Below are 72,089 nucleotides of genomic sequence, written 5' to 3'. Positions count from 1 at the left end.
TTGGACCGAACCGGTGCGGTCTGATTCAACCGGTTTCTAATTTTTGTTTACACCCCTGCATGGTGTCATATTATTTGGAGAAAAAAAAAATCCAAAATTTCAAAAACAGAATTCCAACTGTCTAAAATTTTGTAGAAGAAAACTCCAAACTTTTCAGAGGGTTACTTGAGTACTCTGCTTTTACTCGGCACCACCAATCTGTGATTCATCTTCTTCACCTACACAAAAATACAAACACACACAGTGAGAGAGAGAGAGAGAGAGAGAGAGAGAGAGAGAGAGAGAGAGTTCCATTTGAGCTCTCTTTTCTCTCACTTTGACGATTTGTATCCTCAGGTCTGTCCTATCTATTTTTCTACAAAGTGCATATAGATTGGTTCGTGTAGGAACTTTTTTTTTGTGGGACTCGGAGACCAAAGATTTTTCCCTGATTTATTTATTCTCCACAATCGATTTTAGTACTCCTCCTCTCTTTGTTTGTTTTCTTCTAATTCTATTATCGGATCTCGATCTTGCTTTGTTTGAAATATGTATCTGTTCTTCCTTTTGAATGTCACATTTCTAAGTCTCATTTCATCTCTTTGTCATTCGTTCTCTCTCTCTCTCTCTGTATATATATATGCTTAGAATCTTTGCTAATCTGTCATTGGCTTTCACAAAAGTTAATTGTTTTAAATGGTACATCTTTTACTTTTGCACATCAATGCAATGCAGTGCATTTCTAATTCTCCTCTCCTCTCTCTCTCTCTCTCTCTCTGCGTGTATGCTTACAATCTTTGCTTGTCATTGGCTTTCACAGAAGTTATTTAGTGTAACAAATAGTTCTTGATTCACATCATCTCCAAAAAGACTAAATTATATATATATGTTCATTTTTATTCCTATTGGCATGATTTGAGTGAAAATATATCAAGTTCCATGTTGACATCTTGTACATGCAGGTTTTTCTCTTATTAATTAAATGTTCATAGCATTTATCGAAGGGAAAGAAAATTTGAGTAAAAATTTGTGGCACTTTCAGATTGACACAACCCTTGAATGAAATTCCATGTTTCTAGGTACAACCCTTGAATGAAAGGAAAGTTGTTTTGATTTAGAGACCTTGAACGAAACAATATTTATCTTAGTATAGGAATCTTCTTTTGCTGTCACTAAAGAGACGGTATGAATGAGAATGAATGTAATTGTTATTGATTGATTCTGAATGGTACAAGGTTTTATACAAGTAAATTACTAAAAATGGAAAAAGAAACTAATGGGAAAACTAATCCTAGAGATTGACTAAATATACACATACTAGAATGGTGAATATTACAGAGTAATTACAATGTAAACAAGGGATTGTTTTCATATATTTGTAGCCAAGAATCAATAAGAGAATTGTGGCTTCACATGAGGAGCAATGGACGGTGTTGACTTATCATGCCCTCGCAAGATGGACTAGTCGTTTAGGACACCAATCTTGGTCCGATGAGTAAGAAAGTGAAGATGAGGGAGGTAGCGGCTTAGTAAGAGCATCAACAAGTTGGTCAGAAGTATGAACATGAGAACACATAGGCGACCTGTAGTAACTTGATGTCGAACAAAATGGAAGTTGATAGTGATATCCTTTATACGAGAATGAAAGACTAGGTTGGCACAAACATATGTAGCATTCACATTGTCACAAACATACGTAGTATTCACGTTGTCACAATAGATGACTGTAAAGGGGGAGATAGGCACACACAACTCTTGAAGAAGATTCATTACCTAATTGATTCAGCTGTAGTAGAAGTAATGGCCCAGTACCCTACCTCGGTGGAAGAGCGAGCGACGATATTTACTTTCTAGAACTCCCAGAGATGGAATTTGCGTCAAGGAAAACAACATAGGCAGAGATTGAAGTCCAATCATTAGAATCACCTGCCCAATCGGCATCTGTAAATGCATGAAGGGTCTGAGGAGAGAATCATTATGCCATAATCAAGAGTCCCAACGAGATAACGAAGCAATCGTTTAACTGCAGACCAATGAGGTATGGAAGGTTAGTGCATGAATTAAGACAATTTGTTGATGGCAAAGGAAACATTAGGACAAGTCAAAGAGAGATATTGTAGGGACCCAAGAGTTTGGTGATACAAGGAAGCATCAGCTAGTGGAGAACCATCAAACAATTTGAGAACTTCAGTAGTAGCAAGAGGTGTAGAAACAGGCTTGGCATTAGCCATGGTAACCCGATGCAAGAGGTCTCTTATATGTTTCCTCTGAGATAAAAACAAACCGTTAGATGTAAAGTGAGCTTCAACCCCAAGAAAATATGAGAGATTACCAAGATCCTTTAGAGAGAATCGTCGGGTAAGATAAGGCAGTCACATGAGTAGCGGGTAAGATAAAGAACCGAAGTGGGAGAGTGGAGCATAAACAAGGAGGTATCCGAATAAGTTTTGGTGAAGCCTTCAGAGATAAGAAAGTTACGAAGTTCATGGTACCAAGCACAAGGAGCTTGCCGAAGCCCATATATAGCCTTTTGTAATCGATAGGCATGATTGGGAAGGTCGGGGTGGGCGAAACCAGGGGCCTGGTCCATGGATACTTCATCAGATAAAGAGCCTTGGAAGAACGCATATTCACAACAAGTTGGCGAAGAGGCCAACTGTTAGTCACAACAAGAGCAAGTAATAATCGAACATTTGCAGGCTTGACAACAAGGCTGTAGGTTTCAGAGAAGTCAACCCCAGGTCATTGATGAAAACCTTTAGCTACTAAGTGAGCTTTATAACGAGCTATTGACTCATTAGGATTCCTCGTATTCCTATAGACCCACTTACACCTAATAACGTTTTGCATGGGGGTTCGTGGAACGAGAGACCAAGTTTGATTGGAAAGTAAGGCATTCTATTCATCAATCATGACTTGACGCCATGCGTGATGTTGCTGGGCCTGTTTGAAGGTTGAGGGTTCAATGTTAGGAGAGATGGTGGTGGTGTGAAGATCAAGTAGGCGTTTTGGCTTTGTAATGTTATTATATAGCCTGGTGTTATAAGGGTGAGGTTCAGCTATGATGGAAGAAGACAAAAAGGAGATAGGAGATGAGATACTTACCTGTGAAGGATTGGATGCATCTCGAGATGAAGGCTTGGAAGAGGAGCGCGAGGGTGAGGAATCTTGGTTCAGAGAGTCAGGCTTGCGAGAAGAAGACTCACCACACGAATTAGAATGATGGCTATGAATAGGAGAAGACACATTCTCAACTTGAAGATTAGAAGAGATAGCAGGCAGATTGGAGATTTTTGGAGTACCTGAAATTAAGGGTGAAGAATTAAGAGTGATATCAAAGGAAGATATAGGAGTTGAAAATTTGGAAGGTTCATGAGTTGGTTTGGATAACCAAGTGTTCAAGGAAGGCAAGATGACGGGTGACTCAGTATAGGAAGTTTTGTTATGGAAAGGAGTATTTTTCACAAAGGCCACATGTCTAGAGGTGAAGAGTTGATTTGTAGAAAGATTAAGGCAGAGATAGGCATGATGCAGAATTGAATAGCCAACAAAGACACAGGGACGAGATTATGGTTAGAGTTTGTGAGAGGAGTAGGGTCTTAACCATGGGTAACAAAGACAACTAAATATTTTTAAGAATAAAAAATTGGGTGATTGCTTAAAGAGATGAAAGAAAGGAGATTTGTTACTTGTGACTGGAGACGACATTCAGTTGATGAGGTAAATTGCAACTTGAAATGCTAAGGACCAATATTTGAGCGGAATAGAAGCATGATGAAGTAAGAGTAGTTTTAGCAACATGACGATATTTATGCTCAGTTGTACCAACATGTTCAGGAGTATGAGGAGGAGATTTGAGATGTTAAATTCCAGCCCGAGAAAGAAAATGATCGAGATTAGTGGCTTTGCCACTTCCATCTGTATAAACAGTTTGAATCGTTGTAGAAAAATAATGTTCAACAAGAGATTTAAACCGTTCAAACACTTTAGCAACATCAGATTTATTTTTCATTGGATAAAGCCATGTGTATTTTGTAAAGTAATCCACAAAAATAACATAATAATGAAGTTTATCAAAAGAAATGAGAGAAGTAGGTCCCCAAACATCCATAAAAAGAGTTCTTAGAGGTCTAGAACAAGTTAAAATAGAAATGCCAAATGGAAGTTTGTGGTTTTTATTACATAAACATGCATTGCAAGAATTAAAAGAACTAGACTTAGACATAGGTAGTTTATGAGAAGCAATAATTTGGTGGAGGATCTTGGAGGAAGGGTGACCAAGACGACTGTGCTAAAAACTAATGGTTGGAGAGGGAAGACTTGACCGGGTTGTCATGAGGGCCGAATATTGTGGTGAAGAAGATGGCCCAATGAAGTCGGCCACTCATATATTTTTTCTCTACTCCGGCCTTGCACCAAGGATGCCCTCGTAGTTAGATCCTTCACAAGAAAGAAATCAGGGAAAAATTCAATAGAGGTGTTGTTGTGAGAACAAAATTGAGAAACGGAAAGAAGATTCTTCTTGATGTTAGGCGCACACAAAACATTATTAAGTTTGAAAGTAGAATCACAAGATTTAAGAGTAGTAAATCCTATATGAGTAATAGGGACGTTACTACCATCTCCAACCATGATATCTTCATTACCACCATACTTAGAGTGAATAGAGAGATTCTGCAAGTCCGAGGTGATGTGATATGAGGCCCCAGAGTCAACTATCCAACCCGACTGATTACTCAAAGTTTCATGAGTTGTGAAGTTGGCTTGCGGCCAGGTGGAAGGTGAGGGACGTGATTAGCATACTTTGGCAACATGATCGGGCTTATCACATAAATGACAAACAACTCGAGGTTGATTCTCATTGAAGGTGGGCATCCAATTCTGATTTGGCTGGTTGGATGAGAATCCTTGAGTGTATTTGTTGTTGGAATAATATTGGTTTCCATAAGAATTCTGTCGGAATTGATTACCGTTGTTCCCATGGTAGCCATTGTTGTTTCCTCCGTAGTTTGACTGTTTTTTAGAGATATTGGAGTTGTCGTTTTTGCCCTTTCTGTTGTGTTGCTTATGTGAATATTGAGCAGTGATGGAAGAGTCTTCTTTTGTCGAGTCTGAGTGCTTAAAACTAGTTTCATAGTCTAGAAAATTTTCGACCAATTCTTCAAAGGAGATGGGTGACTCTCTTGCACGTAAGGCAACTTTAAGCTCTTTGTAGTCATTGGTGAGACCATTGAGTGTATGAACCACGATTTCTCCATCACTCAAATCATGCCCAATCATAGCAAGGTCATCAATAATAGTTATAACGGGTTGCATAAACTCATAAATGCTTTTTCCTTCTTGATTGGCCTTGGTGAGAAAGTCTATGAGACCAACCATCAGAGTATTGGATTTGTTGGCATAGGTAGTTTTGAGTTTGTGTCAGGCCTCCTCAGTGTTTTTACTCTGAGACACAATTGGTCCAATTGGCCTTAGGCTTCTGCAGAAAAACGTAAGGACCTCAATGCCCCCTCGAGTTTGCCTTGAGGCGACAAGCTGGCCTGCCCAGTCCTCCCTTGCGTTTGCCTGAGGAAGACCCGCGGCCTTGCCTGATCCATGCTCGAGTTTGCTTAAGAATGATCATGGCCTAATAGCCCTAGTCCCCTTGAGTTTACCTTGGGGCGACCCACAACTTCGCCCGATCATCTTTCAAGATTTCCCCACTTGAGTTTACCTCAAGAAGACATTAGCCTCGTCTGATCCTTGAGTTTGCCTCAGGATGACCCGTAGCCTAGTGGAATCCTCATTTGACTTTACCTCAGGATGATTGCAGCCTCAGGAGCCCTAGAGCCCCCTCGAGTTTGCCACGGGAAGGGACCTCACCCGATCCACCCTTGAATCTGTCTAAGGAGGATCACAACCTCAACAACTATAGTCTTGCTCGAGTTTTCCTCGAGATAACCCATGACCTCACCTGATCCGCCATCGATCCTCCGTAGAGTCTATCTCAAGTCAACTTGCAGCCCTACCTAGTGCTCTCTCGAGTTTTTTTTGAGACGACAAATGGCCTTGTGCAATCCTCCCTTGTGTCTGCCTTAAGATGATTGGGCCCTCAACAGCCCAAGTCCGCCGAGTTTGCCATTGGATGATCCATGGCCTACCACCCTCAAGTATGATTCAAGGAGACTTGCGGCCTTGACCAATCCTCTTCCCTAGAGTTTGCCTTAAGATGACCCACTGCCTTGCTCAATATTCCATAAGATTGTCTTAGGATGATTATGGCCTCAATAACTCGAGTTTCCCCTTGAGTTTGCCCTGGAAAAAGTTACGGCCTCGTCCAGTTCTCCCTCAAGTCTGCATTGGGAAGATTGCTACCTGTAACCCAAGATCTCCCCCCAAGTTTACCTCAGAGCGACTTGCGGCCCTACCTATCCTCCCTTGAGTTTTCCTCGAGATGACCCATGGCTTCGCTTGATGCTCCCTCGAGTCTGCTTCTGGATGATCTCGACCTTAGCAGCCTTAGCCCTATGAATTTTGCCTTGGCAATCCTGCCTAATCAACCCTAGAGCTTGCCTCGGTATAACTAGAGGCCTCACCAATCATCCTTCTAGTTTGGCTCAAGAGGATCGTGGACTCAATGATCCTAGTCTCCCCTCGAGTTTTCCTCGGGTGTCCTATCCTCCTTCAAGTCTGCCTTGGGTGGTTGATTGCGACCTTCGCAACCTAAGACCTTCCTCAAGTTTACCACAGGTCAAATAGCATCCCTCCTTAGTCTTTTCTTGAGTTTGCCTTGGCAGGAGTCACAATCTTGCCCGATCCTCCCTTGAGTTTGCCTCGAGACAACCTGCGACCTTGCTCAATATTCCCTCTAGTCTGCCTCGGGTTGATCGCAGCCTCTACAGTCTAATCCCCACTCAAGTTTGTGTCGGGACAACTTGCGCTTGTGTATAATCATCCCTTAAGTCTGCCTTGGGCCGATCGCGGCCTCAGGAATGCAATATCCCCCTCAAGTTTACCTTGAAGCAACTTGTAGTCTACCGTGTCCTCCCTTGAGTTTTCCTCGGAATGACCCGCAACCTTGCTTGATCATCCCTCATGTTTCCCTTCGTATGATCGTAGCCTTAGAGCCTAAGTCTTAGGTTTGTCTCATGGCGACTTGGTCCACCCTTAGGGGGGGGGGGGACTAGCTCTAGGGATTATCCGGCAAGGTTGCTTATCCCAAGGTAAACTTGAGGGAGAACCAAGCAGAGCTGAAAGTTGACCCGAGGCAAACTTGAAAGAGGATTGAGGGAAGATCATATGAGGTCGTAGGTCATCTCAAGGCAACCATGAGGAATAATAGGGATGCTGAGGCTATGATTCTCCTTAAAAAGACTCGAGGGTGGATCTGGTGAGGTCGCCATCTTGAGGCAAACTCGAGTGTCACTATGGCTGTTGAGGCTGAGGTCATTCTACGATTAAGTCAAGGAAGGATTGCACAAGATCGATGGTCATCCTAAGGCAAACTTGAGGGAGGATCACACTGAGGCGATGACTTGGGTAGGACGGCTAATAAGGGTGCGGGTTGTCCTAAGGCAACTTGCAGCCTCGCCCGACCCTTCCTTAAGTCTGCATTGGGACAGTTGCTCTGAAACTCAAGATCCCTTAAGTTTACCTCAAAAGGACTTGTAGTCCATTCAGTCTAGTCCTTACTCGAGTTTGCTTGGGAATGATCTGTGGCCATGCTCAATCCTCCCTCGAGTTTGCCTCTGGATAATTGCAGCCTAGTAACCCTAGTCTCACCTAAAGGCAAACTTGAAAAAGGATCAGGTGAGGCTGTGGATCACCCCAATGTAAAACTCATGGGGGAATTGCTGCTAGGCTGTGATCATTCTTAGGCAAATTCGAGCATAAATCAAGGGAGGTCGTGAGTCATCAGGATCAAAGAATACTCAAGGGAGGACAAAGTAGGCCTGCATGTCGCCAAAACATGTTTATTAGGATTCTGGACATGTACAAAACATTATACTTTTAACATCATGCATGTAATGTTCATTTAACACGTACATATGATGTGACGACCAGTTAAATAGATATTTGTTTAAATGATTGACGTAGTAGACATATTAATATTTATCGTTTCAATGATGTTATTGTTTCCTTTTTGTAACTAGGGATTTCCTACTTGGTTTATTTTCTAAGTATGTCATCCTATTCTCATTTATTTTAAATTTTTTTTAGGAAATCTACACTTAGTTTACATCGCTCAATTCTCGATTTGTTTTTCATTTATGTTGCAAACTAAGAAATTGTTAATCTCACCTTAAGCTGAGTGAGAATGATCAAAATTGTTTATGTTCAGTACGTTTTTCTGTTCGTGCATATTTTTAACTATCCATACGTATTTTATTGTACGCACATATTTTACTATAGAATAATGCTAGGGACAAGCCTCAAATAGACAAACCTCATCAAGCCTTTTGTAAAATAATGGGTCCCACTAATAAATAATAATTTTTTTTACATTTTTTTAAGGTGGGGTCCACTTTACAAAGGCTTGTATGGGGCTTGTCTATTTGAGGCTTGTAGAAATTATTTCTCTTTACTATATCTACATATTGTTTTTATTCTTATTTCTTTATTATTATTGATAATTATTTAGAAGAGAATATGAAAATTAGTGTATTGCTCGAGCAAGAGGTTCAATTCTAAATAGAAACTGGTGCCTGTACCACGTATTTTACTATATGTACGTTTTTTAGCTTTACGTTATTTTTTTTTTGGACATTTGTTTTCTTTAATTTTTCCGTACGTTGTTTGTGCTGTACGTTTTTTCCTATACGTTTTTTTATGTACTTTTTGCGTACGTTTTTTTTTGTACGTTTTTTATGTGCGTTTTTTTGCTGTGCGTTTTTTATGTACGTTTTTTTGTACTTTTTTTTGTACGTTTTTTATTTACGTTTTTTTTGTACGTTTATTATGTACATTTTTATTTACGTTTTTTTTTTGCTGTACGTTTTTATGTACTTTTTGCTGTACTTTTTTTATGTGCGTTTTTTTGTACGTTTTTTATGTACGTTTTTTTCGCTGTACGTTTTTATGTACGTTTTTTATTTATTTTTTTCGCTGTACGTTTTTTCTGTACGTTTTTTATGTACTTTTTGCGTACGTTTTTTTCTGTACGTTTTTTATGTGCGTTTTTTTTGCTGTACGTTTATTTGTACGTTTTTTATTTACGTTTTTTGTACGTTTATTATGTACATTTTTTATTTACGTTTTTTTTGCTGTACGTTTTTTTTCTGTACGTTTTTATGTACTTTTTTGCTGTACGTTTTTTACGTGCGTTTTTTTGTACGTTTTTTCTTTACGTTTTTTATGGACGTTTGTTTTGCTGTACGTTTTTATGTACGTTTTTTATTTACTTTTTTTGCTGTACGTTTTTTCTGTACGTTCTTTTCTGTACGTTTTTACGTACGTTTTTTCCGCTGTATGTTTTTTATATACGTTTTTATCTGTAAGTTTTTTATGTACGTTTCTTTATGTACGTTTTTTATTTACGTTTTTTTTGCTGTACGTTTTTTTTTCTGTACGTTTTTTCTGTACGTTTTTGTTGCTGTACGTTTTTATGTACGTTGTTTTGCTGTACGTTTTTTATGTACGTTTTTTATGTATTTTTTTGCTGTACGTTTTTCTGTACGTTTTTTCTGTACCTTTTTTGCTTTACGTTTTGTTTGCTGTACGTTCTTTTTAGGTACGTTTTTTCTGTATTTTTTATGTACGTTTTTTGTTATTATTATTTTTTTTTGCTGTACCTCTTTTCTGTACCTTTTTTGCTTTACGTTTTGTTTGCTGTACGTTTTTTTACTGTACGTTTCTTTTTAGGTACGTTTTTTCTGTATTTTTTATGTACGTTTTTGTTCTTGAACGGTTTTTTAATTTACGTTTTGTTTTTGCTTCACGTTTTTCCGTACTTTACTTACGTTTTTTACTGTACTTTTTTACTGTAATTTTTTTTTCTTTTCTTTGTCTTTTTTTTTATTATAGTAAAAACGTTTATTCATTTATTTAAAATCAGAACTCATCTTCTCAATCATTAATAATAAAAGAATTAATCATTATAAGCAATATCTTTCATTACAAGAGAAAATCTAAGTCGGTCCATCTATCCAACATTGCTCTCCTTTTGCCCTTTTGGACAAACTATAACACAATGTTTCCTTCTCTGTAGATGAATCGAGCATCCCAATCTGAGCTTTGAGAGAAAACATATCTTATGTTATCTATCAGCTTTTGTCTTCACTATCTCATAAGGCCTTGATCATCGTTTGAGCATCACTCTAAAAAATTGCATATTTTACATCAAGCTCTCTTGCAAAGCTCCACTACACTCTATAAAGCAAAACATTCAGCAAGAACAAGTTGGCCTATGAATTTCTAAACGGCACACAAGGAAATCAGGATCTCTCCCTTGTAATTTCTTGCAATGATACACATTCCCATTATTTGATTTGCCACATCTAGTGTTGCATCAAAATCGATTTTAGTAAAGCCTTCAGTTGGTGGAAACCACTTAGTTTATCCTCTGCTCAAGCCTTTCCCATTCTGTGTTGCCCTCCTTTCACCTTTGTGTTTCTTGAAATTCTTCAAGATTAGATAAGATACCTTGTATTAATTTAGACTGTCAAACTTGTTATCAAATATTGCTTTATATCTTATAGTCCAAATTCCTTTGAAAATTACTGCTAGTTCTTCTGATTTTTCCTGATGGAAGCTCTTCTACGTCCTTTCCCAAATATGAATCAGGGATGGCTCAATACAAATTGAGGCCTAAGGGAAAATTAAAGTGAATTATTCGTAATTATAATACAAGAAAATATAAATTATTATATGGAATATTTTTAAAATTTTCAATAAAATGAGATTTTATTTAAAATGTTTAAATATTTTTTTTGAATTTATATTTAATACAATAACTTAAAATGAGGTCTCAATACAAATTTTGTGTCTCAATTTAGCAAGATCTTAAAAAATTTATTTGAAAAATAAATAATTCATTGTATTAAATATTAAATTTAGTATTATGGGGCCTTGCACACATTTAAAAATATAAAAAATATTTAAAATTTTATTTAAAAAAATAGTTTTTAATTTTTTCACAAAAATAAAAAAACACCTTACTTTTATTTTTGAGGCCTTGCATAGAGTGAGGCCTTAGGCAATGCCTTACCATTGAGCTGACCCTCAGATAAATAAACTCCAATTTACTCCTACACCACTTATGAATTAGACTTTGATTATTTGCCCACACATCACTTGCTCCAGGACAAGACCATAGGATAAGCATAATTGTTTCCCCTTCCTTGCAACATTTTGGATAGTCAACATCTTCCAAAATCTTCTTCTAATACGACTTTTGCCTTGTAGGAAGAATAGAGTTTAAAAACTTCCAAAAAAACTGTTTTACTGTGCCAAGTATGATCAACTTCCAGATCTTCTACCAAATATATTTATTTGTCTATCTATTGGAAGATTCTCCATATCTTTCTTTTTCCACTCCTCCCTAAATGATATGCACTTCTAAAAGTAAATTTTCCATCATTCATGTAACCCCAAATTGCCTTATCCTCTACCCCTCTTCTGCTCAATGGAATACTACATATCTGAGTTACATCTTCTCTTTAAAAAATCTCATATATAAGCTTTTCATTCAAGCAGTTAAGTTCCTCAATCACCAAGTCCCTTACTTTCGAGTTTCCATCCAATATCTTTATAGGTGACTTAACTTTGAAATAAGTTGACTGTGGAAGCCACTTGTGGCCCCAAATGGATATGTTATTTTCATTACCAACTCTGCAAACCATTCATTCTTTTAATAATTTCTGAGCGGACAACACACTTCTCCAAATAAAATATGGAAAAGGCCCAAGTTTTACCTTTAAAAAAATGAGAATTCCTATAGTATTTTTCCTGGAAAATTTTAGCTACCAAGGAATTTGGTTCCTGCAGCAATCTCCAATCTTGTTTAGTTAACATAATCCTATTGAAATACTCAACATCTCGAAGCCCCGTTCCTCCCATAATATTTGTTTCACCTATTTCTTTTTTCAACTCTTCTAGTGTATCCTTTTCCTTTCTTTGTTGTTGTTCCACCAAAATTTTGATAATAAAGAATTAATCTCCTTGCACTATCTCTTTGGTAGAAGAAATACATTCATTGTGTAGGTAGGAATAGACTGGAGAACTGCCTTAATCAGAATCTCCTTCCCAGCAGTGGATAAAAAAGTGTTATTCTAGTTGTTAATCTTCTTCCATATATTCTCCTTGACCCCCCCTAAATGTATTGTATTTAGACCTTTCACCTATGGTTGGCAGACCTAGATATTTACCATAATCACCACATACAATAGCTCCACCATCTTGAATAATCTATCTTTGAATAAGTTTACTTCTATTAGAGTTAAATAGAATACAGGTCACTCAACATTATCTAATAAGGGCTACTGAGGTCGCAATCATCCCTAGGAGGACTCGAAGGAGTATTGGCTGAGGCTGGGGGTTGTCCATAGGCAAAAGTCGTGGGTACAAGGCAGGGTCGTAAATCTCCCCAATGAAACTTGAAGGGAGAGCAGTTCCCCAAAGTACAGGGCAGGGTCGTATGTCTCCTCAATCTGTATCCTCCAATACCTGAAGTCTGTGTCGTAAAACTTCTCAATTTTAAACACGTTCACGTCTTCTCCAGGCATCTTTCTCACTTAAACCTGAACCCGACTTTGATACTAGTTGTTGGGGAAGCTAGTTGTTTGGAACGATAAGAAAAAGTAAAGAGAAAAGTAAAATCAAACACACACAAACACAAAATTTACATGGTTCAACAATATACCTACGTCCACAGAGCTGCAAGATATTTTATTCAGAGGAAAGTTGAAATACAATATGGGCAATTCAATGTTTCAGGATGACCTGCAACCTTACACTATCCTTACTTGAGATGATCACGGCCTAACGAGCCCTAGTCACCCTCATGTCTGTTCCTACCTAGTGTTCGCCCTAGACGACCTGTGACCTTGCGTGATCATCCATCATCTGCCTTGGGATCGCGACCTAAGGAACCCTTATTCCCCCTCAAGTATGCCTCGAGGCGACTTGCGCCCTCCTAGACCCTAGATCCTCCTTAGAATTTGCCTTAGGAAGACCCGCAACTCCAAGATGATCATCGCAATGTCAGCACCATAGTTCCCCCTTGAGTTTGCGTTGGGGCAACTTATGGCCTTTCCTGATCCTTCTGCAAGTCTGCTTTGGGGTGTTCCCTACTTTTGCATCCCAAGATCCCCCTATGGTAAACCTTAAAGATACTTAGGCCCCTACCTACCTCCCTCGAGTTTGCCTAAAGATGACCTGCGACCTTGCACGATCCTCCCTTTAACATGCTTGAGGACGATCATGGCCTTAGCAGCCCTAGTATGCCCTCAAGTATGACTCAAGGTGGTTTGCTGCCTGGCCTAGTCTTCCCTGAAGTGTTCCTCGTTATCACAACAACCTAAGATCGCCCTTAAGTTTACCTCGAGGTAACTTATAGTTTTGCTCAGTACTCTCTCGAGTTTTCCTTTGAGTCGACTTGAGTTTACTTCGGGACCCTCGCCTAATCATACCTCATGTCTTCTATGGGATGATCGTGGCCTCAACAGGCTTTGTCCCTCAACAAGTTCTCCTCGGGGTGACTTGCGACATTAACCAATCAAACTCGAGTTTGACTCAGGATGATAGAAGCTTCAGCAACCCTATTCCCCTCTCGAGTTTGCCTATAGGCAATTTGCAACCCTGCCCGATCCTCCATAGAGTTTGACTCTAGATGACCCATGACCTCGGTAGCCCTAGTCCCTCATGAAGTTGCCTCGGGGTGACTTAAGGCCTTGCCTAATCCTACCTTGAGTTTGCATTTTGGCAACCAACAGCCTCGCCCAATCCTCCATCGAGTTTATCATGCAACTACAAAATCAAAATCCTACATGTCATTTCATCGAAACTGATGTGGCTTGGTGACGTGGCACGATGACGTGGTGACCTGACCTGACAGATGACGTAGTATATGTCATATATACTGGACAAAACCTACAATGTTATTTATTTTGAATTTTAAATTTTAGCATTTATGTGTCTTAAATGATGTGTTAGGTATAGAAAGTAGTTGAACATTTAATGTTTATAGTTGTTGGATGTTGTAGAAGTGGTTGAAATTTGTCTGCAACAAATAATAGGATATTGGAAGCTGTTTTTCATTTATTAGGTTATTGGAAGTTGGCTGAAACGCTAATAGGGTGTTGGAAGTTGTTTTTCTTTTATTATCTGCTATAATTAGCCAGACCATGTACTCCTACATAAGGACCACGAACTGGACAAAATGGGGAGATAATTTTGAGCTTAAACCCTCTTGCAAGTTTTGCATTAGAAGTTGAGTTCATCTTCTTCTTCTATCAAGTGCTTGGCTTGGTTGTGTGAGTGACATCCACAATTAGATAATGTTGAGTGACATTCATTATCCCCTGGTTGAGTGACATCCCAGGATTATATTTTTACTTTCTATTGTTCTTTTGTTTTGTTTCCAAACTCAATATCTTTTTTCTCATTTTATTTTACTTTTGATCCTCATGAAATCTTGCAAGTCACATACATCACTTCAATGAACCCATATTCATTGGTCATTGTTGCCTATGGCCTGCATCAAATTAGTATCAAAGCTTTTGGTTAGAAGTGGATCAAAAGCAAAATTATCTTATGTATTTCACTTTTGATGCTTATAAAAGTGCAGACGAAGTTATGGTTGATTGATCAAAACTTTCAATCTACAACGAATATTTAGAAGAGGAGGAGGAACCAATCTGCAACGACTATTTACCAATCTTTGATGAAGATGTAGGTAGAGACCTAGAAAAAAAATATATATTTTGAAACTTATGTAGAAGAATTAGTTTCTCGAAGAGTCAAAACTAGCCTCTTGTCTTTTCAAAAGTATGAGCAGAGTTGTAAAGGGGAAGATGTTCCATTCTTTGTGGTTGCAACAAAGAGTTAGTCTAATAGACAAATCATTTTGGGAGGACGTAAGTTTTAACTTGAGGTCAAGTTGATTTTTGAAGAGAACGAGAATGATGCAATTGCACAATCAAAATCCTACATGTTATTTCTTCGAAAATGATGTGGCCTGATGATGTGGAGACCTGACCTGGTAGCCAAGGTTGCGTCAGGTCGCCAAGGTTGCATATGGCATATGTCCTGGACAGAAGCTATAATGTTATTTATTTTGAATTTTAAATTTAAGAATTTATGTAGAATGGTGTGTTAGGTATATGAAATAGTTGATCATTTAATATTTATAGTTGTTGGAGGCTGTAGAAGTTGTTGTAAGTTGTTTGCAACAACTAATAGCATCTTGGGGGCGCTTTTTCATTTATTTGTTGGAAGTTAGCTTAAACATTATGAGATGCTTGGGGATGAGATGGGATGAGAAATCTGTAAATAATAATGAAATGATTTGTGAATAGTAATAAAATAGTTAAGTTATAATGTTTTTGGGGTTTTGAAAAATGTGAGAGAAAAAGTTGAATAAAAATATTATAAAATTAAAATATTGTTAAAATATAATTTTTTAATATTATATTTGTTTTGAGATTTAAAAAAACTGAATTATTTTTTGTATTTTGTTTGAAAGTTTGGAAAAGTTATAATAATTAGTTTGAAAAAGTTGTAATGATTAGTTTGAAAGTGTTTGTATTTTAGTAATATTTGGGAATGAAATGAGATGAGATGGGATGAGATAAAAAATATTAGCAAACATCCCTAATATGATGTTGGGAGCTGTTTTTCCTTTATTGTAGGCTATAATGAGCCAAAATCATGTACTCTTATATAAAGACCATGAAATGGATGAAATGCAGAGATCATTTTGAGTTTAAACCCTCCGGTAGTTTTGCATTTGAAGTTGAGTTCATCTCATTCTTCCATCAAATGTTTGGCTTAGTTGTCTGAGTGACATCCACAATCAGATAGTGTTGAGTGACATCCACTATCCCTTGGTTTAGTGACATCTCAAGATTATTTATTTTTACTTTCCATTGTTCTTTTGCTATTTTTTCCAGACTCAATAGCTTTTTTTTGTTCATTTTATTTTGCCTTTGATCCTCATGAAATCTTAAAAGTCACTTACATCGCTTCAGTGAACCCATATTCGTTAGTTATTTATGCTCGTGGCCTATATTAAAAGCAAAATTATCTTATGTATTTCACTTTTGATGCTCATGAAAGTGCATATGAAGTTATGGTTGATTGGTCAAAACTTCCAATCTATGACGAGTATCTAGAAGAGTAGGAAGAACCAATCTGCAATGACTATTTACCAATCTTTAATGAAGAGGTAGAAAGAGACCAAAAACAAAAATATTTTTAAACTTAGCGTGGAGGGCTTGGTTTCTCGAAGAGTCAAAATTAGCCTATTGTCTTTCCAAAAGTACGAGTAGAGTTGTAAAGGGGAAGATGTCTCATTCTTTGTGGTTGCAATAAAGAGTTAGTCTGATCGACAAATTATTTTAGGAAGATGTAAGTTTCAACTTGAAGTCAAGTTGGTTTTTGAAGAAAAAGAGAATGATACAATTGCACAATCAAAATCCTACATGTCATTTCATCGAAACTGACGTGACAACCTAACTTGGCAGTCGAGGTGGTATATGGCATATTGGTTGGACAAAACCTACAATGTTATTTATTTTGAATTCTGAATTTAAACATTTATGTGTCTTGAATGGTTTGTTAGGTAAAGGAAGTAGTTGAAATGTTTATATTTGTTGAAGATGTAGAAGTGGTTGAAAGTTGTCTGTAGTAATTAATAAGGTATTGGGAGCTTTTTGTCATTTATTAGCTTATTAGAAATTGGGTGAAACACTAATAGGATGTTCGGAAATGTCTTTCATTTATTGTAGGCTATAATTAGCTGAAATCATATACTCCTATATAAGGACCATGAAATGAACGAAATGAGGAGATCATTTTGAGTTAAAACCCTCTTGCAAGTTTTGCATTTGAAGTTGAGTTCATCTCCTTCTTCCATCAAGTGTTTGGCTTGGTTGTGTGAGTGACATCCATAATTAAATAGTGTTAGTGACATATGAGGATTATCCATTTTTTCTTTCTATTGTTATTTTTTTTTTCATACTCAGTAGTTTTTTCCTCATTTTATTTTGCCTTTAATCCTCATGAGATCTTGCAAGTCATGTGCATCGATTCAGTGAACCCATATTTGTTTGTTGTCGCTACCTGTGGCCTGCATTAGTTTACCTTTGGACGATTGCGGGCTCGATAGCCCCCTCGTGTTAGCCTCAGAATAACCAACGAACTCACTTGATACTCTCCATCCTAATGCACTCAATAGCATGCCTCAGGTGACTTGTGGCCCTGTCGGGCCTCCCTCGAGTTTGCTTCGGGGCGATCTACAGCCTCACCCAATCATTTCTTGTTTTTGCCTCAGGGTAATTGTAGACTCAACAAGCGTAGTCCACCCAATAGTATGCCTGAGTCAACTTGTGGCCATGCTTGGGCCTCCCTCGTGTTTGCCTCGAGGCAACCTGTGACCTTCCTAGATCCTCCATCAAGTTTGCCTTAGGACAATCACAGACTCAGTAGCCCTAGTCCCCCTTCGAGTATGGATTGGAATGACTTGCCACCCTACATGCTCCCTCCCGAGTTTAACTTACGACGACCGTGTCCACACCTTATCCTCCCTCTAGTTTGCCTTAGGGCGTCTTGATGCCTTCCCGATCTTCCCTCAAGTTTGTCTCGAGATGACCTGCGGCCTCACACGATCCTCCCTCAAGTTATCCTTAAGACGATTGCATATCCAACATCTCGAATCCCTTCAAGTTTTGCAAACTCGCCGAATACTCACTTGTGTTTGCCTCAAGATGATTGTGCAGTCAATAGCCTTAGTCCACATTTGAGTTTGCATTGGGTGAGTTGTGACTCTGTTTGGTCCTTCCCCATCTTTGTCTCAGGACGATTCGTGACCTTGCCTAAGACTAACATGGACTCAACAACCTGAGTCCCATTCAAGTTTGCCTCGGGACGACCTGCGGCCTTGCCCGATACTCTCGAGTTTGCCTTAAGAAGATCACATACTAACTAGCTCTTGTCCTCCCTCTCAAGTATGCCTTGGGATGATTTGCGGCCTTGTCCAGTCAGCCCTCGAGTTTGCTTCAAGATGACGCCTGATCCTCCCTTAAGTTTGCCTCAAGAGGATAGTGGCCTTAGTCCCCCACCCCCGAGTTTGCTTTAAGACAACATGTAACCTCGTTGATTCTCCTTCAAGTTTGCCTTAGGAGGATCATGGCCTTAGCAACTCTAGTCCTTGTTTGAGTTTGCCTCAAGACAATTGCATCCTCAACAGCCTTAGTCCCCCCCTCGAGTTAGCCTCGGCATGACTTGTGGCCTCGCCCAATCCTCCCTCAAGTCTACTTTAGCTCGATCGCTATTTTCGCAACTCATGATCCCTCAAGTTAACCACGGGGCAACTTGTGACTCTCATGTTAACTTTTTGCAATGCTCGGTCCTTCCTCAAGTTTACCTTGGGACGACCTGCAGCTTCATCCGATTCTTCGTCGAGTATGCCTCAAGATGATCACAGCCTTAGTAACCATAGTTTACTTGTGTTTGACTTGAGACAACCTAGAACCTTACATGATTCTCCTTCGAGTTTGACTTAAGATGATCGCGACCTTGACAACTCTATTCCTCCCTTGAGCGTAACTTGTGCCTTGGGACGAGCTGTGGTCACGCCTTATACTTCCTCGATTCTTCCTGGGGATGACCTACGACCTCGTTGGATTCTCCCTCGAGTCTTCCTTAGGATGATCTTGGCCTAAGCAACCCTAGTCCCCTCTCTAGTATGCCTTAGGGTGATTTCCAGCCTTGCCCGGTCCTCCCTTGAGACTTTCCTCACTTTTATGCAAGAATTGAAAAGTGTGTGATTTTTACTAAATTATATGACCAATAAAATTGACGTGTGAAGTTAGGTTTCCCATGTCAACTGCATATTTTTCAAATCACCTAATATATTACTTAGATCTGAAAGTGCAAGATCTTGCTTAACCTTCTCCACCTGGATTTGGTAACCCTTCATATTATCAAATTCCAAAGCAAAAAAGCAAAAGTTGCATCATTTACATATATACATAATCGTTAATAAAAAACATGAACCTCGACTTTTAGCAAGGCGTTTGTTGGCATAAGAAAATGTGTTCGAGAAGTTGAACATCCTTTTAGTGCAGGAGCTAGGCCCAACTTTTCCCTTTGCTCTGACTGGTTTACCCTTATTTTGAATGTAATTATTACTTGATATATAGTATCTAAACTCTAAAGATAGCAATCAAGTGGGTTTGGGCGATTTGTATAAAAGTGCACAACAAAATACCTCAAGCACAACTTTTTGAGTTGCTCCACAAGTTTATCCAGTTTGACCAAATAATCTAGCAAACCTCAAGTGTCTCTTGGTGGCCCAGCCTAGTCCTCACTCGAGTTAGTCTAAGAATGACCTGAGATCCTCTGTCGAGTCTGCATTGGGATGATCGCAACTTCAATAGCCCTAGTCTCCCCTTGAGTTTGCCTCAAGTTGACTTCTAGCCCTACCTGGGTCCTACCTCAAGTTTGCCTCAGGATGATAGTGACCTCTCCAAATCCTACCTCGAGTTTTCCTCATGACAATCATGACCTCAGTAACCTTAGTCCTCCTTCGCGATTAACCACAAGGATTGATGAAGATTTTTTTTTTGGGAGGGGGGGGGGGTATTTGCCCCCAGTGTCCAAGCCGACCGCAAATGCCACATCCTTACGACCCACAGAGATTTTATTAAGGTAGGTGAGGGTACATCCTTCATTGTTCCAAGCTGGTCACAAATGCCTTGTCAAGGCAACCTACAGCCCTACTGATCATTCCTCGGGACGACCTAGTACCTTGCCCGATTCTCTCTCTTTAATAATTAATCTATATAAATCTTTTTGAATATTCAAGTATGTAAATAAGGTTCAAAATAAAGAATAACATTGTGGTCTAAATATATGCCAGATAGGTGGAGGGTTGAGAGGGGTTGGTAAAGAATCCTACGGTCAGGATGGTGAGACGTTAAATAACTTAATTTTTTTACAATTGACTCTCTGTGATTTTATGATTGGAGCGACCTCTAATTTAGGTCGGAAGCCAAGTCCATAGAAGTGTATGTTGAAGGTTTTAGCCCTTTTAATAGAACAAAAGGTTGTGTTTCCTTGGAATAAGTAATCCCATTTACAAAGTAGTACTAGAGACCCTTTACAAGATTGGTGAAAATTAAAGATTTTTTGAGCTATCGAAATTGCAATAACATGGTCCTGTGCTTTACATCAAAAAGTTGAGATACTTCTGAATACTTCTGATTGGCATACTGGAAATTTAGGCGCCTACCTAACTTAGGGAAAGCCATACTCCCATCATCTTGATGCAAATTTTGAATACAACATGCTAACTTGGATTGAATTATTATATACTCTTGAACAAACGTATTTCCATTCTATCATATGATGCTATGTCAATTAAGTTAGTATTTATATGAATAATTTTAATTACATGACATGTTACAATAGAATGAGAATGCCATACCACTCATACTCTAAGAGTATATAAGTAATGATACTCTTATGATTCTGATATTGATCTCAGTTGTCATCTTTACCATGTTTTTTTATCCCTAATTTACTTTCCCTTTTCGCTTGATGTGGATTTCCATTATAATGTGCAATATGGAATATTGCAAGATATATACACACATAAAGATTATAAAAATAAAATAAAACAACATAAGCATAGATCACAACACATAAAGACAATAATGAATATAAACGTATCGTTGCGTATAAGTTTCTAATCAAACATATATATATATATATATAAGAGATAGAATTTTATCTATCTGAGTTATGCTAAGAGTGTTTGTGTCCCACATATAATTACGTACACGAGTTTTAGTCTGCATTTATTCTTTTGACCACATGATTGTATAGAGTTATATATATGTTGGAAGAATAATTTCATTTGAAGGCATGCATTTACATCACATATATACTATCTACGTTGCGTAATTTGATTTGAAATATAAATTTTAAAATTTGAATCTTATAAATTAAATTATATCTTGTAGATGTTTACACCAAGTTGTATGGTGTAAACGCCTTCCGATAGCACTACTCCACATGTATTTCTCAATTATACAAATGTAAATGATATATAAAGAGTGCGCGCCGTGAACGGTGAAAAAAATCTGCCTTTAATGTTTTTGTCATTATTTGAGCCTTATCTTGGTATTATGAACTCGAGCCTTATACATGCATGCTAGTTTGGTCAAGTTGCTTTTATTTTAATATCTAATTTTATTTTAATGTCAACTTGTATCTATCATTTTTTGTACATAATATATATATATATATATACATATATATATATATATATACATATATATATATATATATATATATATGTATGTGAGAAGGGAAGGGTTACATGAGTGACTGAGATTCTCGGGGTGTTGTTTTCAGTTCAGTTTAATAGGTTGAGAGACAATTCGATGATCATCAGCTGTCTTTTAATTAAACAGGTTGTTATCCTGACTCACCAACCTTATCCCTTCCTATTAAATCATCCATCGTCCTCTCATTCTCATGCAAAAAGAAGGTATGCCCCACAAAACACAATATATATTAGAATCATGATTAGCTGTCTAATTGTAAGCATAATATATATATATATATATATATATATATATATATTTATGTAAATCATACTTATTTTACCATCCTCAATGTTTTAATGTGATATAATGACTTTATAAACCAACTATTTAAATAAAAAACTATTTAAAATATGGTAAAACTTAAAGATAAAGAACAATATTATTCATATATCTTGTTGGCTTTTAGAGTTAAAATGATTAAAATATTTTAATCTTATAGTTTATATTGTCTTGTTTATATACTAAATGTTGTGTATCACAAGATTGAAGCCTTGGTCTACTGTTAGAGTCGCGAGTTTTTGTCTATTTGTTATATCTTCGAAGTAAACTGTCAAAAAATTTAGTGCATATTCAAATATTTTTTGTCTATTTGTTATATCTTTGAAGCAAACTGTAAAAAATTTAGTGCATATTCAAATTTAGAAGTAGAATTTATTCTAAGCAAAGCCTCTATCATAATTTATCTTAATACTAATTTTTTTTTTCTAAATTATTCTTATTATTTTTTTCTTCTTTATAAAGCGAATACATATATATTTTTTTAGTATATATATATATATATATATGTAAGACTTAAAAAATCATGAGTACTATCAATAAAGATGGGTGTGGGGACAAGAAAAAGAGAGAGAGAGAGGGAGAGCCGGACGTGGGATGGGTTTTGACATTTTGTGTCGACTAGTCCAGGGAGGCTGAAATCGATCAGTAGTGGGATACATTAAACGTTGACGTGGAAAAATTGTTGCCACTTTTTCTTACAACCCTATCTTCACAACCTAGGAAAATAAGAGAGAGCTAGAACAAAGGGTCTTTCAGCCACATGACCTGAGTAGTGGTGTCACGGGTGTTGAATATCCTCCATCGATTTCAATGGAATAACATGACCAAGGGGATAAAAGTATTGAAAAATCATATTTGTATTGGTAGACTATGTAAATGTTGCATAATTATTTTTTAAAAAATAAATAAATACGAGATTTATATAAAAAAAATAAATTTTTAATAATAAATTTTATTTTTTAAAAAAGATTATGTAACACTTTTATATTTTACGGTTGTATATAATATTATTTAAATTTTTTTTGCTGCCAAAATTAATTGTCGTGAAGTATGCTTTAAAAAGCTTAAAAAATAATTTTTTAGGAATCTTTTTCAAGTTTTGGGAGTTGAAGTCCTTAGTTAGTGCACGGATCCGCAACTAAAGTAAATTCACAATCGATAAGTTCTTTTTTTTTTTTTTTTAATCACAATAGATAAGTTCTAGATTATGTAAAAGTGCTCTTTCTGGAAAAAAAATTGAGATATATTATTAAAAAATTATTTTTTTATATAAATCTGATCATAAAGTAATGTTAGATATAATAGTCATAAGGTGTGTAAGTTTCGCATACTTTTTTTAAAAAAATAAAGTACACCATTAAAAATTGATTTTTTTCAATTTCAGATTTATTCACTTTTTTCAGAAAGAATACGTGACTTACACAACTTAGGACTATAAATATAATTGCACACTCACTTTTTTTTTTTCAAAAAGAGTGCACGATAGTTGCGTATTTTATGACTATTATATATACTATTTCTCAAAAAATATTTGATAATTTTGCTCCTCGTATTAATTAGTTTCTTGATTTTGTCCTTGATGATTTCTAATCTCTACAGATTCGTCCGCCTGGCCTTTACAATAGTAAAGGAAAAAAAAAAATTGAAGTCTTCGACTTTAATCTCAGAGGCTTTACAGTAGAAGGAAAAGACTCCATTAAAGAATGAAGCACAACATGTCCAAAAAGATAAGAAAAGAGTGGGTCTACACCCACCGCTGCGGGAGCTCCCGCTAGGCCAAATTTAAAGATTTTTTTTTTTTTTTTAAATTTTATCACATCATTTTTTTAATATTTTTTTTAAAAAAATTCATAATATTATTAAATAATATTTTCTTAATCCCTAAGTTTAAAAAAAAAAGGGAGCGGGATTCCTAACTTTTTTCATAAGAAAATACGTGTTTTTAGAAGAAATAAAAATTGCAATAAACATGTCTTTGATATCAATACGCATCATGTGTATTAAAATGAGAATTACGATGCCGTATGGAAGAGTTCATAGATCAGATGCAAAAATACGGACAAGCGTTATACAGGTTATATTTTTCTAAGAGGCCGTAGATCAGATGCGAATCCACTGGATCTAGAGCTGTCCGGATTGAAGGAGACATTTGAATATATCTAACAAAAAGCAACCTTACCCAAAACGACTTTCATACAAGGAAAATTAAAAAGTGGGTTACCTTATTTTATCCGATCAAGAAAAATAGATAAAGAAATTAAATGAATGTCATGATATTTATAATTGTCTAAGTGAATTTATCGAATTATATTACATAGTCAATAAATATTATAAGATTCTTTCATGTGAAAAAATAATAGTTACAGTCGTAAGTACGTAAGTGCCGTATAATTATTTCAAAGAAATTGAATAAATATGGGACTCATATAAAAAAATTATTTTTTTAATAGTGAACCGTACTATTTTTCAAAACAACTATACAACACTTATACACTCTACGATTGTATATAGCATTATTCTTTCACGTGTCTATCTATCTCATTTTATGTCCTAAAGTTCAGTTAAAACTCTAGGGATCACAACTCCTCTTTCTACCTCTAAACCCTAAAAAGTCCTTGAAAATGACGCGATTGTAAATTGTAATGGGTTGGGAATTCATTAGAAAAGATGAGGGATTGTGTAATCCTACCCACAAAAGTCTTTCTTTTCTTACAAGGTAGAGACGTAAGACTCTGGAAGATAATCCACTGGCAGTTGGTGACATCTGTCCGTTCCTTTCCATTCCATTATTGGGTTCATCAAGTTATAATCTTTAAATAAAGATTTACATGTGATTTGGAAGTGCCAGATCTATTACCGTTTGGTACCCAAATTTAAGAATCGGCAAAGGAAAAAGGAAATTATAAACAAAAGAGATTCTTGGTCTTGCAAGAAATGGTTAATGAAGTATTGGGTTTTGTCTGTTTTTGATCATTGGTTTCCCGTTTTGGCCCAAAGGGATCAAATTAAAATAATATAATGCCACGATTTTACGACTATTTTATATATATATATATATATATATATATATATATATATATATATTTCATTGATTGTGTGCTTTAGATCTGAGCTAAGGAGGGCCTGTTGGCCCTGACACAAAGTCATCCTTAATAAAAACCACATCAGAGGAAAATCTGCAGCTCATAACAGATATCTAACACCCCCTCCTCCATAACACTCAGGGGTGTTGGAATCTGGTTAGGAGAATCAAACTAGGTACCATAAAAGATTCTCATCCCATTTATTTTTCTTCGATGAATACTAAAATGTAACTGAATTATTGGGTTTTCCTTATTTTACTCAAAAGAATCAAAGTGCTCCCAAGGTTGTGGTCTAGTAGTACTGCTGGAAATATGGATGATTTTCCCAACGTTTTGTGTGGGTGGAGCTGGGAGGAGAACAAGTTGTTTGAGCTGGCTTTGGCAGTGGTTGATGAACAGGACCGAAATCGGTGGGAAGTGGTTGCAGCCATGGTTGGGGGCAACAAAAGTGCAGAGGATGTCCAGAAACATTATGTGACCCTTTTGGAGGATTTGCAGATTATAGAATCTGGAAAGCTGGACCATAAACTGGGGGAAACTCAGCCCTGTGTGGAAGTTGATTCTCAATCCATATGTTGGAGTGATGAAGATAACACGTATGCTATTCTCTCTTGTTGCAGCTCAATAACTTCAATCTCCCTCTCTCTTTTTATTTATCTTAGATTTGCTTTGCATGTTCACGTTTTTTGTTTTTGTCTTTCGTATATTCATGAATCAATTTTTTGTCTTTATCACTGTTCCAATCTCATAAAAAAAAAAAAAAAAAAAAAAAAACAGATACCAGGTTTGCTGTAGTCTTCAAGGGAAATATTCCTTTCTTGTTCTTTCCTTTGGTCTGTAATCTATCATTTTCTCAGAATATTCTCAATTGAATTAAATTAAACTTCTGGAAATGTATTCTTCATCCAAAGAAGGGGAGGACGATCTTGTAATAAAACCCGCATCTGGAGTTTCATATCCCTTATCTTTGATTCTCGAAGTTGTGTATTAAGAATGTCTAAAGGCATCCTCTTCTTAATGTTCTAAACATTCTCTGTTCGACTAGGCAAAGTAAAATTATTTTGGGTCAGCTTCAAGCCTGCAGTCGATCCTGCTTTTCTACCTTGAATCTGTCTTTTCAGATTCCTGACTGCCTTTACTTGCATAATACTTGGCGTTCCTCCTATTCTCCCAGCTTCTCCGTTCACTTGGATGGGGGAAGCTGTACGCTTAAGATTACCATTCTAATGGCTTAAACAGATAGAGGACATAAGATCCAGACAGTCTGCTTGATCTGAATGTCTTATTTAAATTGAAGAATTGAGTGGTTTGCTGTTTTGGAATAGTTGGATTGCAGACATAAAGTTCTAACTCAAAAGCTCAACGACTTCTCTACTTCATTTGTTGATCTTTTGTCAAGGTGAAAATTATGCCTGTACTAAACGGTTCATTTGTTTCGTGGAGTAAGTTGTTGGACGATTCAGATATTCTAAAGTTCTTAACTAAACTCTAAGCCTAAGTGAGAGATAGAAACATTAAAATGGGCCCATAGCATTTAATGTCATTTAATATTATCCGAGCAATTCACTAGACAACTATAAATACTATAGAGTATAGAGTTCATTTCATTTGTTTATCTCCCTCTTACACTAAACTCTAGAGTTCTCGAGAAACTCTGAGACGCTCTTTCCTGTCCATCTGGTGTAAAATTTGAAAAACTGAAGAGAATACAGAGAGCTCATAATCTTCAGTCAGACGCCTTATGCCTGCAGTCAGTAGCTGCAAGAGATCAGTAGTTTGCTATAATAATGATGGGTGTACCGTATGGATCCAATCGTTTCATCCATACATATTTGATGAAACTATCTTAATTCATTTGAGTCGATTGGTTCTGTGTTTTACAAGTAATTATTAGGTAGTCTTCGAGTACGAACATGTACATGGAGACTCATATCCTATCATAGGATGTCATATCATTAAAAAATAATTGCATATATAAGCAGTTTCAATAACATTTTGTGGTTCTTTGATTTCAGCCTGCTCGTTAGATTAGACATAAACTGATGTTTGCAACCAACGGTGGGCTATTTACCGAAGCAGAGCGGTTTCTCTACGAGTCTACAGAAACATGTTCAGTGAGAACACAGAGCTTGCCTAAACACAGCTGCTGGTTATGGTCAGTGCATCATTAGGAAGTTTCCCTTTTCTGTAACGCTGATGAAAGTCTGTGCAATTGCTAGCAAGTAGGCCATAAAAGACAGCTTCCAAACTGTAAATAGCAGGAAATGAATTTAAATCATTGTTCATCAACTTGGTCTCAAAACATATATTTCCAGTCTTTGCTTCGTCCTGCTTCATTAAGAAATGCAATCATTTGGACACTAATTTAGATGTTGAGATAAATTGAATTAAGTTGTGAATACTAGTATTTTGTAGGTCTTATTGACATGTGTTTAACATTTTTAAGTTGAGATGAATTTAACATTTTACGTTGAAATGTATGAAATGAGTTGAGATAGTTTAACTTTTTTATGAAAAGTTAAAAAAGTAATGAGTCTCATCAATAACCAAACCCAGCCTAAAATTTTTGCTACACACCTAAAATAGGAGAGAATGACGGATAAAGTAGACTTCACAACAGTTTAAGTAGAAATGGTCCATTTGGATTCTTAGAATATAACAATATATTTGTTATTAATAATGAAATAGTTTGAGTTAAGATGTTTTATTGAGTTTTGAGAAATAAGAGAGAAAAAGTTAAACAAAAATATTATAAAGTTAAAAAATTATTTGAATATTATTTTTATTTTGAAAATTTGGAAAAGTAATATTAAGATTTTGAAAAAGTTGTAATGATTAGATCAAAAATTTGAAAATTTGAAGCTAAAAGTGTTTTACTTTTGAGTGATGTTTAGAAAATAGATATATGAGAATATCTTAAAACACTTGACAACAGTTGTGTTGCAAAACAGATCCTATATAGTGTGGAGTTTTCTATGTCTCGACTCTCTCTTACTATATGTCTTAGAGTAATACTATACACCACTCTTCTCCTATTTTGATAATATTTAATAGTATGTAACACATTTATCACTATTAGATGATAAAGAAGTATGCAATAAATGATCATTTAATAGTGATAAATATGTCATATCTTATTTAGTTGAATGAAAGTGAGATGATAATATGGTGTATAAAATTTTCTTATGTCATTAACGTTGGAGTCAAGTTTGTTGAGCCAATGTCAGGGCTGGCGTGAGAGGACCGAAAACTAGTACATTCGCATACCCGGAATGGTTTTACAGTCCATAGTGTGATAAAAGAGTAGAATTCAAAACCCATGATTCTCATTTCATGACTATCGCTTTTGATCTTTATGTGAGAAAACTAATTGGCGTCGATACATTGCGGTGACTGAAGTAACATTCTACCTGCTTAGAATCGGACAAGAAATGATACGACAAGAACCCCTAAGCTTTCCTTCCAATCGAATTTGAGCTATAATCTAAACATTTTGTTGGCACGATTCTCATTTAGCAATGTCTGCTGCGTGCAGCAGTGGTGTAAACAAGTCTACAGAGCTAAATTAATAAATTACACGAGAGTAATGATACATGTAAAATCCTTTTTACAACCCATTTTACAACTCTTTATTTTTTTTCATTTTATGTTGGGAACTTCTCTAACACCCTGCAGAATAAATTTCGATCTTGTGTACTGTACTCTAAAAAATTTTCCTATACAAAATTGGTTAAATCGCTAATTTTTTACTAAGATGTGTGGCCTCAAATGATTGTTTGCATTTATAAAATGTTGAAACTTGGATTTTGAAGTGAGTGATACTCCAAGACCAAGTCAGGCTTCACCACTTGGGCCAATCTCTTAAGGTTCTCTTTTTATTACTATATTTTAAAATAAAGGTATTTATGTAAAGTAATATTATTTTTATAAGTTATTTTCTAAAAAGACCTATAATTTAAAATATGAATAAATATAGATAGAAACTACTGTTGGGAGTAATTATTTTGTACACATGATGTGGTATTATCTAGATTATACATCTCCTAAGTCTAAAATAAAAAAGTAAAGAACTAAAAGTAGCCATGCAATGAGTGCAAAGTGTACACTACTACAGTGACTTCTCTCTAGCATTACTCTTAAAACATATATAAAAGATTGTAAAAAAAGTTGTATGTCTGTGGAAATATAAGAGGAAGCCTCCCACTTCTTGTCTGTGGTTATATTTGTAACATCTATGGAAATATACAACTTTGGGACTATGTAATTTTGGCCATATAAAGCCATATTAACACATAATTTAGAAAGGTTAAAAGTATACATATTTAAGCATGAAGTATTGTTATTATATACCTAATTAGAGCTTTCCTCGTTCAAAATAATTCTTTCCATTCCATAAATTTAGTTTATCTTGCAATTTAACCTTACCAATCTTGAAACCCACAAAAGAGATTTTGAAAACTAAAAGGTTTTAAATAAGTTTTGTAATAATGCTACGTACAGTTGTAGAATGTACAATCGCTCTATAATTTTTTTTTGAAAAAAGAGTGAAATCTACTATTAAAAAAATTAATTTTATACTATATATAGTCATGGAATACATAAACATCGTGCAAACTTTTTAAAAAATTGATTTAGATGGTACACCTTTCAGACTGCTTACGTGGCAAGATTTCATTTGCATCTTTACTCACAAATCAAGTCATGCCAAATCAACTATGTAGAAAGTGTCCTCTATACAGGTTTACAAACATATTTTTTTTCCATAGATAATAGGATAAAAAAAAAAAAAAAAGGAAATAAGATATTCCCCATTTTATTTGAAATGGATAACATTCGTTAAGTTCCGTCTCACAAATAGGACTTTAGAACATAATAATAATAGTTAGGAAAATGGTAGAGTAACAACTAACTTACAACTAAATTATAATTAAGCATTGCAAAACTAGTTTTTCTTCTACTATATTCCGAGTATTTTGAAAGTGAATGAAATTTATGTTTTAAATAAAAGTTGTATTTGAGTTAGGAAACAACATCCCAGATAGTTCTGGTCAGTCCAAAAAAAGTAGGGAGTATTTATTCGCTTATGCGTATGTTTGGAAACTCCAAGACCGTGTAATGGACTTTTTTTTTTTTTTTTTTTTTTAATTTTTCTCCGCTCTCAGTATTTATTTATTTTTACATATGTTTGGAAATCGTTGTTGGAAGAGAAATGCTTTGGTACAAACACATTCCATAAATATAAATTCACAAAAATTTTAGAAATCAATAACAAAATCTATCTTTTCTTCTCTCAATTCAAATATCTTAATACAAAAATAATCACAATCATTAATATGAAAAGGATTAATATTTTTATTTGAAAAAGAAAAAGAAAACTAGCGTTAATAGTCAGTGTTTGACGTGACAGATTCTTATAATAATAATAATAATATGTTTAATGAGTCACTAAATAAATTTATAAATATTAATAAGTAATGTTACGTATAGTTACGTAGAGTACGTAATTATTGTGTAGTCATTTTGAATAAGAATATGATCTATTATTAAAAAATTAATTAATTTTTTCATATAAATTTAGTATTTATTTATTTTTTTTAAAATAATTACGTGATGCTTACACACTCACAATTATAAATATCATTTCGAAAATATGTACCAATAACAGTCAAGAACAAACCATTAATTTCGGTTGGCGGTATAAATTTGGAGCTTTTATATGTGAAATATGAACACTGAATAGCAAAACTTAGTTTGGGTATTGGTATTTTTTAAATATTTTACTATTATTTATTATATACTATTTATTATTATTTACAAAATATTTAAAAACACCTCGCTATCCGAACGCAATCTAAGTTCATGTCCTTGAGCAGCATGAAATCAGAGTATCCTTAAAAGTGCAAGAAGTTCAGCCTTCGTAGGTCTCGGACACCGTTCATTCAAGGTATCCTTTTTTTTTTTTTTTTCTGATAAAGTTTAAGGTATCCTTTTGATCCTTCGGGAATGACCATTCTCAATGCCGGTTTGTACATTGCTTTGAAGACGGGCTTTCGTTCATTTACTGGTAATCGTGACAAAACAATGATGTTGGACGATAAACTGGTGATGATTTTGCTTGGAAACATTCAGTTTTTTTCCTTTTTTTTTTTTTTTCTTTTCTTTTTTTTTTAACGAGAACCAAAGGGTTGTGGAGGCCTGTTACCTTTTCTCTGATCCTGCCAAAACAGAACTGAGTTTCATTCCTTTTTTTTTTTTTTGGGTTCTTCAAGCACACCATATATACTGCAAAGACACCCTTTTCTGGTTTTCAGCATTTTGCTTTTATACGACTATAATGAACCTACTTTCTCTTCTCTCTCTCTCTCTCTCTCTCTCTTTCTCGTCGATAATTGTTGTTTCTTTGCACTATTTGAGTAAGTTGGTAGGAATCAGTTTGATTGTTTCAAAGTCAGATCAATATTTGCAAAGATACTGAATTTGCATCTTCTGCATGTAATTGAGTCGGCTACATTCTCTGTTGTTCTCCTGAAAGGTAAAAATATTTTTGAACTTTCCTTTGTTGCTCATGGGGTTGCAAAAACAAGGGTCATGATGTACATTTTAGTTCCAGTTGATTTTCTTTCTGTTAGTGTCTGCTTCTAACTGACCATCCTGAAAATGATCATCTTTGTGGCGGCTTCCATATATTGAGTCATTGACAACCAAAATCTACGATACATAGACAAGGGTCTTAAATGTTCCAAGTTTTTTGTTTTTGGATTTTTTTACATAAACAATTGTCAAGTTTTTAATGGCTACTCGAGTGGAATTTAAGATTAATTATTATTTTGCTGTTTTATCAGCCTTGTATAGTATTTATTTGACTACCAGCAATTCAAAGTTTCCAGCTTGGTTATAAGATATTGTTTTAGCATTTATCGTTGTGGTGCAGGATGTATTTATAATTTAGTTCTATTTATCCTGAACAGAGTAGCTGAAAATTGGATTAGCTTCTCAGATTTGGTAACATGGCAATTGAGGATGGCTTCAGTGGCCAAACGAGTACAGATGAAGCCACCACATCAAAAAGCAATATAGAAGCAGAGAAGACCTCCTCTATGAATGGTGATCAGGGAGAAATAAAAAAGGGAAAAGGAAATGAGAAAGCAAACACTGTTCCGTTTCAGAAACTGTTCTCATTTGCAGATTCAACTGATAATTTGCTTATGATCCTTGGCACAATTGGTGCAGTTGGCAATGGAGCATGTATGCCCCTTATGACTGTGCTCTTTGGGGAATCGGTCGATTCTTTTGGAGGTAACCAGAATAACCACGAAGTGGTTGATGTTGTTTCCAAGGTAAACAAAAAATATTTTGCATCTTTTCAATGGAAGACTTGATTTATACTTTTGGTTTTATAATTTAAATACTTCTCAGAACTAAGTATTTAATATGTTCCAGCATATCAGTAACCTCGTTCTTTGTTTTCTGACATCTTAAACTCCCGATATGAAATGTTATAAATTGATTTTCTTAAAAAATAATAGGTATCTCTAAAATTTGTCTACTTGGCTATTGGCTCAGCTGTTGCAGCGTTCCTTCGTAAGTAGATGTCACAATCTCCGATCACTTCAAAATTTTCTTGGTTAGATATTCTTTTGTTCATCAGTATCAGTAATGAAGTTGAGACATTGTCTGCTTTTTATAGAGGTGGCTTGCTGGATGGTCACAGGGGAGAGACAGGCAGCTAGAATAAGGGGTCTGTATCTTAAGACTATTTTAAGACAAGATGTTGCATTTTTTGATAAGGAAACAAACACCGGAGAGGTGATTGGGAGAATGTCTGGTGACACTGTCCTCATACAAGATGCAATGGGTGAGAAGGTACTACAGTGCTGCTACAATTACATCAAAAGCCATGATCCTGAATTCCATACATATTTGTTCGCATGATCTGGGCATAAGAGTTTTGTTTGTGCAGGTTGGGAAATTTCTGCAATTGATTTCTACTTTCATAGGAGGTTTTGTAGTAGCATTTGTCAAAGGGTGGCTTCTAACACTTGTCATGTTATCTTCTATTCCTCTTCTTGTGGTATCTGGTGCAGCTTTCACCATCATCCTAACCAAGATGTCATCCCTTGGACAAAGTGCTTATGCAAAAGCAGCGACTGTAGTTGAACAGACGATTGGTTTGATTAGACCTGTATGTCATGTTGCCATAATTGAATATGTGCCTGGGATCTTTTGGGGAAAATATCCAATTGTAGTTTGTAGTTCTTCTGTTTACATTTATATGACATTTGATATTTAAACTTTCCCCTACCTAGGTTGCATCGTTCACGGGTGAGAAGCAAACTCTAATTAATTACAACAAACTTCTTGTAAAAGCTTACAATTCAGGCGTTCATGAAGGTTTGGCTTCTGGATTTGGTCTTGGCACGGTTATGCTTGTGGTATACTGCAGTTATGCTTTGTCAATATGGTTTGGTGCAAAGTTGATAGTCGAAAAAGGATATAGTGGGGGTGTAGTGTTGAATGTGGTTGTTGCTGTGTTGACCAGGTCCATGTGAGTTGCATTTCTTGCCTTTGTTTTTCTTCCATAGTATGTTCATATGCTATTATGTTTCATTGTTCCTTATAAAAGGAAAGTTCCTTTTCCTTTTGTCTCTAAACAAGCAAGCAAAATGTGTCATTCTGGTCTCCCTATAGCAGTAAATGTACCTGACATTTCACTGGCAGAACAACAAACCCCTCAACTACCCCCAGAACAATCTCCAAAGGTGTCATTCTGCCGCCTTGTGTACCTCAACAAGCCTGAGATCCCTGTGCTTATAGCTGGAGCTGTAGCTGCAATCATCAATGGCATGATACTTCCAATTTTTGGTTTAATAATTTCCAGTGTTATCAAGACTTTTTATGAACCACCAAATGAACTAAAAAAGGATTCAAAATTTTGGGCAAAAATGTTTCTGGTCCTTGGTCTGGTTTCTTTTCCAGTGACTCCTGCACGGTCCTATTTCTTTGCCGTGGCTGGTTGTAAATTAATCCAACGCATTAGAGTAATGTGCTTTGAGAAGGTGGTTTATATGGAGGTTGGTTGGTTTGACGACCCTGAGCACTCAAGTGGGGCAATTGGAGCAAGCCTCTCTGCAGATGCAGCATCAATCCGTGCCTTAGTTGGGGATGCACTTGGCCAGATCTTGGAGAATGCTGCTTCAGCAGTTGCTGGGTTGGTCATTGCTTTTGTTGCAAGCTGGCAGTTGGCTTTTATCGTCCTTGTATTGATTCCTCTGATTGGAGTAAATGGATTTCTTCAAATAAAGTTCATGAAAGGATTCAGTGCAGATGCAAAGGTATGCCATAAGACTAATGCCTTATACATTTATTATTGCAGCATGACTGAGCATTTCAAGCACAAAATTGAAAGTTGAAATTTGGTCCAAGATTCAGGTGAAAGCATTCGCAAACACTCACACACACATGTGGGTGTGATTTAACATATCCAGGCAGATATATTGGAAAATGCTTCTTTATTTTCACATGAAGCTGGTGCTATTGTCATATTCCGCGTTGCAAGTAAATTTCTTTAAATTTTCCATAGAAAGTAAATTTGGATGGTTGCAGATGAAGTATGAGGAAGCAAGCCAGGTTGCAAATGATGCTGTGGGAAGCATGAGAACAATTGCTTCTTTCTGTGCTGAAGGGAAGGTGATGCAATTGTACCAAAAGAAATGTGAAGGCCCTATGAAGACAGAGATAAGGCAAGGCTTGATCAGTGGAATAGGATTTCGGATGTCATTCTTCTTACTGTTTTCTGTCTATGCAACGAGTTTATATGCTGGAGCTCGACTAGTTGAGGGTGGCAAAGCAACATTCTCTGACGTATTCCGGGTAAATATTCTTCTCATACATATCAAATCCAAAAGATAATTTACACTCACCAATGTTTCTTTTAATAATTTTCAGATGTGTCGTCTGCAGGTTTTATTTGCCTTAAACATGGCAGCCCTTGGAATTTCTCAATCAAGCTCCTTCGGTCCTGATTCTAGCAAAGCCAAGACTGCTGCTGCTTCCAAATTTGGGATAATAGACCGAAAGTCAAAGATAGATGCAAGTGAGGAGGCTGGCATGAAATTAGATGATGTAAAGGGTGAAATAGAACTTCATCATTTAAGCTTTAGGTATCCATCTAGGCCATCTAGGTCAAATTAACACGATTGTGTGTTAAGTTTCTCAGGTAGCAATATCATTTTAAACATGCTGATCAAGTTCAAATCATATTCTTGTGAATATCTTTTCAGACAGTTGCCCTGGTCGGAGAAAGTGGTAGTGGGAAATCTACAGTGATCTCGCTTTTGCAAAGATTTTATGATCCTGATTCAGGTCATATTACTCTGGATGGAATTGAAATTCAAAAGCTCCAACTGAAGTGGTTGAGGCAGCAGATGGGGCTTGTGAGCCACGAACCAATTTTGTTCAATGACACAATCCGTGCTAACATTTCTTATGGAAAGGAAGGAAATGCAACTGAGGCAGAAATTATAGCTGCATCAGGGTTGGCTAATGCCAACAAATTCATTAGTAGCTTACAACAGGTTAGCTCAATGCAAATATGTTTTTCGGAGTCCATCTCATCATTCATTCTTAGAATAACCTCTAGGTCCCTTTACTAAGCCAGCTCTTGTGGAAAAAAAAAAAATTAGTTTGCTAATATGCTTCAATCCTTTTGCCTTACTGCTAAATGCAAAATGCAGGGTTATGATATACCTTGGTCGGAGAGCGAGGAGTTCAGTTGTCCGGAGGGCAGAAGCAACGTGTTGCTATTGCACGTGCCATAGTTAAAAATCCAAAGATTTTACTGTTAGATGAGGCTACTAGTGCACTGGATGCTGAGTCTGAGAAAGTGGTTCAAGCTGCACTTGATCAAGTCATGGTTAACCGGACCACTGTTGTTGTTGCCCATCGATTGTCCACAATAAAGAATGCCGATCTAATTGCAGTTGTTAAAAATGGAGTAATTGTGGAGAAAGGAAAGCATGAAACCTTGATTGGTGGGAGTTCACACAAGTGCTTCAACTGCATGATCTTCTTTTGGAGATTTTTCTTTTATAAATGATTGTTGACATACTATATTTATGTTTCTAAATAACGTGCCATGTATTTTGGATAGTTAATGGCCACAGAAATTCGTGTAGCCAACCCAGAAATTCATGGCCACATAAGTAAACCTCATTTATTTGTGTTATTTTGCTTTGCTCAAAAAATACCTATCAATGCTTTTGAAAGTTAACTTGTGAAAAAGAAGCTTCTTGACAAGCACCATAGTTAGCCAAAGCATCAATACAAAAAGAGTAATTTTACAGATAAGCCACTATAGGCACCCCACACCTCGTACAAAACAACCCATCATCTCACTCTCTCCTCAACTCTCCTCAATCTCATCAAACCCTATCTCATTAAGCTCTCTCTCATCTCATCAAACTTCTAACTCTTTCTTAAAATTATTTTTAATTTTTTTTTTCTCCTCATTAGACCCCCCTCTCTCTCATCTCATCGGACCCCCTCTCGCTCATCAAGCTCTCTCTCCTCAAACTCTCTCTCGTCTCATTGGACCTTTCACTCCTCTCTTCAAATTCTTTTCAAAATTTTCTTTTCTCCTCATTAGACCCCCCTCTCTCTCTCTCTCATCATTTCACCCTCTATCTCTCAACATTTTCACCCATCATTTCACTCTCTCTCATCTCATCGGACTCCTCTCTCTCATCTCATCGGACTCCTCTCTCTCATTTTTGTCAAGTTCTCTCTCATTTTGTTAATATAGGAAGAAGAGATAGAGAGGAAAAAAAAAAAGGTCCACGTAAGGTGTGGGGTGTAGGAAGGGAATAATAGCTAATGAGAAGAATATTTCATACAAAAATATTGAAAAAATCTATTCATCATCTCAATTTCCATCATCCTCTCATCATTCCATGATGTGGTATTAGATGATAGGTTTACAAGTGAAATATAATAAATAATTTCCAATCACCTAATACCACATCATAGGGTGATAGAAGGATGATGGAAGTTGGAATGATGAGTAGTATTACTCAAAAATATTAGCCTCTCATTTCTAGATGAGAGATGGTTGGTCCAAATTGAAAAGAGATGTTTCAAAGTTTCGTCTTCACACTAATTGCCTTCATTTGCTTCATTTTGTACGAGTTTTGCTAATGACAAACTCATCAAAAAGATAAAAAGAATAATGATATTAACAAATAAAAAATCAAAATAACTTTTTAAAAATTTGATAAAAATAAAAAAATAAAAACTCACAAAATTCTTCTTCCATTTACATTTTCAATGGACCCCGTAACTTTTTAAAACCTCAAAGAAAAATATCTCCTAAACACTCTCCTCACGTTCTTTTAACGGAAATCGGTCTCTCTTATTACAACTAATATTTTTTTTATGATAAATATTAGGTTCCGTTCAAATATATCTTTAAATAGTAGTAAAATAATTTTTAAATATTAATAAAATAGTAGTGAGTGAATAGTTTATAAATAATAATAAAATAGTCTGAGAATATCTGAGAAACAAACACAAGAGTTTGGATAATTATTCGGATGATCTTGGAAATCAATCCCATGACATTCATACTAGTAAAAGAAAAAGAAAAAGAAAAAGAGTTCTGCTTCTTACAAAAATATTTTTATACTAATTACAATGAGAGATTTGTTTTTATATTAGTAGTACGTTGATGCGTCAATAAACAGACATCTAAATGCTATTTTTCTTTACGTAACATATAAAAACCAACACAATTTTTAAAATATTGATAAAACAAACCCTCACAAAAATTTTCTTTCATTTATATTTTCAATAGACTCCAATACGGTACTACTTCTTAAAGAGAAAAACTTTAGCTACAAAGTGATTCTATAAAAATGCTAAACTCTAAATTGATATAATTTAATATGGTATATTAGATTGTAAAATAGATTTAATATAATTTAACCGTAAAAGAAATCGCCGCAAATAGTCCTTAATTGCGACATTTTCCATTTTGCCGTTGAATTCAAGTGCGAAGTTGGGAAATGCTGAGAGAGAATTCACTGTTTAATGTTTTACAGCGACTTTTATACTTATTGTGACAGTTTTTTGTCATCGCAACAAATATTTTTACTGTAGCGGCATTTTCTTGTAGTACTTCTTTGAAAATCTCGATGAGAATATTTCTTCAAAAATTTTCTCAACCAAAAAATATTTTTAATGGATCATGCGGCTTTTATAAATATACATCATACTTTTATCTTACTTTCATTTTACTGTATAAGATATAATACATTTATTATCATTTGATTATAAAAAATCATATAATAAAAAATATCTAATAGTGTCATATCTTATATAATAGAATAAAAATAAAATAATAGTATAAAGTATAGAATTTCCTTCTATAAAGCTCCATAAAATTTGTTTTTAGAAACTCTCAGAAAAATCTTTATGAACAAACGTCGAGAGCGCTAATTTATAGTCTTGACGCAATGGACAACTAGAGACGTAGCGCTTCAAAGTTTTCTTCCATTTGCTAGCTGATTCTTTGATTTCTTCCCTGAATATAGAGAAGTTCCTTATTTATTTTCAAGAAATTATTCATTATCTCAATGACGTGATATTAGATAATTGAAAACTATTTAATATATTTTATTTATAATCTTATCATTTAATATTACGTTATAAAATAATTAAAAGATGATGAATAAATTTTTTCTTTCAAAAATATAAGAGTCCAAGAAAACATAGAAAAGATGCATGAATTATAGTTTCAAGAACTAAAAATTAAGGGCTAGTTTGGTTATATAAAATTAAATTATCTCATCTTATCTCATCTTATATAATTATTATAATTTTTTTAAATTTTTAAATAAAATATAATAAATAATTTAATTTTTTCAAATTTCAAAATAAAAATTATATTATAATAATATTTTATCTAACTTTAAAAAAAAAAAAACCAATATATTTCATCTCAACTGCGTAGAGGACTAACTTGGTTGACGGAAAAAATCTGGTGCATTTTTGTCTGTCAACACTGAACAGCTCTGACTTTTGTGTCCCTTCGATTTCATCCGTCTCTGAATAGTCATGCATGCATGCTCAAGAATAGTCATTGAGCAGCTCGAAATCAGAGCATCCTTAAAAGTTCAAGACTTCAGCACCTCGTAGGTCTTGGACACCGTTCATTTAAGGTATCCTTTTGATCCTTAGGATTGTCGACCATTCTCAATGCCCGTTTGTCCTTTGTTTTGAAGACGGGCTTTTGTACTTTTGTTCATTTAATGGTTAATCGAGTCAAAACAATGATGTTGGATGATAAACTGATGGTGATTCTGTTCTCTCTCTCTTAACACAAGATTTGTTTCTTTGTACTGTATGAGTAGGTTGGTAGAATCAGTTTGGTTCTTTCAAAGTCTGAACAAGATTTGTTGTTGCAATCCTTGGCGAGTATTTTTAAGATTTCCAGCTTGGTTATAAGATTTTGTTTCAGCCGGCCATCAACTTTGTCCTGCAGGAACTATTTAAGTTGTGTTTATCCAGAATAAAGTAGCTGAAAACTGGATTAGCTTCTCAGATTCAGTAATATGGCAGTGGACAGTGGCTTCACTGGCCAAACAGATACAGATGAAGCCACCACATCAAAAAGCAATCCAGAAGCGGAGAAAACCCCCGCCACGAATGGTGATCAGGAACAGGAAGACATGAAAAAGGACAAAGGAGATGAGAAATCTCACACTGTTCCTTTTCAGAAACTGTTCTCATTTGCGGATTCCACTGATATTTTGTTAATGATCCTTGGCACAATTGGTGCAGTCGGCAATGGTGTATGTATGCCGCTTATGACTGTACTATTTGGTGAATTGGCCAATTCTTTTGGAGATGACCAGAATAACCACGAAGTGGTTGATGCTGTTTCCAAGGTAAAAATGTTTTGCAACTTTTCAATGGGAAGACTTGATTTATATTTTCGGTTTTATGTTTTAAATACCTCTCAGATGTAAGAACTTAATATATTCCAGCATATCAGCAACCTCGTTCTTTGTTTTCTGACATCTTAAACTACTGATATGAAATGTTATAAATTGACTTCCTTCAAAAATCATAGGTGTCTTTAAAATTTGTCTACTTGGCTATTGGCTCAGCTGTTGCAGCGTTCCTTCGTAAGTAGATGTCACCCTCCAATCACTCCAAAATTTTATAGGTTAGACATTCTTCTGTTCATCAGTATCAGCTATTAAGTTTAGGCATTTGTGTTTGCAGTTTATAGAGGTGGCTTGCTGGATGGCCACAGGGGAGAGACAGACAGCTAGAATAAGGGGTTTGTATCTTAAGACTCTATTAAGACAAGATGTTGCATTTTTTGATAAGGAAACGAACACCGGAGAGGTTATTGGGAGAATGTCTGGTGACACTGTCCTCATACAAGATGCAATGGGCGAGAAGGTACTACAATTACATCAAAATCCATGATCCTGATTTCCAAACATATTCATGCACATGATCTGGGGCATAACAGTTTTGTTTGTGCAGGTTGGGAAATTTTTACAACTTATTTCTACATTCATAGGAGGCTTTGTAATAGCATTTATCAAAGGGTGGCTTCTAACCCTTGTCATGTTATCTTCTATTCCTCTTCTTGTGGTATCCGGTGCATTTGTCACTATCATTCTAGCCAAGATGGCATCTGTTGGACAAAGTGCTTACGCAAAAGCAGCAACTGTAGTTGAACAGACAATTGGTTCAATCAGAACTGCAAGTCATGTTGTCATAATTTAATACGTGCCCGGGATCTTTTGGAGAAGATATATCATGGTAGTGTGTAGTTCTTCTGTTTACATTTATCTGAAGTGGGATATCTAACTGTCCTATCCAGGTTGCATCGTTCACAGGTGAGATGCAAGCTATAATTAATTACAACAAATTTCTTGTAGAAGCTTACAAATCGGGTGTTTATGAAAGTCTGGCTTCGGGATTTGGCCTTGGCATGGTTATGTTAGTGGTATTCTGTAGTTATGCTTTTGCGATATGGCTTGGTGCAAAGATGATATTGGAAAAGGGATACAGTGGGGGTGAAGTGCTGAATGTGATATTTGCTGTGTTGACTGGGTCCATGTGAGTTGCATTTCTTGCGTTTGTTTTCTTCCATAGTATGTTCATGTGCTATACTATTGTTTATTATTCTCATTGTTCCTTACAAAAGGAATTTTCCTCCTGCTTTTGTGTCAAAACAAGCAAGCAAAACATATAAAAATTCATTTTTTGGTATTTGTTTGTAAATCTTAGTTTCATAACTATTAATCTGTTCTTGCATTTTGTTTCCATGTTGACTCTTTAGGTCTCTAGGTGAGGCATCTCCCTGCATGAGTGCATTTGCCGCTGGTCAAGCTGCAGCATTTAAGATGTTTGAAACTATAGAGAGGAAGCCAGAGATAGAAGCTTCTGACACTAAGGGAAGGATATTAGATGACATTCATGGAGATATAGAATTAAGGGATGTTTATTTCAGTTATCCAAGCAGACCAAATGAGCAAATATTCAATGGATTCTGTCTTTGTATCACAAGCGGCACAACTGCAGCTTTGGTTGGGCAAAGTGGAAGTGGGAAGTCAACCGTGATTAGTCTGATAGAGAGATTTTATGATCCTCTGGCTGGTGAAGTTCTTATTGATGGCATTAACCTCAAAGAGTATCAGCTTAAATGGATTTGGGGGAAAATTGGTCTTGTTAGCCAGGAACCTGTATTATTTGCATCCAGCATTATGGATAATATTGCATATGCAAAGGATGGTGCAACTCTAGAAGAGATTAGAGCAGCAACTGAACTTGCAAACGCTGCCAAGTTCATCGATAAATTGCCACAGGTTCTAATTCTCTATCGACTTGATTATACTTAAAGTCCATGTGTTCACAGTAATGGTCAGAAAACTTGTCAATATATATGTTGGTGTTTTTGAATCTCACTTTCAGGGACTAGATACCATGGCTGGTGAGCATGGAACACAATTGTCTGGAGGGCAGAAACAGAGGATTGCCATTGCAAGAGCAATTCTAAAAGACCCACGAATCTTACTTCTTGATGAAGCTACGAGTGCACTTGATGCAGAATCTGAACGGATTGTGCAAGAGGCATTAGACAGGATAATGGTCAACCGGACAACTGTCATTGTTGCCCATCTTTTGAGCACTGTAAGGAATGCCGATTTGATTGCTGTTACTCATAGAAGAAAGATGGTTGAAAAAGGTATATCTAACAAATACAATGCATGTTGTTAGAGGTTTGGTACCTTTTATGTTGTATTTTTCAAATCATTTCATATTCTCCAAATACGTCAATTTTTTAATCTCAAATTAAGAAGATACTATATCTCTGGAATTGTTGGTTCATGTCCTGGATACGATTACAAATGATAGTTGTGTTAGCTTACATTTCTGAATGGTGTATCTCAATTGCTCAGGCTCACATTCAGAACTAATCAAGGATCCTGATGGAGCATACTCTCAGCTCATACACTTGCAAGAAGAAAACAAAGACTTGGAACGAACTGTAGATGATCAAACAAACTGGAAATTAAGGTTGAACCTTCTAGACAGTCAAGCAAAGAATGTCTGTCCTGCGATCCTCTAGTCGGGGATCATCTGGATTAGGAAGTGGTAGCCGCCACTCGATCTCTGCATCATTTGGGTTCCCTACAGAAGTAAATCTACCTGAAATTTCACTGGCAGAACAACAAACCTCTCCACTGCCCACAGAGCAATTTCCAAAAGTCTCACTTCGCCGCCTTGCCTACCACAACAAGCCTGAGATTCCAGTGCTTATAGTTGGAGCTGTAGCAGCAATCATCAATGGCATGATACTTCCAATTTTTGGTTTACTAATTTCCAGCGTTGTCAAAACATTTTATGAACCCCCAAATGAACTGAAAAAGGATTCAAAATTTTGGGCAATAATGTTTATAGTCCTCGGTCTGGCTTCATTTCTTGTGATTCCGGCACGATCGTATTTCTTTGCTATTGCTGGGTGTAAATTAATCCAACGCATTAGAGTACTTTGCTTTGAGAAGGTGATTCATATGGAGGTTGGTTGGTTCGATGAGTCTGAGCACTCAAGTGGTGCAATTGGTGCAAGGCTCTCAGCAGATGCAGCATCAATCCGTGCCTTAGTTGGGGATGCACTTGGACAGATTGTGGAAAATGCTGCTTCAGCAATTGCTGGGCTCGTCATTGCTTTTGTTGCAAGCTGGCAGCTGGCTTTTATCATCCTTGTATTGATTCCTGTTATGAGGTGGCTTGAATTCAGATTGAACAGTGCATGTGTCGTAGGTTCGCTCGAGCGGAGGTTCACTCAGCTCGAGCGAATTCAGACAGAGAGCTTCGCTCGACATTCGCTCGACACTCAGCTCGAGCGAATTCAGACAGAGAGCTTCGCTCAAGTATCGCTCGACATTCAGCTCGAGCAATATCCAAGTCAGAGAGCTTCGCTCGACCCTCGCTCGACACCCAGCTCAAGCGAGTTTAGGCAGAGAGCTTCACTCGACTCTCGCACAACTGTTGGCTTGAGCGAAGTGCAGAATATCTACGTTCGCTCGACACTCGCTCGACGTTCGCTCGAGCCAATGTTCACAAAAGTGAATTCTCACTTTTCCTATAAATATCAAATGGCGCCCACTTCTTGCCCCACTTCTTCAGAATTCATTTGGCTTGTTTTTAAGTGTTTTCTTGAGAGAGAAGTCTAGAGTGAGTTTGAGAGATAACTTCCTTGTGAAGTTTTGTTGTATTCATTTGTACTCTATCTCTATTGATAGTGAAATCTTCGATACCGACCCCACCAGTGGACGTAGGCTCATTTTGAGTCGAACCACTTAATTCTTGGTGTTCTTTCTGTGTGATTGTCATCAATTTCTTTCGTTTAGTTCTGCTACTATATTTCGAGTTAGTCTTAGCTACACTTATTCTCAACAATTCCTCTGATCGGAGTTAATGGATTTCTTCAAGTGAAGTTCATAAATGGATTCAACGCAGATTCAAAGGTAGGTTAGCTATAAGACTAATGCCTCTGACATTTATTAATACATTGAGAATTGAAGAAAAAAATTGAAAAGTTAAACCATTATCCTAGATTCAGGGGAAATCATTTGCAAACACATATACTGGAAATTGCTTTGCTTTACTTGAAGTTGATGTTGTTGTGGAATTCCACATTAGAGTGAATTTATCACTTTATTTCAAAACTTTTCAATAAGAAGTAAATTTGGATGGTTGCAGAAGAAATATGAGGAAGCAAGCCAGGTTGCTAATGATGCTGTGGGAAGTATAAGAACAGTTGCATCTTTCTGTTCTGAAGAGAAGGTGATGCAATTGTACAAAAAGAAAAGTGAAGGCCCTATGAGGACAGGGATAAGGCGAGGCTTGATCAGTCGAATAGGATTTGGGATGTCTTTCTTCTTACTGTTTTCTGTCTATGCAACAAGTTTCTACGCAGGAGCTCAACTCATTGAGGATGGCAATGCAACATTCTCTGACGTTTTCTGGGTAAATATATTCTCATACATATTAAATCCAAAAAATATTTGGCACCAACAAAGAAAAGGCCAATTTATCTTTTAATAATTTCGAGATGTGTTGTTTACAGGTTTTCTTTGCCTTAACCATGGTAGCCCTTGGAATTTCTCAATTTACCTCCTTTGGTCCTGATTCTAGCAAAGCCAAGACTGCTGCTACTTCCATATTTGGGATCATAGACCGGAAGTCGAAGATAGACCCGACTGAGGAGTCCGGCATGAAATTGGATGATGTAAAGGGTGAAATAGAACTTCATCATTTAAGCTTTAGGTATCCACTATCCATCTAGGCCAGATATTCAGGTCTTCCAAGACCTTAGCTTGGCTATACATTCTGGCAAGGTAAAGTTCAGTGTTAACTTTCTCAGGTAGTATTAACATTTTATACATGATACCGATCAAGTTCAAATATATATTCACATTGTTCTGAATATCTTTTCAGACTGTTGCCCTGGTTGGAGAAAGTGGGAGTGGGAAATCTACAGTGATCTCGCTTTTGCAAAGATTTTATGATCCTGATTAAGGTCATATTACTCTGGATGGAATTGAAATTCAAAAGCTCCAACTGAAGTGGTTGAGGCAGCAGATGGGGCTTATGAGCCAAGAACCAATTTTGTTCAATGACACCATTCGTGCCAACATTTCATATGGAAAGGAAGGAAATGCAACTGAGGTAGAAATTATAACTGCATCAGAGTTAGCCAATGCTGACGAGTTCATAAGTAGATTACAACAGGTTAGATCAATGCAAATCTGTTTTTCAGAGTCCATCTCATCATCATTCTTACAACAACCCCTTCACTAGACAGCTCTAACATGCTTCATTAATCCTTTTGCCTTTTTACTAAATGCAAAATGCAGTTATGATACCATGGTCGGAGAGCGAGGAGTTCAGTTGTCCGGAGGACAGAAGCAACATGTTGCCATTGCACGTGCTATAGTTAAAAGTCCAAAGATTTTACTGTTAGATGAGGCTACTAGTGCACTGGATGCTGAGTCTGAGAAAGTGGTTCAAGATGCACTTGATCAAGTCATGGTTAACCGGACGACTGTTGTTGTCGCCCATCGATTGTCCACAATAAAGAGTGCCGATCTAATTGCAGTTGTTAAAAGTGGAATAATTGTGGAGAAAGGAAAGTATGAAACCTTGATTAATGTCAAGGGTGGATATTATGCCTCCTTGGTGGCAGTTCACCCAAGTGCTTCAAATGCATGAGCTTCTTTTGGTAATTTTTCTTTGATATCTATGTATGTAAATAATGTATCATGTATTTTGGATTAAACTTGTGAGAAATCTAGTACTGTTCATCCGGATCAGGTTTTTTTCCAAACCGGTTTGGAATCCAAAAAATTGAATTCCGGTTCCTGGTTCCGGCTAGAACCCGGATTGTAAAACTCGGGTACATCCGGTCTGGATACCGGGTTTTAAATCCGGAACCCAGGTTTACAACCTGGTACCTGGTTCTTTCTTCTTCTTCTTCTTCTTTTTTTTTTTTTTTTTTTTTTTTTTTCATACAAAACATGTCTTTTAGGATAATCTGCTTCCACGTGCTCAATATTTGCAATAAGATAACATATTACAATTGACAAAAGATAAAAAAATGACAAAAACATCATTAATACAAAATAAGCACAGGTTTGAATTAGAAACTCATCTCATCTTATCATTATAACTTTTTTAAATTCTCACACAAAATATTATAAACAATTCAACTTTTTTAAATCTCAAAATAATAATAATATTTTAATAATATTTTATTCAACTCATTCAAAATTATCTCAACTCATCATCTCTGATTCCAAACGTAAATGTTCTCAAAATGTCCCGTACGTTCATCTCCACACAGAATCTGTAAATTCTCTCAGAGATCATCTAGTCCAACAAAAAGCAAGAGAAAAGAAAAAGAGATATTACGTGTAAGTACTCTGAGCTCGATTACTTGGCAGCCATAAACATGCTTTATTTATTTATGTTTTTTGAAGGGACTATAGCCAAGGATTTTTCCAAATTTATATGATAAGGAAGAGAGGGGAGTAGCTAGGAAATAAATTTCAAAACTTTAATTAGGATCAGGCCAGACAACTTATATACATGATGTGAGTACTACTGACTTTGTGAAGAAACCCATGCACCCATCCGTCATTATGAATATCACTGGCATGCCTGCCTGCTGGCCTGCAGATCAGTTCCTCATGATCATGCTTCATAACTACTGCAGTAGTAGTATTCATTCACACATGTACACGGTTCTCATGTGGAGAACTAGTACGTGTCCATGCATGCATGCCCTATATATTAATTGCCCATCCTTCATTACTATATAATGTAGGCCGCCGGTACCTCAATTTAATTCCCAGCTAGCTAGCTAGCTAGCTAGCTTTGGTATTCAAGTCTCTGTCGCTGGCTGATCTTCCGTTCATGGAAGTTCCGGCTTTCTATTCTCTATAAAACAAGTTATGGAGCCATATTGATGAAATTATGGGATATTACACCTTCAGATCAAATAATTATAAAGTTTGACTTCTTTATCGTGTCTTGAATTAAACGCACCCCACATGTATGGGAGATACCTGCGAATCCCATACCGGCAAATAAGAGATCGGCGATCACATTATCATCTCATGTGATTGAGAAGTTTTTCTTGAGACAAGAAGATCACCAGCCACGTTGATCTCTTTTTGCTTCTCTTAATTCGTTTAATCGATAATGGACTTGAAACTTACAATATTTAAAGAGTATAATGATTTTTACCGACTGCCTGCACATCCATTAATGTTTGTAACAGCCACTAGCTACCATATCCATGATACAAGAAAAAAAAGAAAAAAAAAAAGATCTCACATATTGATTTGGCACACTACTAGTATGCCATGTCTCCCCCTCCCTTTTTTTCCTCTCTTTCTCCCCCCTCTCCGTGCCCATCATGGTGATTGGGGACCACCTCAAGGTGGGCAAAACCAAGCACAGCACCGTCGGTGGGGACATGGGAGCTCATGACAGTGCTGTGAGCTTGTCGTGCACATTTTGTGCATTGTCTTGTGGCTAGGGTGGTCGCGGCTTGCGTGGCCGACGATCGTCACTTGCTCATTGGCTGGGGTGGTCGGGAACCACCTTAGGAGGGGCAGACATTGCCGGCGAGGAAAAGAGGAGGCAGAGGCACATGAAGAGGGGGAGAAAATTAGAAGAAGAAGAAGAGACATAACACACTGGTAGTGCATCACATTAGTGTGTGGAATCCCTTTGTGGGATTCCTTTGTATCTCTAGCAATCATCTTTTAAGTATTGATATGGATTTGAGTGTCTCAAGTAGAAGAGAAAGACACATAAAATAAGTTATAAATCACATACGTACACACACATACATATATATATATATATTATTGTGTAGGTACATCTATCATTTGATGTACAACTCATATTGGATTCCATAGTCTCCAAAAACAAAAAGGAGATGATTAGTACCATAATTTATATCGAATACTGTTATTTTAAAGTCTCTACATAACATATTGTTTATGTGGCATAATTTAATTTTAAAGATAAATTTTAAATTTTGAATATTATAAGTCAAATCTTATCATTTAAGTGATGTGAATGATGTGTTATACATACCAATTGACTTGAGAATAGAATAACTCGTATCTAATATAAGAGAGTGATACATATATAATTCTTTTAATTTATAAATAACTCGTCTCTGTACCATCATATTTTAAATCTGAAATACTTTTGTAAAATAATTTATAAAAATAATAATATTTTATAATTACTCTATATAAAAAATTATAAAAGTAATTATAAGTGTATCATTGGACATGAATAGTCAAATGATCAACATGATCAGAGGAGGCCGTAAATCTAGATCAGCAGGGACGCACGACGCGTGCACTTCCGAGAAGACAAAAGATCAGATATCGACATACACGCACGCACATAGGGGCCGGAGATCATTAATTATATATATTCATCATTTGATCATAGTAAATATTGTATTTGGCAGGTTTTCGCAGTTTGATCATCCTTATCGGAACACTACCGCCACGTATATACAGCGGTTGGGAGTTGGCATTTATTATCCGCTTCTCACGATCACTGGTCTCTGTCATCATTGCCCTGCCGGCTAGCAGCATGTTTATAGTTGGGAATTCATATCCGCGTGCGTACGTAACACTACGTGATCAATAATATTGATTGTCCACTGAATATTATATTTAGAACTACTATTACTCGTGTGGATATGAGGGCATCCCTTAACTCGATCTCGATCCTAAGTACACGATAGTTTGGGTTCAAACTATAGCATGAATCCCTTAAAAAGTGTATATAATGCATGCGCTGGCAGTATGTAGTAGTTCAAACAACACGTACTATTGCATCCACGACGTGCATGAAATTCTGCACCTGGGAACCTGATCATATCGAGCCATCTGGTGGTTTTATGTTTCCTTTCGAGCCTTAGGTGAATTATAAGTCTTTATCAACATACAGCTCATTTCGTACGTCTTTCTTGATTGTTAATACTATGCAATATTGCCAGGAGTTTCATGAGGATCAAACACCATAGCCAGACCAACCTGGTTACACTTTTTTTTTTTTTTTTTTTAAATAAGCATGGCATTTTTCCAGTTGAAATTTCATCAACTTGATGATACTAAGCTGAAAGCAATCTGCTGTGGAGTGGAGACTAACTCCCATGGCACTCACAAACACGAATGGTTCTTTGAGCGAGGAATTTCCCAAACGAATTTTGTATAGCTTTGAGTAAATAGCAACTGTTATATTTTGCATCAGCTTCTCCTTTGCAGTCTTTTGCAGTCTTGGTGCGGTATTGATCATGGTTCACTGGCATTGAAACAACAGATTACTTCTGCACTACATTCCCTGACTACACCCACCTAAAAGGTCCTCCATTTTCAGCATATGACCCTTCAGTTTTCTTACACCCTTAGAGGAATGACTCGGAGATGTTTTCGTTGGAATATTTTCTATTGTGCAGGCTTCCATTGAAAAAATCTTCATCACTTGGGCTCTGAAGTTTCATTATTTTTCCTTTTTCTTTTCATTAATGTTTCATGACCACCAAATGACATACCGCATATCTCTCTATTTCTGTCTCTGTCTCTCACCCCTTGTTCTATTTTTCTCGTGACTTTAGTGCTAGACTTTCGCGTCTTGAGCGATCTATTCGACTTAAAATTGAAATTTGCGGGTATGTTTTTGCTTATAACTCACTCTGACAAACGAAAATCATGTATACAACTAGTTATTTTCTTTCGCTGCCTCTCTGTTTGTCATTATAATCCATGATTCTGTTAGTCCCCATTTTTGAAGTAGTTAATTTTGTTGTGAAGGTGCTATTTTAGTGGACGGTGTAAATGGAGATGGAAAATGGCTTGAACATCGGAACTACAACCACGCATGAGGGCGCCGGACTAAAAAACAACGTAGAAAAAGCTGAGAATAATAGCCCGAACGTGATCGGTGATCGAGAAGACTTCGAGAAGAGTACTGGAGGACATCAGGATTCCAAAACTGTTCCATTTCTTAAGCTTTTCTCTTTTGCAGATTCCACTGATCTTTTCTTGATGATTGCTGGTACAATGGGTGCCATTGGAAATGGCTCAGGTCTGCCCCTTATAACAGTATTCTTCGGGGAAATGATTAATAGTTTGGGAAGTACTACAGACATCGTTCCTTTAGTTTCCAAGGTAAAAACTATGCTCCTCGAGTTCAATTCCAATCTGTCACTGGAAAAGTGTAGCTGAACGTTCACTTTGTTTTTCACTACTTTTTCTGATGAAAGTCTAATATATTCCATAATCTCTAATAGTAGTAGCAGCAGCAGCAGTAGTAGTAATATAACTTGTCTAGCGCTTCGTTTCTAATACGCTAATTTGTTGATCAGATGAAGATGACATTGATTAGTTTCCTGGTATAATGTTTTAGGTCTGTCTAAAAATAGTCTACCTGGGTGTTGGTGTTGGTGCCGCAGGATTCATCCGTAAGTAGATTCCATAACAAAATATTACAAGAAATTTACTGAACACTAAAAAAATCAATCAATCAGGTGGTACTGAAAAATGAGAAAGTTGTCTTGTTCTTGTCAGAGGTGGCTTGCTGGATGATCACTGGGGAGAGACAAGCTGCGAGAATACGGGGTTTGTACTTGAAGGCTATTTTGAGACAAGATGTGGCTTTTTTCGATAAAGAAACGAACACTGGAGAGATCGTTGGGAGGATGTCTGGTGACACTGTTCTCATACAAGATGCGATGGGTGAGAAGGTACTATAGTGTTGTCTTTGTACATCAAAATTCACAACTGTACAAAAAAAACACCATGAGTTTTTTGCATGAGCAGGTTGGGAAATTTCTGCAGCTGATATCAACATTCATTGGAGGTTTTGTTGTGGCATTTTCCAAAGGCTGGCTTCTTACCCTTGTCATGTTGGCTTCATTTCCTCTTCTTGTGGCAACTGGTGGTCTTATGTCAATTGTCATAGCTAAGACAGCTTCCCGTGGACAAGCTGCTTATTCAAATGCAGCAAATGTGGTTGAACAAACAATCAGTTCAATCAGGACAGTATGTCATGTTGTTGGAACTATATATATATATATATATATATATATATATATGCATCCCTGGGGATTTAAAACTTTATCTCTCAGTAAAATTTAGTTGAAATTGCAGTTATTTTCTAGCAAATTACTGATATCCACCATTTGGTTCTTGAGTAGGTGGCATCATTTACTGGGGAGAAACAAGCTGTAATGAACTATAAAAGGTTCCTAATAACAGATTACAAAGCTGGTGTTCATGAAGGCTTGGTTTCAGGGTTAGGTTTTGCTGCCTTTAAGTTAGTAGTATTTGGCAGCTTTGCTATGGCAGTATGGTTTGGATCAAAATTGATACTGAATAAAGGATACAATGGGGGTGATGTGCTGAATGTGATCACGGCTGTGTTGACTGGATCTGCGTAAGCTGCGTGCACTTTGAATATTCTTTAGCTCCCAATACTCTCTAATAGATGTATTTATATAAACGTATTTTGTCTATTTCATTTTTCATTTCTTGCCTTTTTCTACTATGTGGATGTTTCAGGTCCCTAGGCGAGACATCTCCCTGCATGAATGCCTTTGTTGCCGGTAAAGCTGCTGCATATAAGATGTTTAAGACTATTGAGAGGAAGCCAAAGATAGATACGTATAGCACAAAGGGAAAGATTTTGGATGATATTCATGGAGATATTGAGTTGAGAGATGTCTATTTTAGTTATCCAGCTAGACCCAACGAGCAGATATTCAGTGGATTCTCTCTTTATATCAATGGAGGCACAACTTCAGCTTTGGTTGGACAAAGTGGAAGTGGGAAGTCAACAGTGATAAGTCTAATAGAAAGATTCTATGATCCACAGGCTGGAGCAGTTCTGATAGATGGCATTAACCTCAAAGATTTCCATCTTAAATGGATTAGGCAGAAAATTGGTCTTGTTAGCCAAGAACCTGTGTTGTTTGCATCCAGCATTAAGGATAATATTGCATATGGAAAGGATGGTACAACCTTTGAAGAGATAAGAGTTGCCACAGAACTTGCAAATGCTGCTAAATTTATCGATAAATTGCCTCAGGTTTTTTGAGTTTTAGCCTCCATTGGAACTTTAGACCTTGTAATATTCCTCCTCATCATAGCCATAGAAATTGTACATTTAATTACTAACTTGGAATTTCTCAATCCAGGGACTAGATACCGTGGTTGGTGGGCATGGAATGCAGCTATCTGGTGGTCAGAAGCAGAGAATTGCCATTGCAAGAGCAATTCTAAAAGATCCTCGAATTTTACTTCTGGATGAAGCTACAAGTGCACTTGATGCAGAATCTGAGAGAATTGTGCAAGAGGCATTGGACAGGATCATGGTCAACCGAACTACCGTTATTGTTGCCCATCGTTTAAGTACAGTCAGAAATGCTGATATGATTGTAGTCATTCGACAAGGAAAGATAATTGAAAAGGGTATGCTACAACATAGCTATGACTGTATCCAATTTAGGGGTGTTCATCCGGGTTCCAAACTGGGAACCCGGGTCTACCCGGACCGGGAACAGAGTTTCAAATCCAGTCTGGAATCCAGACTGGGTAGGTCCGGGTTAGACCCGGGCCGGAACCTTAAAAAACCAGATTCCAGGTTCTGGGTTGAACCCGGATTTTTTTTTTTTTTTTTAATTGGACTTCAAATATTTTGTCTCCATTTAGAATTTCAAATCATATTCTCAATAGAAAACCAATATAAATCTCTTTTTGTCTTCCTTCTTAATACAACATAAGCCTATAAACAATTAATTAACTTTTTAACTAAATGCATGTAAAAATTAAAAAATCAATATTCATCATGTAAAATGCATGCAACATACAAGATGCAATCAACTATATATTACATTGTTTGAACTAATTTGCTAAGAATATTACAAAATACTATCATTTGCTTATTCACATTGAGCCAATTATCTGTTAATTTGACAGTGTTCAGTGTTTTTTCATTGCCTAAATTTGTCATCTTTCCAACTACATTGCTTTGAACTCTATAGACAAGTTTGAATTCTGAAGTCCTAAACAATAAATGCCCACAAAAATGTATACAAATCAGTAACTTCTCGAACCATTTGAAGGCTACAATTTGGAGAAGGAAAAATAAATTTTCTTCTTGTACTGTAATGTATCACTTTTTGCCACTCAAAATTTCTTGAAAATACCTACATCATTGTATCATTTCCTGATAATCTCTGGAACCTTGGTTAATTTCTCAGGATCACACTCGGAACTAATCAACAATCCTAATGGAGAATACTCACAACTCATACACTTGAAAGAAGTAAACAAGGAATCGGAACAGGCATCAGACGATCAAAACAAATCAGAAATTACTGTTGAATCTTCTAGACACTCGAGTCTGAGATACAGTCAAAGAATGTCACACCTAAGATCTATAAGTCAGGGATCATCTGTTAATAGTTGCAGCCGCCATTCATTCTCAGCCTTTGGATTGCCCATAGAAGTCCTCATCCCTGATGATACGGGGACAGAATTAGAAGAAAAATTTCCAAAGGTCTCAATCCGCCGCCTTGCCTACCTCAACAAGCCAGAGATTCCTATTCTTCTTCTTGGGGCTATGGCTGCAATCCTAAATGGAACATTATTTCCTATATTTGGTATGCTGCTCTCCAAGGTAATCAAATCATTTTACGAACCACCTCATAAACTGAGAAAGGACACAAATTTTTGGTCAATAATATTTGTGATCCTTGGTGCGGTATCGTTTCTTGCAATTCTAGCACGAGCATACCTTTTTTCTGTGGCCGGGTTCAAGTTAATTCAACGTGTTAGATTGATGTGTTTTGAGAAGCTGGTTCACATGGAGGTTGGTTGGTTTGATAAGCCTAAGCACTCATGTGGCTCGATTGGTGCTAGGCTTTCAGCAGATGCTGCTAGAGTGCGAGCTCTTGTTGGAGATTCACTTGGTCAGATTCTTGATGTTATTGCTTCAGCAATTGCAGGTTTAGTCATTGCATTTGTTGGAAGTTGGCAGTTGGCTATTATTATCCTTGCATTGATTCCTTTGATTGGTATCAATGCATATGCTCAATTAAAGTTCATGAAAGGATTCAGTGCAGATGCAAAGGTCTGCTCTAAAACTAATCCTCTCCTTTTTATCTCTTTTGTTTTGGTGACTACAAATGAAAGGATTCAGTGCAGATACAAAGCATTTCTCTTTCTTAAATCAATTTTTTGTATACTATTGAGATTTATATATATATATATATATATATATATATATATAAAACTCTTGAGTAGCCATATTATTAAACTAAGCTATATATATATATATATCTAATTTTTCATCACTTTTAAAGTTTATTATTTGGAAAGTTGATCCCTCAAAATCTCAATTGTATGGTTGAAGATGATGTACGTGGAAGCAAGCCAAGTTGCCAATGATGCAGTTGGGAGTATAAGAACAGTTGCTTCTTTCTGTGCTGAAGAGAAGGTGATGAATCTATACAGAAGCAAATGTGAAGGCCCAAGGAAGGCAGGGATAAAGCAAGGCTTGATCACTGGAATAGGATATGGGACATCTTTTGGCTTGTTGTTTCTTGCCTATGCTACCTTTTTCTATGCAGGAGCTCAATTGGTTGAGGCAGGGAAAGCAACATCCTCAGAGGTTTTCCAAGTATGAACTCCTTCTCTGCTTTTAACAGCTTTCCAACGATTTAAACAGTAATACAAGAAATATAACAAGGGCATGAACTCTTGAGACCTTTTTAAGTTAAATAATGGTGGATGCTTGGTTTTCAGGTTTTCTTTGCTTTGACCTTGGCAGCCACGGGAGTTTCTCAAACAAGCTCCATGGGACCAGATACTGGCAAAGCCAAGAATGCTGTTTCTTCCATATTTGCAATAATAGACCAGCAATCGAAGATAGATGCAAGTGATGAGTCTGGTTTAACTTTAGACAATTTCAAAGGAGGAATTGAGTTTCGTCATGTAAGCTTTAAGTATCCATGCAGGCCGGATGTTCAGATTTTCCATGACCTCAGCTTGACTATCCATTCTAACAAGGTTCGTAAGGTTCAGTACTTTTGGTGTTTTCAACAACTAGCACAAAAGACTCGAACAAGTTGTTCACATTGGTACTAATTTTTTTTGTTTTGTTCCTCAGATAGTTGCCTTGGTTGGAGAAAGTGGGAGTGGGAAATCCACAGTCATCTCATTGCTGCAAAGGTTTTATGATCCTGATTCTGGTCATATTAAACTTGATGGAATTGAAATTCAGAAGTTTCAAGTGAAGTGGCTAAGGCAGCAAATGGGTCTCGTGAGTCAAGAACCAGTTTTGTTCAATGACACTATTCGTGCCAACATTGCATATGGAAAGGAAGAAGGAAATGCAACAGAGACAGAAATTATAGACATGGCAAAGATGGCAAATGCTCATAGCTTCATTAGTGGCTTACAAAAGGTAATCAAGACAAACAAAGCAGTGCATTTCTTTAAATTTCTCTCATTATCTGTGAAAACACCGTTTATTCAAAAAACTATGAGAAAAGGTATAGAATTTACTATTTATTTTAAATGATAAACATTCTGGGCTCTATTTGGATGTTAAGAGTATCTCAAATCATCTGTGAATATTAACAAAATAATAGTAAATAGTTTATAAATAATAGTAAAGTAATTTGAAAAAGAAGGTCTAAGAACACTTGTAATCCGAAACAGACCTTTAATCTTTTATTATTTAGTCTTTTGCGATAAAAATATTTGCAGCTAGTTTCAAAGGGCCCCAAATATAGCTTTTTGCTGGATCTTGACTCTGATATTACGTGAAATCACTATTTATTCTAAAAATATAGAAGGTGAAGAGAAGATATAGATTTTATGATTCATTTTATATCCTTGATGTACATTATCATACCCTAATATGATTTCCTTCTTGGCTTCCAAAATGAAGGGTTATGATACCGTAGTAGGAGAACGTGGAGTCCAGTTGTCTGGGGGGCAAAAACAACGAGTAGCCATTGCACGAGCTATGATCAAAAGTCCAAAGATATTACTGTTAGATGAGGCTACCAGTGCACTGGATACGGAGTCCGAAAGAGTGGTTCAAAATGCATTAGATAAAGTTAGGGTTAACCGGACAACAGTGGTGGTGGCTCATCGATTATCCACAATCAAGAATGCCGATGTAATCGAGGTTTTTAAAAATGGAGTTATTGTAGAGAAAGGGAGACATGAGACTTTGATTAAAAACAAGGATGGCTTTTATGCCTCCTTGGTTTCAATTCACACCAGTACTAATGCTTCCACTGCCTAGCTATCTGGGAACTAAAAGATGGTGAAAATAAAAGATATAGAGAAATATTTTAATAACAAAAAAATTTATAAAAAATAAGTTTATGAGTGTATTTTTGTATAATCTCTTTGTATTCGTAGCTATTTCATCTTATTGTAATTTGTCTTCGTAAATATATGTAAAAATTTTATTTTACACCTCCATGCTACCACTTTTTTCTTTTTTTCTTAATATGCACCTTAAATTATTAAAACGGGCAATTGATACCCCAAATTACCTAGATTTAACAATTTGCACCACACTCGAGTAATATCGGATCGAGTATTAAGATCGATAAAAATAAAACATGTTATATATATATATATATATATATATATATAATCTTAAGGGTCAAATTATCTTAAATAATGAAAATTGTCAAAGTTTGAGAGTTTTAAATGTGCCGATTTCTAGCTAGGTAGTAATTTATGAGAAATGAGTTGTACAAGTTTCAAATATACAAGTTTTACGTAAGTCTTTGTAAAAAAATATGCTATACCTTAAAAATTTTAAAAAAATTATTCTTTATTAGTGAATCTACTTTTTTTATAATTATAAAGGATTTATACGAGCCTTGTCTATTTTGAATTTGTACCTTGCATTACTGGTAATTTATATATGGTGTATATTGCAATAAAGGGGTAGTTAATTTGGAGGAATGAAATGTGATTTTCTCAAAATAAATAATTAATCCAATTAGCTACAAGTGTCATGTAATTGTACTGTTTCAATTAAGAAGTGTCAATATATTTTATTTTTTTTAGCAGAAAGAAGTGTCAATATTATGCTAATTTCCTACGCCTTTAAGCAAACGAAGAAAAAGTAGAGAATATGAACAAAATTAACCAATCAATTGTAAGCCAGGTTTCAAATTGCCAAGAAAATTGTGTCAGGATATTTCAGCCATAATAGCGAAGTTTTGGAGGCCAGGGAAATAAAAACAGGAAAGAGGTATTCATTGGAGAAGTTGGAGTCAGATAGGGATATCAAAATCTGGGGGGTACTGGACTTGGCTTTCGAGATATAAAAGATTTCAACACGGCTTTGCTTGCCAAACAGTCTGGAAACTTGTACAACAACTTGACTCATTGGTAGCTCGAGTGTTTAGATGTAAATATTTTAGGCACACTAATATATTGGAAGAAAAAACAGGGTCATCATCTTCATTTATCTGGAAAAGTATTAGTTCAGCAATTGGTTTGTTAAGAGAAATTATAGAAGGGCTAAAATTTGCTGACATGGAGGGGGTCTTATTTTTCTCTCTACTTTGGAGAGGTGATTAGGGAAGATGATGGCGCTAGCGGCCGGCCCTACGTCTGCGCCTCAGTTTGGGACAATGGGGCAGGGCGTGGGTGCTGGTTCTATTTGAGATTTTGCGAAGGTTTCATTTCAGAAACCTAATGGTCGTTCGTCTGGTGCTTTTGCAGAGGTGGTGGCTGCAAGGCCGCAGATGCTTCCTGAAGTGGAGCTTTCTTTTCGGGATCCAAAATTCACTGAGGATGAGATGTATTTTTTGTTTCCCAAGTCTGAAATCAAGCAATCAGCAAAACCTTTTAGATTCTTGGTAGTTCTTAAATTTTTACGTAGAAGGCCGTCGTTGGCCTCGTTTGTTTTAACTTTTGACAATCATTCTTATCTCATTTTATCTAATCATTGCAACGTCCCTAAATTCTCACACAAAACAAAATAAACAATTCAATTTTTTCAAATCTCAAAACAAAAGTAATATTAAAAATATATATTCTAACAATATTTTACACAATTTTCAACTTTTATCTCAACTCATATAATCTCATATGCAAAAACAAACGAGACAAATTAATATCATTATCTATAAAGTTAAAATATTATCACAATTACCATGCATTGAAATGGACAAAACTCAAATGCCAACCAATCGAACTATATTCTTGTTACAAATAAACTTTTAACGGTTCACAGTATTCAATATAGAAAAGTAAACTCATAAATTGAAGTCACCACTTCCCACTACAAAAAAAGGCCATTTGCCGACATTTATACTAATGGTGTTTATGTAAATGCCGGTAAAAATAGTGATTTGCCGATGTATTGTTTATGTGTTGATAATTAGCGGCGCATATGCCTATACACCGGTACTTAAATATACTTTTGCTAGCGTTTGTATTACCGGTGGTTATAGATATGCCAGAACAATAGTCTTTTTATCGACGTTTCATTTTCACCCCAGTAATTAAATACACATTTACCGGCATTTGCATAAATGTCAGTAATTAAATGCACATTAGCGGTGTTTATAGATATGCAGAGAAAATAGAAATTTAACGACGTTTCATTTTTATGCCTGTAATTTAATATACATTTGTCTGAGTTTGCATAAATGTCAATAAAGTAGAGAGGATTTAGCGGCGTTTAGATTAGCAGCGCTTATTGATATGTCGAGAACATAGAAATTTAACGATATTTCATTTTTATGCCGGTAAGTTAATATACATTTATCGGCGTTTGCATAAACGTCAATAAAGTAGAGAGGATTTAGCGGCGATTAGATTAGCAGTGCTTATTGATATGTCGAAAAAATAGAAATTTATCGACGTTTTATTTTTACGCCAGTAATTAAATATATATTTGTCGGCGTTTACATAGACGTTAGTAAAGTATAGAGGACGTAGCGGCATTTATATTACTGGCATTTATACAAATGCCGGTAAATGGACATTTAATTACGTTTTGCTTTGAAGCAGCTTATAGTTAAATATACATTTATCAACATTTGCATAAATGTCAGTTAAAAAATCTCATTTTTCTCATGTTTTACGTTACTCATGCATGAAATTAGGAAGAAGATATATGAAGGCTAACCTACGTGAAGGGAAAAAAAAAAACAAGAAGCCCAAATCTCAAGCTTTTCAAGCATTATATAAAATACCAGACGTTCTATACATGTTCGATAGTAGAAAAAGTTCTCTCGGCCTTAGGAGCGGACAGATTAACGAAGAGAAGAAATCTACCTCCAGTTTTTGCATATATTTACATCCTGTGGGTAGTGTAATTTTTATTTTTGTTTAGTTTCTTTTAAATTATTTATGTCCAGATTTTAATGTTTATCTTCATGAACATGTTGTAACACCTAGGATGAGCACCAAGCCCCGATCTATAAAATTTTTTTTTTTTAAGTTATTACATATGGGAAATCTATTTGATATTTATTGGGTAGATTTTGAATAGGCTACGGGCCCAAAAATTTTATTATGACGGAATATGAATTTTTATTAGGCTTGATCATTAGGTTATAAAGTTATTTAAGGGACTAAATGAGATCTTTTTATGTTGGAATCGGCCTGAAAAATTCACAAGACGAGATTTGGTTAGTTTAGAATTTGAGTCGAGACCCATTAATATTTATTAAATACTTGATTTAGAAAATTTCAGACAAGCCGAATAGATTATGGTATGAGGTAACGGACCAATCCATTTGTTAATTCTATACAATATCAAAGACGTAGGCTCAAACACTTTGAAATGGACTCAAAAAGCCCAAGCCATGGGAGCTAAGGATCGGACTCCATGCCATGTGCGTCTCCACGTTCATGCATGCATGTCTCCTCCATTTGTTTCTCTAAGGGTTATCAAGTCTTTTTTTTTTTTTTCCTTCCGTTACACGAGTATCACACACATAGTACCCTCCCGTAAATCACCTTCAACCTCAGTTACACTTGCCGCTGCCTGAGTTGCAATGAGCCGCCAAGCACTGCCCAAGCCCCACCGCGAGCCACCTTATACTGCAAACAATGTCTCGGTCGAATCCCGTTGTCCAGCCTTTGCCCACGTCCAAACTCTGGCCTAGTTGCACTGCGACCTCTGCCTAGCACCACCGTAGACCCCACACCACCCCAGGACAGCCCAACACCACCCCAGAACCGCCCAGCACTCCTTCTCTGTTTCACTCACCAAAAACAAAGAGTGCATTCCACAGTACTGTGAGACACAAACCAGCCACCCCACGCCGCCAGCCTCCTCCACAACGTTGCCACCTGCACAGAGATCACCGCCGGTCACCTTCATGCCACCCCCAAGCAGTCGTGCTCCTCTCAGCGTTCCTCTCAGTAAGCCACAATATCCTCCCCGTCTCTCTCTCTCTCTTTCTCCCACCACGTTCTCTCTCTCTTTCTCTCATCACTATCTTTCTCTCTCACCCTCACAGTGCGCTTCCACTGCTCCCAGCCGTGCTGCCGTCGAAATTCACTTGCCGCCGCTCGTGCTCCTCGTGGTAAGCATTTGCACAACCTATGCTTATACACGAAACAATTCATTTTAATGTTCCAAATAAAAACTCTTGTTTCCGTAAAGCATACATAAACCAAAAATGCATGATATTAAGTGATTCTGAAAATTATAGATCAGTAAATTTGGCGTCTTAAAGAGGGAAATGTCTCGTTCTGGAGAGATAAGTGATTGAACTCTGGTGCATTGGTAGAGGTGCTCCTTATTAATGGTTGTCCAAAATTATTAGTAAAATGTTAGTCTGGCGCCATCAGTACTTTCCCTTCAAACTGTACATAAGAAAAACTTTGATTTAGACTTAATGGCATCCCCATGCAAGCACAAGTATTTGTATATGTTTAAGGGCACGATTATTACAGTTATAACATCCTATTTATAAGCCACATATATAATCGTTCCGATTCTACTTTCGAACGTGTGGTTTTGGTTAGGCTTCATTTAATGATGGGTCTTGTTTATTTTGATTGGGCTTGATGCTAAGATCAGCCTATTATTTATGTGGGCCTTTGTGGTTGTGATGCACACACTTTCCCTGAGATGCAGTGATTCATATGTAATAATTTTGATACAAATAGTATATATTGTAGGCCTTCTAGCTAGATCAGTTGCAGTTAATAATTTTGTCAATCCCAATTCTTTTTCTTTTTTCTTAACATGTCCATCTAAATCCTAAAATAACTTTATTTCTTAATTTCTTAACTTCCCAATTACATTATCATTTGACTCAATAGCAATATGGAGAAGACCAATTGGATGACAATGCATCAAAATACAAAAGAATATATTGATGGTGTTAATGGGTTTTTAAAGTTTGCAAGTGACAACATGGGTATTGATGGGCTAATCTATTCCCCATGTAAAAAGCGTTACTTGTCTAAGTATTTCAAGGTCAATATGGTGCACAACCACTTGATTTACTATGGAATTTATCAGGATTACACAATTTGGCATGCTCATGGTGAGAAGGTAAATTCTACGCCTAATGTTGGTGCTAATGTCCCCGTCAATGATGAGCAAAGCCAAAAAGGACATAGTGAGATGCATACAACATTGGAAGATGTTTTTCCTATGTTTGCACTTGGAGTGGTTGGAGGTGGGCTTGAAATGGGTGTGGAAGTTGAAGCGGTAGATGATAATTCTCAAGGTCCCACTGAGGGTGTTCAAAAGTTTTATAACATGTTGAAAGATGCTGATGGGCCATTATATGAAGGGTGTACAAAACATAATAGATTTAGTGCTATTGTACGTTTGTGGAATATGAAATGTTTAGGCGGATGGAGTAACAATAGCTTTGCAGAGCTTCTTGAATTTCTAAATGAGTTACTTCCATCGGGAGCATCGTTACCTAAGAATACATATGAGGCTAAAAAGTACATGAGTGACTTAGGGCTTGAATGCGTAAAAATCCCAGTATGTCCTAATAGTTGTATGTCATTTTAGAAGAATAATGAAAATAGAGAAACATGTATTTTTTGCTAAACTTCAAAATGGAAACAAAATACTGATACAGATGGAAGTAATAAAAGAAGCGCAACAAAAGTTTTACTTTGGTTTCCTTTAAAGTCAAGATTGCAAAGATTTTTTTATGTCATCAGAAACTGCTTCACATTTGAAGTGGCATGCTGAAGGTTAAATAGATGATGGTTTATTACGACATCCAGCCGATGGGATAACTTGGAAGACGTTTGACTCACAACACAATGATTTTGCATCTAACCCACGCAATGTAAGAATTGGATTAGCTGCAGATTGATTTAATCTTTTTGGTAACATGAGCATTTCTCACAGTACTTGACTAGTTATGCTCATACCTTATAACTTGCCTCTTTGGATGTGCATGAAACGTAAACTTTCATGTTATCATTGATAATCTCAGGCCCATCTTCACCCTTTATGAAAATAGATGTGTACCTCGAGCCTTTAATAGTAGAACTAAAGGAATTATGGGAGGTCGGATCACCGACTGACAATGCTTGCTCTAAAAGAATGTTTACGATGCGTGCAGCCTTGATGTGGACAATGAATGACTTTCCTACATATGGTGATTTTTCTGGATGGAGTACGAAAGGTCGTTTTGCATGTCCGTGTTGTATGGATAATACGTGGCATAAATATTCTATGTTTTACTCTTCTAACTCTTCGATGGCAAGGAAAGTGGACTTAAAAAAAATTTCTGGTTTTGAGGAAGGTGTGTGACCTTGTACTTATTTGGGAATTCCATTGCATGTGGGGAGAATGAGACTTCAAATGTTTGATCCAATGATTGCGAAGATTCAAAAGAAGTTAATGGGCTGGAAAGGTAAACTTCTCTTTTTTGGTAGAAAAATTGTTTTAATTATGTCTTGAATAGTATGTCAATTCACATGCTTTCAATTTTGAATTTACCAAAGGGAGTTTTATTGGCTTTGAATGGGATTTTCTCTAATTTTTTATGCGGATCATCTTTAGATAATAAAAAAAGGAAGTGGGTTTCGTGGCGAAAGATTTGTTTGCTAATTGAAGAAAGGGGCTGGGGATTCGAGATTTGTCTTTACTTATGAAGTTTGCTTGGAAATTGCAGCAAGGTAATTCCTTATGGGCTAATTTTTTCACTGCTAAATATGTGGGGGATAAACATATTTATTCCGTTAAGAATTTGAGGAGGGGATCTCGTTTCTAGAAGGGAGTTATGAGGTTAATACCAATTGTGATGGACAATTCTACATGGATTATTCGTAATGGGGAGACCAGCTTTTGGTTCGACAACTAGTTGGGTGATGGAATTTTTGCAAATTGTTCTTCGGTGAGAGGTGACCCTGACTTGCAAATAAAATTTATTTGGGATGAAGTTGGGTGGAATGTAGAAAGGCTTCCAAGTTTGGTCTTAGCAAGTGGTGGGAAGAATTCTGCAGTCGAATATAAGAGCAAAGGAGGGAGAGGATATGTGTGTATGGATTTCGTTGGTTAATGGAAGGTTCTCTACTAAGTCTGCTTGGCAAATCGTGCTGAAGAGAGGAATTTTGTGTCCTTGGCGTAGGTGGTTGTGGCAAAAGGGAGTTCCCAAGAAAATGTCATTTTGTTGTTGGAGAGCTAGAAGGAGATCTTTACTAGTAGATGAGACCATTATTTAATTGGGTATTCCACTAGTATCCAAATGTACTTGTTGTGCAAAGCCAAAAGTGAAGACTTTAGACCATGTTCTTTGTGAGGGAGAGGGGCCGAAAAAAATCTGGAATCATTTTGCGGCGATTTGTGGGATTCGATTGCCATCGGTTCTTACTTGGGAAGGGATGATGGTGTTATGGTGGAGGCGTGTGACTTATTCTTCACAGGTTGGTTGGATCTGTGGTGTGTTGCCCATCATTATTTCTTGGGCTCTTTGGAGGGCTAGATGTGCCTCTTGAATGGAGGGTGTTAATTTTGATTGGAAGGACATGTTGAGAGTAGTGAAAATAAACTTAAGAGATATGACAAATGGCTTACGGAAATTTAAGATGATGGGTCCTAATGAATTTTCAGTTTTGCAGGACCTTAATTGTCCTATGCTTCCTGTTCGTGATAGATTACCAAGACTAATAGCTTGGAAGCCGCTGGAAAGGGGATTATTTAAACTTAATGCTGATGGTGGTTGTTATGGAAATCCGGGGAGGTCCGGTGGTGGGGGATTAATTTGGGATTCAAGGGGTAAGGTGTTAGTGGGTTTTGCTCATTTTTATGGGCATGCGACGAATATGATTGTCGAGTGCCGGGCTCTTCTTGATGATCTTTATTTGTGTCAATCTCTTGGGCTGAGAGATTTATAGGTGGAATCTGATTCAAGTGTGATGATGGGTTGGCTAGCTTTCGGGATATGCAAATATTGGTTTCTTCTCGACTTTTGGGAGGAGATTAAAACTCTTGTTAATGTGCTTAATATTCGATTTCAACATATTTTTAGAGAGGCTAATATGGTAGCAGATTTTTTGGCAAAAGAAGGGACAATGTGTAGAACCATTGATTTTTTAGGTGAGGATTTGGTGCAAGGACGACTACGGGGCATTGTTTGACTAGATTTATTGGGTACTCCTTATATTCGTCATTGATGTATTTTTTTATGAAACCTTGTATTCCTGATTTTCCTCCACCTTAGTGAGGTTATTAATAATAAGAGCCTTGACCTCCTTTTTTTTTTTATTAAAAACAACAAAAAAATTGGTTTGTTAAGAGAAGGGTTGTTATGGTGAAGAATTTAAGGTAAATTTTGATGCAATTGTTGATAAGGCTAATCGGAAAGTAGGAATTGGAGTTATAATTAGAGATTGGCAGGGTCAAATAATGGCTACAACTTGTTTTAAAAAAATTTAGTTAACCAATTAAAGCTTAAAGTATGGCTTTGTGGAACGCAGTGGAGCTTTGTTTGATATGGGTCTCAGGAAAATCATATTTGAAAGAGATGCTTTAATGGTAATGTTGGCTATTCAGAGCAAAGAAAAGTGATTCATATGGTATGGCCAAATAATTAAAGATCTGAAACTAGTTTTCAGAAACTACCAGGAATGGTGCCTTAGATTTACATACAAAAGGAAATTTGGTTGCACAATTAGCTAAGTTTGCCTTACAACACCAAGGGATTGATTATTGTTGGATGGAAGATGGTCCTGATATTATTTATAGACAGATTATGTAATGTCTCCGGATTTAATGAAAAGTATGTTTCTTGAGTTTTAAACAAAAAAATATATATTATAAGCTAGGTTTTATAGAAAATGAAACACTATACGAATAATTTCAATGGAAACTTTTTACACACCTTTATTGATTCTCTGCAGAATGTTTTTATACAAGTCTAAAATTCTATCTAAGGAAATATACAACCTTTATGACTTAGAATGTACAGCTGTTACATATTATTAAATATAGAAACGTATAAGTATGATTTTCTCAATACTAATTGCAGAATATTCACACGGATTTCAGCTGAGATGATTCCTTTGTGATTTGATTGTGATCTGTGTCAATATCCTTAATACGCCCCTGCAAGATTGTGCTGCCATCAGCAAGACCAATCTTGTTTCTTAGAAACTCTGTACGCTGCCTTGATAGCGGCTTTGTCATTAAATTAGCAAATTGATCTTGAGTATGCACATGATTGACATTGAGTGTCCCTTTTTGAACTAAATCACACACAAAGTGAATATTAATTTGAATATGTTTCATCCTTGAATGTTGAACAGGATTGAAACTTAGATGAGTGGCACCAAGATTGTCACATAGAAGAGAAGGTGGTCCCTTGAGTGGAAGGCCAAGTTCATCAAAGACAGTTAGAAGCCACATAGTTTCAGCTGCTACATTTGCAAGAGCACGATATTTAGCTTCCGTGGAGGAACATGCAACCGCACGTTATTTTTTGGAGCTCCATGAGTTCGAATTGGAACCCAAAAATGTGATATAAGCCAATGTTGAAGTATGATCATCAACATTCCTAGCCCAATCGGCATCACTATATATGGTTAAAGACGGAGAAGCAGATTTTTTTAGGTGAATCCCATGGAAGATTGTTTGCTTGAGATATCGAAGAAGTCACTTTGCTGTTGTCCAATGTGTGACTGTCGGCTTGTGCATGAACTATGACAGCTTATTGACCACAAAAGAGATATCTGGACGGGTCAAGGATAGATACTGTAGGCTACCAATTGCACGTCTAAACTCATTGCTATCAATTGTAGTAGTGCCATTTATCAATTTAAGAGAGGTACTGGTTGAAAGAGGTGTTGAAACATCTTTTGCACCATCCATATTTTTGGATTTTAAGAGATCATGCACATACTTATGTTGAGACAAGAATAGACCTACACAGGTTGGAATAACTTCTACTCCAAAAAAAAAAAGTTAAGAAAACCCATATCCTTCAAGGAAAATTGAGCACCAAGTTTCTAAATAACAGAGGCCACAAAAGATTTATCACTTCTTGTAATAACAAGGTCATCCACATAGAGAAGAAAATAGAATATTATTGAAGCATGTCGATATATAAACAATGAAGAATCAGCCTTTGAATTGTGAAAACCGAGTTCGATTAGAGCATTCTTCAAGGCTAAATACCATGTCTGAGGAGCTTGTTTAAGCCCTTATATAGCTTTTCTTAACCTGCACACATGATCAGGTTTGGACATATCTTTGAAGTTGGGAGGTTGCATCATATACACTGTTTCAGTCAATTGGCCATGCAAAAATGCATTGTTAATGTCCATTTGTCTCAATTCTCATCCATACATAACAGCTATGGTTAATACTAACCGGATTGTTGTCGGCTTGACAACGGGCTTGAAAGTTTCTTTATAATCAAGTCCAGGACGTTGATTATACCCATTGGCAACAAGTTGTGCTTTGAATCTATCAACTGAACCGTCAACTTTTCTTTTTATTCTAAATACTCATTTACATCCCACTGGATTACATTTTTCAGGTAAAGGAACCAAATCTCAGGTTCCATGTCGCATAAGAGCAGTGAGCTCACTGGACATAGCATCACGCCATTGAGGGTGAGATACAACCTGACTGACACATGTTGGTTCAAGGAATGATGGGAGAAGATGTTTGGTGACTGTGTGCACTTGTTTTGGTTTGAAGATATTGTTCATTGACCGTGTGGTCATTTGATGGGTTCGAGAAGGTGGAATTTATGGTTGAACAAGACCTGTAGGTGCAGATATTTCAGATGATGCATGAGGAATTGATGGTCGTGTCTTTGTGGGTATGACATTGAAATCCGAATTGGTGGATTGAAAATTTGAATGTAAATCGCTAGGACCTAGGGCAATAGGTGAGTGTGTGAAATCTTGAGAAGAAAGAGGAGAAATGATACCTGAAGGTGGTGCGGCAACGACATCAGCAGGCTCTGTGAGCATTGGTGGCGTTGATGAAGGAGATGAATTACCCATGGGCACGAGAGTAGAGTGCACAGTTTTGAGAAGGAAATGGCACGGATCCTGCGAAGAAGACAAAGGAAAAAGTGTTTGTGAAGATGGGCTTTCATGGGTGGGTGGCCGTGCATGAGAGTTGGGCTTTGCGTTTCATCAAATGTCACAAGTCGTGATATGTACATTCGATTTGTTGTGGGATCCATGCATTTATATGCATTTTGAGTTGGAGAGTAGCAAGGGAAAATGCACAAAATGGACTTGGGCTGAAGTTTGTGAGTGTTATAAGGTTGGGTGAGAGGATAACAAAGGCACCCAAATTTTCTTAGTTTAAGATAATTGGGATTTTGACCAAAAAAGATCCTCAAAAGGTGATTTGTTTTGTAAAAGGGAAGTGGGTTGGCGATTTATGAGATATGTGGCTGTTTGAAAAGCATGAGGCCAATATGAGAGTGATAGAGAGGCATCATGAAGAAGAGTAAGGCCTGTTTCTACAAGATGACGATGACCACACTCCGAAACACCATTTTGTTAGGGTGTGTAGGGAGCAATGCTGTAATGACTTATACCATGGAGAGAAATATATTTTTTAAGACTTAAAAATTCACCACTGTTGTCATTGTATAAACTTTTAATTTTGGACTTGAAATGCGTTTCAACAAGATTTTTGAATTGTGGAAAAATGCTAGATACACCGAATTTGACAACCATATGATAAAACCACATGTATTTTGTGAAGTGGTCAACAAGAATAAGATAATACCTAGATCCATCAAGACCGGTATAATGAGCGGGTCGCCAAACATCGATGTAAATAATTTCAAGAGGTGCAAAACTTTGAAAACTAGTGGAACCAAACAGTTGTTTATGTGCTTTATTCATTGAACAAGAAGTACATGAAGAAGGTATTTTTTTGTGATGAGCGGAAGGGAAAATTGGTTAACAAGATTTTTAACTATTTTAATGGACGGATGTCCAAGACGCTTGTGCCATCCATCAACTGAAGTTCGTTCATGCACATTAGCAACCATTTTGAAAGGAGAAGCCACCAGTAATGTCATAAACATGTAGACACCATTTTCACATGTACCTTTTAGTAAGATCACCCCTGTTGTTTAGTCCTTCATAAGAAAATAAAGCGGATGAAACTCAATAAAAACATTATTTTGACTTGTGAAATGATGCACAAAAATTAAATTTTTGTGAATATTGGGAACACAAAGTATCAAGAAGATAAAATGGTTTTTTAGGAGAATGTAAGGCTAATAAACCAATGTGTGAGACCATCAAACCTGTACCATTAACAAGAACAACTTCATCAGTTCCATCATATTTAGAATGAATGGAAAAATTTGTGAGATCACCAGTGATATTATGTGAAGTTGCCAAATCCATGAGCAATTTATTTTCACTTGCATGAGAGGTAGCAGTACAATTTGTAGTCATTTCACTGGATTGGAGTTGGGGGTAGAACTTGGTCGTGTGGCCTAGTTGTTCATAAAGCTAGCATTTGGGCTGAAAACGCCTATTATTGGAACGACCCGAGTTGTTTGATCGACGTTGATCCTTGCTCTGGCCATTGGACGAGCGAGTTGGACCCTGTTGGCGAGAGGGCCCATTTTGCTTGTTAAAGCCTTTCTGTTGAGAGGTAGCAGAGAAACTAGATTTTCTGGTCGTGTAGTTGGCAGCAACAACAAGCTGCTGGGTTGCCATCTCCATCCGCGCAAGTAACTTTCGTGACCAACAAGCAGATCGTGGAGTTCTTCAAACGCAAGAGACTTTTCTCTTGCCTGAATAAGAGCTGTGATTTCCCTAAAATTGGGACCCAAGCCATTTAGGGCATAAGGGGTGAGATCGTTGTCTAAAATGGGATTCTTGATGAGTGCGATCTCATCAGCCAAGGCTTTGACAACGTGTAGATAATCTGGAATCAATCGATTCCCTTGCTGGATCAAGGTGAGTTCTTCCATGAGTTGCATTGCTCTTGTGCGAGATTGGCTTGCATACATGTTGTTCAATTTCTTCCATGCCTCATGAGAGGTTTTGGCTGTAGCAATGAGTGGTGTTATAGTGGTGGATGTGGATGAAAGAATAACACTGAGAATAAGCTTGTCTTGCCTAACCCAGTGTGTTTTTTGGTTGGAAGATGAGGAAGTGCTATCGGAAGATGGGCGCAGAGACACACACCACTGATGTAATCCATGAGGTCATATACAATGAGTAGTGCTTCAAATTGAGCACGCCATTGTTGGAAGGTTGAGGGTGTAAGTTTTTCATTAATCTGAGCAGTGATGTTAAAAACAACAATGGGACTTTCGTTTGAGGAGGGAGGTTGAGTGTTTGGGTTAGACATATTTGAATTGAGGATCGGGATCTCGGTTGAGGATGGGTCTTCTGATACCATATAGAAAAGGAAACACTGCACGAATAATTTCAATGGAAACTTTTTACACACCTTTATTGATTCTCTGCATAATGTTTTTATACAAGTCTGAAATTCTACCTAAGGAAATATTCAACCTTTATGACTTAGACTATATAGCTATTACATATTGTTAAATATAGAAACGAATAAGCATGATTTTCTCAATACTGATTGCAAAATATTCACACGGATTTCAGCTGAGAAGATTCCTTTGTGATTTGATTGTGATATGTGTCAATATCCTTAATAGGTTTCGAGTTATTGTGTGTATGAGTTATTTTATTCTCAAGTTTATGTATAGTGCACACCATCCACATCACTTTTTCTTTTTCTTTTTTTGAAACAAAACAACTTTCATTCATAAGAGTTACTCAATACAATGTTTTTCAGCTAGTAGCTTTCTAGTAATCATATCAGGCCCATCTTCAATCCAACATTGCATTTCCTCTAATGACAATGCCAGTTTTGCTAAGATATGTGCTATCTCGTTTCCAATTCTTCTTACAAAACTGATCTTTCAGTTATGCAGATCTTTCAAACTCTCTTTGACATCTTGAATAAGATGCCCATATGTCGTCCAACACGTCTCTGAATTCACCACAACCTTTAAGATAACTTTTGCATCTCCTACTATAATCACCTTTCTGAATTCCATCTCTAAACACAACTCAGTTGCTTTCCTCATAGTTGTTGCTTCTGCTAGTAATGGTTGAGACAACAAACACTGTGGTTTACTACAAGCTGCCATTTGTTCTCCATTATGGTCCCTAATGATAATCCCAACACCTACTTTCTAGTTTTTTGAATCTACAACAACATCAAAATTAACTTTAAACCAACATTCATCAGGTTTTCTTCATATAACCCTCTATGTTATTGGATGTTATGCAGTGTTCCTCATCACCTTCTTCTGTTGAGCATCTTTGAAATCTTTTAATGACAATAGAGCAGACTGAGCAATCTGTTTTGGGCTGTCAAAATGATTCTAAAAAATTGATCTGTTTCTCCTGTGCCATATACCTCTTAACATAACTGCTACTACTTCTAATTCCTCTTGAGACAGCCATAGATGCATTTTACCTTATAGCTCCATAAAATTCCTACCCATAACAGACCACTTCTATAAAGCACTTCCCTTTTCTGCCCATACATCACACACAACAAGACATTGCCATAGAGCATGTAACACAGTGTCCCTTTAATGTTTACAGATTGGACATAATTCATCTTCAACCACCTTTTTCTACATAAGTGCAACTTTAGTTGGAAGAGCATTCGAGCTTGCCCTCCATAAAAAGTGTTTAGTTGCAGCAGGTATATGTAATCTCCACATGGATTTCCACAACCCCTCTACATGCCCCCTTTTGATGATTCCCCTTCCCTCCTTAGGTTTGCTTAACTTTTTTGCTACATAATAACCACTTCTGACATTATACTTACTATCTTTATTGTATTTCCAGATTAACTTGTCTTCATAATTTCTCTTACTAATTGGGATCCTGCAAATGATTTCAACTTCCTTTTGACAGAAATGATTGTTTATCAAACTCTCATTCCATAACTGCAAACCAGGTAAAATAAGATCACAAACTCTTGCCTCATATCCCAACTCTGAAATAGGTGATTGCACACAGTGAGAAGAAGGTGTTGGTAGCCATATCTAACTCCAAATTTTAATTTGTCTCCCATTTCCCACACACCATATTATGCCTTCCTTCATGAGCTCTTTTGCTCGCCACACACTCCTCCATATCAATTAGGAAGTGCCACCTAACTTTGCATCCAAAATGCTACCACCATTAAAATATTTACTGCTATAAACTCTGGAAACAGTGAATTTGGCTCTTTTAAAAACTTCTAGTTGTACTTTGCTAACAAAACCATATTAAAATCTTCAATATTCCTAAACCCCAACCCTCCCTCACCTTTTGACTTTCCAACTGAGTTTCAACTCTTCCAATGAATTCCTTTTGTCTCTCCCCTTTACCCCCACCAAAACTTGGCTATCATTGCAAATATTTCATTACATAACCTCTTTGGCAGTTGAAAGACATTCAAGGTATAAGTTGGGACAACTTGCAATATTACTTTTATTAGGATCTCCTTACCTGCCTTAGATAAAAAACAATTTTTCCAGCTACTAATTTTCTTCTATATTTTTTCATCAACATTACTTAAATAATCAGATTTG

The 72,089-nt window shown here is 36.5% G+C and overlaps 2 protein-coding genes and 2 pseudogenes across 4 annotated transcripts; all 4 read left to right on the top strand.

Annotated features, from left to right (window-relative positions):
* Nucleotides 1-24,722: 24,722 nt before the first annotated feature.
* LOC121263338 (protein RADIALIS-like 3) lies at nt 24,723-27,163 on the top strand. 2 transcript variants are annotated; one of them, XR_005940245.1, is made up of 4 exons: nt 24,723-24,737; nt 24,897-25,470; nt 26,890-27,029; nt 27,136-27,163. XR_005940245.1 is itself a non-coding variant. In XM_041166176.1 (3 exons), exons 2-3 carry the CDS (start codon nt 25,187-25,189, stop codon nt 26,915-26,917), a joined length of 312 nt encoding a protein of 103 aa, XP_041022110.1. In that variant the 5' UTR covers nt 24,897-25,049; nt 25,141-25,186; the 3' UTR covers nt 26,918-27,163. The 2 variants fall into 2 exon arrangements, 1 of the variants encoding a protein (XP_041022110.1); XM_041166176.1 differs by lacking the exon at nt 24,723-24,737 and having other exon boundaries at nt 24,897-25,049; nt 25,141-25,470; nt 26,890-27,163.
* A 3,553-nt stretch (nt 27,164-30,716) lies between these two features.
* LOC121262009 lies at nt 30,717-35,969 on the top strand (annotated as a pseudogene).
* A 3,511-nt stretch (nt 35,970-39,480) lies between these two features.
* Nucleotides 39,481-45,670, top strand: LOC121263337 (annotated as a pseudogene).
* A 2,983-nt stretch (nt 45,671-48,653) lies between these two features.
* On the top strand, nt 48,654-56,402 carry LOC121263335 (ABC transporter B family member 4-like). Of its 2 annotated transcripts, none has more exons than XM_041166174.1 (13): nt 48,654-48,914; nt 49,807-50,163; nt 50,402-50,456; nt 50,563-50,738; nt 50,815-51,036; nt 51,192-51,430; nt 51,556-52,081; nt 52,191-52,464; nt 53,256-54,127; nt 54,410-54,676; nt 54,802-55,065; nt 55,166-55,462; nt 55,952-56,402. In XM_041166174.1, exons 2-13 carry the CDS (start codon nt 49,831-49,833, stop codon nt 56,312-56,314), a joined length of 3,888 nt encoding a protein of 1,295 aa, XP_041022108.1. In that variant the 5' UTR covers nt 48,654-48,914; nt 49,807-49,830; the 3' UTR covers nt 56,315-56,402. The 2 variants fall into 2 exon arrangements, with proteins under 2 accessions (XP_041022108.1, XP_041022109.1); XM_041166175.1 differs by lacking the exon at nt 48,654-48,914 and adding an exon at nt 49,613-49,664.
* Nucleotides 56,403-72,089: the final 15,687 nt, after the last annotated feature.

The sequence above is a fragment of the Juglans microcarpa x Juglans regia genome, chromosome 4S (genome assembly GCF_004785595.1).
Source record: "Juglans microcarpa x Juglans regia isolate MS1-56 chromosome 4S, Jm3101_v1.0, whole genome shotgun sequence".
NCBI classification, from domain to species: Eukaryota; Viridiplantae; Streptophyta; class Magnoliopsida; order Fagales; family Juglandaceae; genus Juglans; species Juglans microcarpa x Juglans regia.
Note: the sequence above shows the minus strand (reverse complement) of the source record. Positions and strands in the feature narration are given on the sequence as shown.

Bases quoted from the DNA above. Each gene is read 5' to 3' on its own strand.
- LOC121263335 (XM_041166174.1), top strand. From the start codon at position 49,831: ATGGAGATGGAAAATGGCTTGAACATCGGAACTACAACCACGCATGAG. The intron at 50,457-50,562 runs GTAAGTAGATTC...TGTTCTTGTCAG, and splicing joins TGGTGCCGCAGGATTCATCC to AGGTGGCTTGCTGGATGATC. The intron at 54,128-54,409 runs GTCTGCTCTAAA...GTATGGTTGAAG, and splicing joins GATTCAGTGCAGATGCAAAG to ATGATGTACGTGGAAGCAAG.
- LOC121263338 (XM_041166176.1), top strand. From the start codon at position 25,187: ATGGATGATTTTCCCAACGTTTTGTGTGGGTGGAGCTGGGAGGAGAAC. The intron at 25,471-26,889 runs GTATGCTATTCT...CTTTGATTTCAG, and splicing joins TGGAGTGATGAAGATAACAC to CCTGCTCGTTAGATTAGACA.